At 37.0% G+C, this 60,948-nt stretch overlaps 13 protein-coding genes across 15 annotated transcripts in view; 7 read left to right on the top strand and 6 right to left on the bottom strand.

Moving 5' to 3' along the window:
• LOC106400017 (uncharacterized serine-rich protein C215.13-like) overlaps positions 1 to 1,815 on the bottom strand; it is a 1,986-nt gene extending 171 nt beyond the window's left edge. Inside the window, exon 1 of the mRNA XM_013840439.3 lies at positions 1 to 1,815. This exon is cut by the window's left edge and continues 171 nt beyond it. Within this exon, the coding sequence (XP_013695893.1) occupies positions 99 to 1,142 (1,044 nt within the window). The 5' untranslated portion in view covers positions 1,143 to 1,815 and the 3' untranslated portion in view covers positions 1 to 98.
• Positions 1,816 to 4,437: 2,622 nt separating this feature from the next.
• LOC106399855 (NAC domain-containing protein 21/22-like) lies at positions 4,438 to 6,876 on the top strand. The gene is made up of 3 exons (XM_013840299.3): positions 4,438 to 4,867; positions 5,689 to 5,963; positions 6,378 to 6,876. The coding sequence occupies exons 1-3, from the start codon at positions 4,675 to 4,677 to the stop codon at positions 6,660 to 6,662; spliced, it is 753 nt and encodes a 250-aa protein (XP_013695753.2). The 5' UTR covers positions 4,438 to 4,674; the 3' UTR covers positions 6,663 to 6,876.
• A 759-nt stretch (positions 6,877 to 7,635) lies between these two features.
• Positions 7,636 to 8,683, top strand: LOC106398173. The gene is made up of 3 exons (XM_013838765.2): positions 7,636 to 7,921; positions 8,120 to 8,238; positions 8,309 to 8,683. Exons 1-3 carry the CDS (start codon positions 7,636 to 7,638, stop codon positions 8,681 to 8,683), a joined length of 780 nt encoding a protein of 259 aa, XP_013694219.2.
• Positions 8,684 to 9,257: 574 nt separating this feature from the next.
• Positions 9,258 to 17,332, top strand: LOC106399466 (histone acetyltransferase HAC5-like). The gene is made up of 17 exons (XM_048753014.1): positions 9,258 to 9,640; positions 9,882 to 10,092; positions 10,775 to 10,889; positions 10,986 to 11,226; positions 11,293 to 11,721; positions 11,848 to 13,505; positions 13,604 to 13,900; positions 13,985 to 14,260; positions 14,552 to 14,680; positions 14,792 to 14,992; positions 15,087 to 15,229; positions 15,296 to 15,608; positions 15,694 to 15,833; positions 15,986 to 16,064; positions 16,146 to 16,532; positions 16,604 to 16,806; positions 16,903 to 17,332. Exons 2-17 carry the CDS (start codon positions 9,953 to 9,955, stop codon positions 17,018 to 17,020), a joined length of 4,869 nt encoding a protein of 1,622 aa, XP_048608971.1. The 5' UTR covers positions 9,258 to 9,640; positions 9,882 to 9,952; the 3' UTR covers positions 17,021 to 17,332.
• Positions 17,333 to 17,428: 96 nt separating this feature from the next.
• Positions 17,429 to 20,280, bottom strand: BNAC03G73700D. Its single transcript, XM_013839952.3, has 11 exons — positions 20,139 to 20,280; positions 20,006 to 20,042; positions 19,844 to 19,912; positions 19,641 to 19,757; positions 19,416 to 19,565; positions 18,724 to 19,343; positions 18,547 to 18,646; positions 18,405 to 18,464; positions 18,245 to 18,337; positions 18,037 to 18,156; positions 17,429 to 17,947 (listed from the first exon to the last, which is right to left on the bottom strand). Exons 1-11 carry the CDS (start codon positions 20,198 to 20,200, stop codon positions 17,621 to 17,623), a joined length of 1,755 nt encoding a protein of 584 aa, XP_013695406.1. The 5' UTR covers positions 20,201 to 20,280; the 3' UTR covers positions 17,429 to 17,620.
• A 1,691-nt stretch (positions 20,281 to 21,971) lies between these two features.
• BNAC03G73690D lies at positions 21,972 to 24,490 on the bottom strand. 2 transcript variants are annotated; one of them, XM_013838212.3, is made up of 3 exons: positions 24,323 to 24,490; positions 22,520 to 23,974; positions 21,972 to 22,436 (listed from the first exon to the last, which is right to left on the bottom strand). In XM_013838212.3, exons 2-3 carry the CDS (start codon positions 23,958 to 23,960, stop codon positions 22,198 to 22,200), a joined length of 1,680 nt encoding a protein of 559 aa, XP_013693666.1. In that variant the 5' UTR covers positions 23,961 to 23,974; positions 24,323 to 24,490; the 3' UTR covers positions 21,972 to 22,197. The 2 variants fall into 2 exon arrangements, with proteins under 2 accessions (XP_013693666.1, XP_048608972.1); XM_048753015.1 differs by lacking the exon at positions 24,323 to 24,490 and adding an exon at positions 24,083 to 24,294.
• A 1,645-nt stretch (positions 24,491 to 26,135) lies between these two features.
• LOC106397144 (myb family transcription factor PHL6) lies at positions 26,136 to 29,105 on the bottom strand. 2 transcript variants are annotated; one of them, XM_013837705.3, is made up of 8 exons: positions 28,838 to 29,105; positions 27,554 to 28,084; positions 27,272 to 27,488; positions 27,071 to 27,147; positions 26,949 to 26,988; positions 26,805 to 26,877; positions 26,662 to 26,731; positions 26,136 to 26,588 (listed from the first exon to the last, which is right to left on the bottom strand). In XM_013837705.3, the coding sequence occupies exons 2-8, from the start codon at positions 28,067 to 28,069 to the stop codon at positions 26,313 to 26,315; spliced, it is 1,269 nt and encodes a 422-aa protein (XP_013693159.1). In that variant the 5' UTR covers positions 28,070 to 28,084; positions 28,838 to 29,105; the 3' UTR covers positions 26,136 to 26,312. The 2 variants fall into 2 exon arrangements, with proteins under 2 accessions (XP_013693159.1, XP_013693160.1); XM_013837706.3 differs by having other exon boundaries at positions 27,272 to 27,485; positions 28,838 to 29,104.
• A 1,919-nt stretch (positions 29,106 to 31,024) lies between these two features.
• On the top strand, positions 31,025 to 34,182 carry LOC106397433 (organic cation/carnitine transporter 7-like). Its single transcript, XM_048753016.1, has 5 exons — positions 31,025 to 31,225; positions 31,390 to 31,666; positions 32,189 to 32,426; positions 32,501 to 33,041; positions 33,547 to 34,182. Exons 2-5 carry the CDS (start codon positions 31,398 to 31,400, stop codon positions 33,999 to 34,001), a joined length of 1,503 nt encoding a protein of 500 aa, XP_048608973.1. The 5' UTR covers positions 31,025 to 31,225; positions 31,390 to 31,397; the 3' UTR covers positions 34,002 to 34,182.
• Positions 34,183 to 36,262: 2,080 nt separating this feature from the next.
• Positions 36,263 to 38,376, top strand: BNAC03G73640D. The gene is made up of 6 exons (XM_013841320.3): positions 36,263 to 36,625; positions 36,820 to 36,967; positions 37,042 to 37,302; positions 37,370 to 37,451; positions 37,560 to 37,756; positions 37,826 to 38,376. The coding sequence occupies exons 1-6, from the start codon at positions 36,384 to 36,386 to the stop codon at positions 38,102 to 38,104; spliced, it is 1,209 nt and encodes a 402-aa protein (XP_013696774.1). The 5' UTR covers positions 36,263 to 36,383; the 3' UTR covers positions 38,105 to 38,376.
• Positions 38,377 to 38,392: 16 nt separating this feature from the next.
• On the bottom strand, positions 38,393 to 41,943 carry LOC106400916 (putative DUF21 domain-containing protein At3g13070, chloroplastic). The gene is made up of 13 exons (XM_013841319.3): positions 41,093 to 41,943; positions 40,853 to 40,950; positions 40,670 to 40,763; positions 40,486 to 40,563; positions 40,306 to 40,409; positions 40,118 to 40,199; positions 39,894 to 40,033; positions 39,667 to 39,809; positions 39,510 to 39,601; positions 39,365 to 39,430; positions 39,161 to 39,277; positions 38,902 to 39,081; positions 38,393 to 38,822 (listed from the first exon to the last, which is right to left on the bottom strand). Exons 1-13 carry the CDS (start codon positions 41,636 to 41,638, stop codon positions 38,565 to 38,567), a joined length of 1,998 nt encoding a protein of 665 aa, XP_013696773.1. The 5' UTR covers positions 41,639 to 41,943; the 3' UTR covers positions 38,393 to 38,564.
• Positions 41,674 to 41,978, top strand: LOC111203677. The gene is given in 2 exon segments (XM_048749507.1): positions 41,674 to 41,680; positions 41,719 to 41,978. Coding segments are annotated over 2 exon segments (267 nt in total).
• A 1,215-nt stretch (positions 41,979 to 43,193) lies between these two features.
• Positions 43,194 to 48,836, bottom strand: LOC106400833 (ABC transporter C family member 3-like). Its single transcript, XM_013841223.3, has 8 exons — positions 46,343 to 48,836; positions 46,181 to 46,267; positions 45,228 to 45,863; positions 44,984 to 45,148; positions 44,404 to 44,913; positions 43,956 to 44,261; positions 43,568 to 43,871; positions 43,194 to 43,473 (listed from the first exon to the last, which is right to left on the bottom strand). The coding sequence occupies exons 1-8, from the start codon at positions 48,689 to 48,691 to the stop codon at positions 43,364 to 43,366; spliced, it is 4,467 nt and encodes a 1,488-aa protein (XP_013696677.2). The 5' UTR covers positions 48,692 to 48,836; the 3' UTR covers positions 43,194 to 43,363.
• Positions 48,837 to 50,011: 1,175 nt separating this feature from the next.
• On the top strand, positions 50,012 to 51,718 carry LOC106402070 (30S ribosomal protein S10, chloroplastic-like). The gene is made up of 4 exons (XM_048753017.1): positions 50,012 to 50,351; positions 50,593 to 50,631; positions 50,962 to 51,294; positions 51,490 to 51,718. Exons 1-3 carry the CDS (start codon positions 50,130 to 50,132, stop codon positions 51,271 to 51,273), a joined length of 573 nt encoding a protein of 190 aa, XP_048608974.1. The 5' UTR covers positions 50,012 to 50,129; the 3' UTR covers positions 51,274 to 51,294; positions 51,490 to 51,718.
• The last annotated feature ends 9,230 nt before the right edge of the window (positions 51,719 to 60,948 follow it).

Here is a 60,948-nt window from a genome sequence, read left to right on the forward strand (position 1 = left end):
CTCTTTATTTACATTTTGAACCCAAATCTAACCTCATCTGATGAAAAACCACCCCACTAAAACGAAGCTCTTTGCTACTAAAGCCGGTTCAAGTACAATTAGAATCCGGTTAAGCTAGTCTTGGTACGGTTCTTGGTAATGTTGTTCCCTGACGAAGAAGCGAAAAGCTGGCCAAAAGAGAGACCCGGTTTCGAACCACCACGGAGGGAAGAGAGAGGAACATTAAGAACAGGAGTGATTCTCACATTAGCAGACTGAGATCTCGGCATCCCATGGTGATGTTTCATTCTTGGTCCGCCTGTGAAGTTACCCGCGGGACTGCTAGAGCTTCTCTCGAGCCCATGAAACACGATCTTCCCTGAAGCATTTAGTCTCGGACTATCCGCCGTCACCGTCAAGGCCCTCTCCGTCGTTTTATCAGATGGTGAATGACGTCGTGGCTTCCTAAGTTGGTGGTGGTGGTGGGGGGCACGTGACCGGGCAAACGGGTTTGGAGCGTTGTTGGGTTTGTTGTCCCGGTCTAGAGAGAGCCTAGGAACGTCGTCGAGATCGTGGCCCGAGGAAGAGGAGGAAGAGAGTGAGAGACGTGAAGAGGAGACCGACGTTGACGTCTCCGATATGTCCGAGTCCTTAGAAGATTTGGAGCTTCGGTTGAGTAAATACCTAAACGACGCCGTTTTGGGGTTTGGAGTAGAAGAAGACAACCGCGAAGGCGGCGAGGACGCTTCTTCCGGCGTTTTGGTGAGTCTCTTAAGGCCTAGAAGCTCACGCCATCTCATGGTGCAACGTGGAGCTCTCGGAGAGAAGGTGTAAGGATCAGCACTCTCCATCTCTAATCTTCGGCATGGTTTCGCCGCCGTGTTAACGGCTGTTGTTATAGGCTTCTCCCTCGAACTAACCGAGCCGGAAAACTTAAGCGGGATTAGTTTGCCGTCGGAGAAAAGCTCGTCGGCGGATAACATTGTGACGGGATCTTCGAGAAGAAACTCAAAGTCTACAGGATCTTCGTTTTCTAACTTAGGATCCGACGGTTGAGACTTTTGGCTCATCACTGACATTTTGGAGCCTCTACAAGAGTAACTCGCCGTTGATAGCTTCTTCTCCGGCGAAGTACCAACATTTCTAACGCAAACCGTCGCCATGTACAGTCGAGAGAGAGAAAGAGAGAGAGAGGGAGAGAGTGCTTTTAGGGTTTGTGGAGAAGTGGCAGTGACAGAGACGAGCAATATATACAACTCAGCTCAGATTCTCAAATATACAGCACAGTAGCACACACGTGTCTTCATTTACTAGATCCAATAATTTCATGTAAAAATTCGAGTCGGGTCGGGTTAAAAGGCCCAAATACATTAGGGAATCTGCATAAGTGAACCTCTTACAAAGGGTTCACAAAGTATTTTTTTATTATTTTTTTTCTGTTTGATTTTTTTTTTTTAAAAAAAATAATTAATCGGACCAATCGTGGGCCGCCACGTGCCGTGGGGCCCGCGCTACAGTGATGGCCCGGGTTCACTGCAGTGATCCTGCAAGAGACAGGTTCACTGCAGTGATCCTGCAAGAGACAGGTTCACTGCAGTGATCCTGCAAGAGACAGGTTCACTCCTTTTGTTTATTTTAATATTTTTTTTTTCGAAAACTGTGTGAACTCTCCATGGAGTTCACTGATGCAGATGATCTTGTATAGAGTTTTCTTAGTATGATTTTATGATTCACAACATATTTTATGATTCAGTCCATCTCTGTGTATGTTTACTACCAAATTTATTAGTACAAGTACGTCAGAATCTGTAATATTAGTTCAGAGGTATACTTCAAAAACAAGTCAAAGCCACGGTTTTGTCTCGCCATAATTGAATTGGCACGATCATCGCTTCCATAGATTTATTAGTTTACCTTAAGTCGCAAACGACAATAAGCGGTAACTCAAATGTTTATAAGGAAACGTAAATTCAGATGTAAAACTATAAATGGTCCGACTTGCATTTACTTCTGTACTTATGTCCACACAAAATATTTACTACTTTTGTGGCAACACAAATAATTTTCTGTCCTACACAACATCCAATTATTTAATGCTGTCACACCCACAAAATAATTATAGATTTAGCTATCATCTTTTGTGGAAGCATTTTTAGTTCACTAATTCTTTTTTTACTGAACATTCATCAATGTTCTCTCATAAAAAAAATACATTTATAGAGAATATCTTAACAAGAGTGCAGATAAAACTGTCATAATAGAATTGTCGATTGTAAAATCGTTATTGTAATATTTTTCACAGTTGATAATATAATATTTAACTTACATTAAAAAAAATAGAGTGCTCATGTTCAAATATTTCACAACACTATTCATTTTGTTATTATTACTTAAAAATTGGTTATAAGAACAGCTCCATTGATAGAATTTTAGAAATATGTAAACAATTTAGAAAAATAAGCAAAATAGAAAAATATTAGAAAAGGTGAAAAGCATCTGTGCATACATGTTGACTGACGCTTTATAAACTGTGTATAAATTGGTTATGCATAATAAATTTTAATTAGTTAATTTTAATTTATTAAAATACTAATAATTTTGGATTTAGATACCTATATAATAATATATATATATCTGAACCAATGAGGTTGCTTTGCTCTAAACCTATCTGTAAAAACTGAGTATAAATACCAAACCGAGTATAAACCATCGTGGGTTCAGAAATGCATCCATCAATACCATCACTATCTTATACAATAAAAGGAAGACTTTAGTCTCTCCTCCTCGTGAAGCCACATCATCAAAGAGGGATGAACATTTCATGACACGTGTCGCCACACTAAGCATTCTTGCGATTTTTGGCTGACGCTTCTCTTATTTCTCTAACATGATTTGGACTTTTTTAAAATTATAGAGATGGTCCAAACGTTCCCTTTAGTAACCGATGCTAGCCTAATTTAAAGAATGTGATATGGGCTTTTATTACAATAGATAAAGTTGGTTCAGACATTGTAGAAGCACTCGCCTTTTATTAAAACGAAAAGTTATGATTATTCTATATCTCTGTTTTCGAGCTGTTCCTCAGCCTTTTATTTTTTAGATAATACATTTGTTTAAGTCTTTCGTTATCAATAAATATATTACAACCAAATGAAGGCAAAATCACACATAAAATATAACAGGTATAATGATCACAAAAATAATATCACTTTCTTTCAAGAAATTTTCATTTTCAAATTTATAAGTATCTTTAATTTACTAATACCATAAAATGAATTGTAAATTCATTTAAGAATACAAAAATGCAAAACAAATAAGTATTCTTCTATTTATTGTTAGACAAAACTGCTTCCACAAAATTAATAAATCAACTATGCACACAGTATATTAGCCTCCAACCCGTAACAAACATAATAATACAATTCATCCACCATATTCGAAAACCAGTAAAGGAAAAAAAAGAAAACAAAATGGGATCAGCGAATTCAGAAAACAATTATAACTCAGACGAAAGTATTGGTAGTTGTGAAGGAAACTCCTCACACACAGACCCAACCATCTATTTCAGGAACCTCGACCTCCAATATTTTGTAGAAGAGCCACTCACTATGCTAAATAGTTACAAAATTTTAAAGAATGAATTTTTGGCTACTGGCCATCCAAGGGATCACTACATCTAGGGGTTACATCAATACTTCCAGCACCGCAAATCTATCGAAGGACTCAACCATCTTCGTCAATCTGCAAATGGAAACTTTGACAACGGTACATATATTTATGGTATATTAATGTTGTGCAGAGGCGATTTCGGTGAGGGAAAAAAGTACCTCGATAAGTTATCATGGAAAACTAATCAAGTCAGAACTACGCAATGTTTGACCATGATTAAGAATTCACTAAAAGAAATCAGAGTCATTTTGAAGACAAAATATTTAACAAATACAGCCACAATGGAACCCCTAACTGATTGCCACAATCATGACATGGACAGCGCATGCGAAGATTGTTATTACTTTAAAAGGATGAACGAATTTGTTGACTACATTAGCACGAAAAAACAGTAAACAAACACATGAATTTACATGTTTCTTTTGGAACATTAACTTTACTTAACCTTTTACATTATACTATATTTACTTTTGTGCAGCTTGGAACATTGACTTTAGTTAATCTTTTACATTGTACTACATTTACTTTTGTCCAGCTATCAACTATATATTATATTCTTATTATACTAATCTATGAAATCACTTACGGTACTCCTCTTTCGCCTAATCAGATAAAAAATAAAGTAACACAATACTGACAATAACCACTATCAAATAGATTAAACAGACCAATTTTAACTTATTAGAAAACAAAATATACAAAGAACAAAAGATCCGAATACGCGCCGGTATACCCCTAGTGGTACAATAAAACTCAAACTTCACCTTATCAATACGTAACGTTTTCCTCTCAATTCCGTATCCAATCTGCAGAGTTTTTTTTTATTGTTTAAGAACAAAAAGAAAAATATCGAAGTTGACTTTATGGTTTCTTAATTATTTATAGCACCGTTCTTCTTCCCTATCTCGTGCTTAAGACCCCCGTTATTCCTCTCCATCTCTCTTTCCCCTCTTTACAGATATATTAACCTATCATCAGATGATTAATAAACACTAATTAAACAAATCTTTAGATATCAAACAGAAAATGGAGGTTAAAGAAGAGACTAAGGGCAGTATAAGTAGGGTTGAGGCTAACTTGCCTCCTGGGTTTAGATTCCACCCGAGAGACGACGAACTGGTCTGCGACTACTTAATGAAAAGAACCGTTCGTAGCCTCTACCAACCAGTTGTCTTGATCGAGGTTGACCTCAACAAGTGCGAGCCTTGGGACATTCCTCGTAAGTTTGTTTTTGCTTCTATTTTTCTTTTTTGTTTTACACATTTAAATTAGGGATCCAGAATAATATGACGCTTATATATGTGTGTGTACACAAAGAAATTCTCAACTCATCAATCATATAGTTTAACCGTTCGATCGTAATTAAGCATGTTATAATGCGTAGTTCTTGTTGCCAACATGATCTGTGGGTTGTTTCTTCCATATTACGAGTACAAGATCATCATATGTTGACAAACCAACAAAACAAAGAAATAAACAAAGTTCAACTTGCGAGCCACCTGCAAATTAGCATATTTTCTTACTAATTTGTTGTGAAAAAGACTTTTTAACTGCACAATTATTGATGGCTGTCATACACTCACTCGACGTATATATTAAGCTTTTTTATATTAAAAAAAATAACAATGTTGTACAATAAAAAAACAAAATTTTTTAATCATGCATACGTGTTGAATGCCTATTCGATGCTTGGCAATTGGGAACCTGGTTCGTTAAGATATGATGCGGATCGATTTTCATTTGGATATTATTGAATACATCATGATCATCATCAAGATAAAGACATTAAAAGATAAAAAAAATTCCGAAAGATTTCTCATTTTCTCTTTATATCTTATCATAAAATTTTCTCATTATATCTTATCTTAAAATATCCATTATATATTAGAGAAAATACCCCTCCTTATTAAATACTGAAATCAATTAATATATGTGAAATGCAATAAAAATAGCATTCAACGCCGTTAACATTTTGAAAACATCCAATGCCTAACTTCTTATCATTTACTAGTATATAAAAATGTCATCTTCTTTGTACAGAAACGGCGAGAGTGGGATGTAAAGAATGGTATTTTTACAGCCAAAAAGATCGAAAATACGCAACGGGAAAACGGACAAACCGAGCTACGGCCACCGGTTATTGGAAAGCCACTGGTAAAGATAGATCAATCCACAGAAATGGTAGTCTTGTGGGCATGAGAAAGACACTTGTATTTTACAAAGGTCGAGCTCCTAAAGGTCGTAAAACTGATTGGGTCATGCATGAGTTTCGTCTCCACGGAACATTTCTTCACCACGCTCCTAATCGTCTCAAGGTATTAATTGTTACTCAATATAGTCATAATATTGTTTCGAGATCCATATCATAAGATCACGATTCACTTAAAGCTTCAATAATTTTTTTTGTTTGGTTAGTTTATAGTCATATATATTTTGGAACGTAGTATATGTTTCTTGGATGTAAGTATCAAATTAAGCATGAAGCAAGCCCCCAGGGGATGTCACAATCATATTATCCCATGACTTATGGCAAAAGTTTTGACTTTATTTTTGTTTCACGTTCAACTTGAATGTTATCTATCTTTTAAGGGATTTTGCTGACGATTTTACAAAGATTTATTTGTGGCTTAACTAAGATGATCTTTGACTCGGCACAAAAATCTACTCTCTTAACCATATTTTGAAAAAATGTTGACTTTTATGGTCTTATTATTTGCTGGACAAAACAGGAAGAGTGGGTATTGTGTAGAGTTTTTCACAAGAACAACAACGAAGTCGACAGAGACAACAACATGAGAAGCTGCTCAAACCAAACTGCTTCTGTGTCGATGGACTCTTACATCAACTTCGACCATCACCACATCATCAACCAGCAAGTGCCCTGCTTCTCCAATTTGAACCAAACCAACCAATCCGGCTTTGTCTCCAAGAACCCCAACCCGTTGTCCAAATCTTCCTCGGATCAGATGGTTCTCAGGGCTGTGCTAAGCCAACTCACTAAGAGTGGCAAATAATCACAGAATTACGGAGAAGGAAGCTCAGAGAGACAATTAACCGACATTGGCATCCCAAGCCACAATGCTTGGAAGTATTGATCACTACCAAAAATATATGATTATGCAAATGAATCTATATTGTTCATAACTGAAGCCATTATTTATTTACACCTCGTGTACACTGTTATAATTATATGGATTAGATAATAACATCATATTTTAAATTTAAATAGTTCAATATTTTTTTTAAATGAAAAAATATACGTATTTAAAACTCATTTAAAACTCGGAAGAAGCAAACTCTAAAGAAGCAAGCTTTTAAGAAGAATATACAATTTTACACAAAACAACTCATACATTCAGTTTTGCTGTTTTTTTTTTTATCAGACCAATATTTTATAATTTAATTTTCATAAAGTTCAATGTTGCTATTAGTCAGTGTTCAAAAATGCGGCTTACGCGGCCGCCTATACGGTCGGGATACGCTATGCGGCCATGTAACGTATACGGAATTCATCGTATACGGTTTAATATGCGGTTTGTTAAAAAACGGACGTAAATACGACGAATAATCCGCTTATACGGTGGTGGCGTCTAGGCGTTTACATGTTTTACGTAATTAATGAAGTTGAATAAAAAAAGCTGAAAAACATAAAACTACGTAGTTTAGCTAAAGTTTTAAGTTGTTAACCCTAATTAGCAATTCAGTTCAATTTATTGTATTCTGAAGTCTATACCACAGAGCCCTGCTAGGCTGCCACCTTCACTTTGCCTCTATCGCTTTCTTATCTATCAAAGGTTTTTGTTTTGATTTATGTTCTCTTCTTTTTTGTTTCTCTGCACATGTTTTTTATTTATTTTGAAGTTGTAAAGTACGATCAGTTTTTTTTACTAGTTACTAAAGATTTGTTTTTCCAAAAACTGCAGAAAATCATTCAAGAGAGATATATGTGCTGGGTTGAATTACATTCAAAGGAATATTCAGCCAATCATGACTATCATTGACCAAAGGATTGAGGGTCGATTTGACAGTCCTTTGCATTTGACGGGTTATTTCTTGAATCCTTACTATTTATACAAGGATCAAACCATTCCATTACATAACATTGTGCTCACAAGCTTTTTCAAGTGTGTCAGTGCTTTTATTGCCGACGACCTTTCGAAGCAATGCAACGTCATCAATTCTGAGATTAATAAGTACAAGAACAAGGAAGATAATTTTGGGACACCATGGGTTGTAAAAGGCTGTGAAGAATTTAAAGATAATTATGATCCATGTATGTTTAAAAATTCAAAGCCACTATATATTTGTAGTTTTGTTTGATATAATTTGTGTAGTGGAATATATTGTTTTGTCTTGAATCTTGTACGTAAAGACAAATGTGAATGCATAAGAAATAAGTGGATTCCGTAACGTTTTCACTTTAATAAATTAAATAAAACAGAAAACACTAATTGTTTTGTTTTCTTATTAGTTGAATGGTGGAACACTTACGGGACGTCAGTGCCTAATTTGCAAAGAATGGCAAAGAGAATTTTGTCGTTGACTACTAGTTCATCAGGATGTGAAAGAGCTTGGAGTTCTTTTGAAGGGGTAATTTTTTATTAGTCTACGATTCTAAAATCTTTTCATATGTATTGATGATTTTGTTTTAAAAATGCAGATACATACAAAAAAGCGAAACTGGCTTAGTACAAGTAGAATGAATAATCTTGTATTTGTCCAATTTAATACAAGATTGTTGAACAAAACAAAAAAACAGAAGGAGAAGAACATTGATATATTGCTGGCTGATGATGCTACTCATGCTCAAGAATGGCTTGTTGAAGGTGATGATGGAGAGCATGAATCAGCTATGGGTGTAGGAGCTGGTGATACAGAAGGAGCAGCAGATGATGATGATATGGCTGATATTAGAGAACTGCGTGATGAAGATTTTATTTCTGATACTGAAGAGGAAGATTTTGCTGGTACTAATTTGGAATCAGATGAAGACCAAGTTCCAAACATGTACGGTGAAGAAGAATATGATGATTAAACTTTCAGTTTGGTTTATTTTTTTAATTTTAGTTGTTCTTTTGATTTGAGTACGATGATGTTTTCTACTTTATTTAGATTTTGAATTATTATCATCTTTTAGATGTTGGTTATTTGATTTTAAAAATTTAGTATTGAAAGCCTTTTGTTCTTTTAATACTAATATTATTTTATTTCATATCAATCATTAATAATATATATCATTAATCATTAATGTATATATATATATATAAAATTATATATATAATCCGCTTAGGCCCCGTTTAGACGTCCGCGTATACGGCTAGGCGCTAGCTCAACGCACAGAGAGCGCATAACATATTTTAGAACACTGCTATTAGTGTTCACCAAGATTTTGATTTTGATATATCTATTATAAAACTCAAGTAAGATAATTATTTACATACTTATTAACTTTATTAATTTGGATATTAGAATAATGAAAAACATTCAAACTGGATAATTTAGCCTTGTTCAAAATTTAAATAATTGTGTAATTTTTTAAATAAAATCTTATAGTAAGGCATTTATCCAAATATCCTCTAATAAGTAAAGTAATATCCACTCGACTTTATTTTGATTTGACTTTTACGAGAGAGAGAGAGAGAGAGAGAGATAGAAAACAATAATGAGATTCATCTGGAGACCTGATTGGGTAAAAACTCCGGCTGTTATGTTCTGTCCGTTGATGCTTCGAAAAGATCTTTTTTCAGAAATAAATCAATGATTTTTATGACTCGTTTGGTAAAAAATAATCACCTTTTTTTGCCCAAAAAAGCATAACTTGCTAATAGCTCCGTCATTATCCTACGCCCACCGACCATTCCTCTCCGTCGTCTTTCTTTCGTCATCCGCCGCTTTTTTTTTTTTTACCCAATTCGGCATCGATTTTTCCCGGCAGCGACCTTCCATCTCCGTCGCGTTCTCGTGAATTGCTGATTCCCACAACGAATTTCAGGTTTATTCATTTTTCAATTATTTGATTATTGATTGATTTCGAGCTAGGGTTGGTGATTGAGTTCTGATAATTCGTTGTGTAATGGATGATTTTAATATTATTAGGAAGTTTCCTCTTTTCGTAAGACGTAATTCACGAGGTGGTGGTGTTAACTGAGATTGTTTTGTGTGTTAATTCGTTTTTGCTTATTACTATACATTTCAGCGAGCCCAATGTGTTTTTTTTTTAACTTTTATTACAGGATTTAGCTTATTGTCTTGGTGATGGTCTTGTTTCCATAGCTCCACACGCTTTGTCATAAAGTGTTTGAGAATGGCTCAGGGAGAGCATAGAAGTTTTCCTCAGCCAGGACAAATGCAGAGTTCTGCTTCTGTTGTTTCGTCTCAGCCTAATATGGCTAATGGTGTAAACCAAGATGGTATCAGATTGCGGCAGGAGATGCTGAACAGAATGTAAGAATTGTTTGTTTGTTTGTTTGTTTGCCTATGCTGTTTTGGTGTCGCTCTTGCTTGGTCTACATCACATTAGTGAGTGTTCTAAAAAACGGCTTAGGCACACATAGGCATCCGCCTAGTCGGCAAATCGTTTTTCAAATCTGTTTTTTTTTTTTGTTTTTTGTTTTTTGTTATTGGGATAGGTGAATTCTTATGGATCCATCCCGAGAGGGAACCGGACATAATAATTTTTCATCATCCAGCTTGAGCAAGAATGAACCAAACTAAATTAATACATACAAATATATATATATGTTATACAGAAGTATTTAATATGTAAAAAAATAATTATCCGATTCCAAAGTTATTGCAACTAAAGATTCTTTATTGCTTTAAAAAATCGGGCCAAGCGCCCCCCTAAACAAAAATCCCCGATACAGCACTTATGCACGGCTTAGCGATTTCTTGAACATTGCATTAGTGTATGTGGTTAGTGCATATACCACTTAGACATTAGTAGTTTACTGTTTTTTTTTCCAACGTCTGCTTTGCTATGAGGATGAAACACCCATCTAATTACCTAGTACTTGGGGTTTAGTTCGGTAATGCAGCTGAAATAACATCATTTTTTTGTTGAAGTGATCTAATGTTTGTTGTGTATATGGAAAAGACCCTTATTTACTTGATATATTCTTTCCAGCTACGTTTGGTTACAGCAGAGGCAGCCTTCAAAGACTGATGATGCCTCCAAGGCAAAGTTATTTGAGGTTTCAAAACGGTTAGAAAATGCAATGTACAAAACCGCTACCTCAAAGGTGCCTCCTGTTTTGATCTTCTCATTTTTACAGTCTGTGTTATATCTCATAGAAGCTTTGGTCATTGTTCTTGATGGTACTTTTTTTTTGTCACAGGAGAATTACTTAGATTTCCAAAATTTTGAGGCTCGCATAAACTCTATTCTGAAACAAATGTTTGGTCCACGCCCTGCTAATCCCTCAAGCTCGGTCGGTATGACTGTTCAGGCAACTGAGGTTTCAACTGGATTGCGTCAAAGTTATACAGCCACCCCTATGGTGGATACGAGCACCTTCAACAGTAATAACAACTTAGCAGATGCAACAAGGGTTATGCCAACTACTCGCATGAATGGAGGTAATGTCAGTAAGATTCTGCTGTATAGACCTGTAAGTTTGTACTGATTCTTTTATATTTTTACAGGTTCAATGATTAGTGGTCACCAGCAATTATCTGCGGGGTTTTCAGTTAGTTCTACTGACAATGGCCAGATGATTCCTACTCCTGGATTTAACAATACTGCTAATACTGATGTATATCAGTCTCATCAAAATGGAGATGGAGGCAATCTTCTGGCTGTTGGGAGGCAACATGCTGCTGGTTCAAATGACCGTATGCAATACAACAGTGATCACCAGTTGGGAGGTGGTTTCAGGTCAAATATGCACCAGAATGCGTCTGGGATGATCAATACACCTCAAAGTTCTGGTGTAGGGATGAGTGGGAATAGTTTTCACCTTGCTAATGGGCACATGAGCTCTGAAGGGGTCATTAGTTCCACTCATTTTTCAACTTCATCCCAACCTTTGCAGCAGCCTGTTGATCAGTTGCAGCAGGTGTCACATGTTCACAGTAAATACTTCTAATTTTTCCTATGCTATTTGAATTTTTCAATGCTCTCTTGTTTAGTCTATGTAACTCATAGTGGTTGGTACGCTAACTGCATTTTTTTATATTTTTTTTTTCATCTATCTGAAGGATACTCAATGAGCAACTCTGATACTTTTGGGTCTGGGAATCTCTATGGCTCATCTGGCTCAATGGGAAACACTGTGGATATGAATCCTATGCGGAGAGTTGATGTTTCCTTCGGTAATAATCAGTCATTGGAAAAGACTCAATTGATGAAACGTCACCTACCTCAACAGTTTGAGAACGGGAGTTTCCAATCTTCTTCCAGTTCCAAAGAAAATTTGGCTCAGGTGGGTCATCATCAACCATTAGAGAATCAATTCAACCAGCAAGCTCATCATGGTCAGTACCAGCAACAAGATCACTTGTTGAGCAATAATGCTTACAGTCAGTCTCAACGAGCTTCAAATTTTGTTACTCAAGTTAAGCATGAACCTCGCACGGACTACTATAATGAAGCTTCTCAGCTACAGGCTATAAATCAAGTGGATCAACCCAAGTCGCAAAACCAGTACACCCAGAACACTGTCAAGGACGAGTATGTTGGTGCTCAGAGTGCACCAGTTTTTAGTAGCCAGCTAAATAATTCACAGTCTCATCAGACGCAGCAGATATCACAATGGAGAGATGTGAATAACCTCTCAGTTGGAGTGCAGCAAGTCTCAAGTCTAAGTCAGTGGCGTTCACCTCCTCAGAACTTGACACAAACATCAAAAGATTCTAATGGAGAGAGAGAAAGGTTTGCGGTGAACTCATGTCAAAAATTACCTATGCTGCTTGAAGCTACTAATGATAGTTTGTGTGCAAGAGAATCTGCAAACTGCCAAACTGTTGGTCCACCTCTCCCAGGAGAAAGCAACACATTAAGTAAACAGCTGGATGTAGTTTGTGATTCAAGTTATATAAATCAGAGGCGGTGGCTTCTGTTCCTGCTACATGTTCGCAAATGCAATGCAGCGGAGGATACCTGTGAAAGCAAGTATTGTTTCACTGCCAAAACGCTACTGAAACATATCAACTACTGCAAGGCACCTGCTTGCTCGTATCAGTATTGTCTTCAGACACGGAAACTGATTCATCATAATAAACACTGCGGGAATGAAGCGTGTCCAGTCTGTGTTTATGTCAAAAACTTCAAGGAGAAACAAAAAGAGAAGATTGCTCTACTCAGACAAGCTGAGCCTAGTTTAGATCATAGACGCAAGGAAACCTTTCAGTCTATGCGTGCTTCTAGTGAAAGAGACTCTGAAGCTCCATCTGTTGTTGATGATCTGCAACCTTCTCCTAAGCGTGTGAAAGTAGAGAAACCTTCTCAATTTGCTTATCCTGACACACACAGCCTCCCACAGAGAAGATCTGTTGGTGTCGGTAAAGCTCATTTGTCAATGAGTTTGCAAGAGAAGTATAGTAGTCTACAGAGTGATGTGCCGATGAATGCAGATAGTTCTGATTCCCGTGAGCTGGAGAGGCCTGTTTGCAAAGATACCTCCATGAGAAGACATGGTGGAGACTCTTCACTGAATGGTGAAACTGTTTATTCACCAGAAACAGAGAAATCAAAACGTATGAAAGAACTAAGCACACCTAAAGAAGAGAAAGTGGAACAGTCTGTAGCTGCGTCTAATAGCGGTAAGTCAAAGATCAAGGGAGTCTCATTGATAGAGCTGTTCACTCCAGAGCAAGTAGAGGAGCATATCCGCGGTCTTCGTCAGTGGGTAGGCCAGGTAAGCTTTGCCAAACTCTTAGATGCAACTCTTGTTTGATAAGAAAGATTTACCAAGAAAATGTTTTCTTTATGTTGTTGTCTGAATCTTTATTTCAGAGTAAAACCAAGGCAGAGAAAAACAAAGCAATGGGGCTCTCCATGTCTGAAAACTCCTGCCAGTTATGTGCTGTTGAAAGGCTTGCATTTGAGCCAACACCTATATACTGCACACCTTGTGGCGCACGTGTCAAAAGAAACGCTATGCACTACACTGTTGTGGTTGGCGAGTCACGGCACTATGTTTGCATCCCTTGCTACAATGAAACGCGTACGAACACTGTGACTGTTGATGGAACTCCTGTGCCGAAGGCCAGGTTTGAGAAAAAGAAAAACGATGAGGAGGTTGAAGAATCGGTACGCCTCTTTCAGCTTTTTTTGAAGCTATGCTGCTTTACTCTCTCTCTTTTTTTCTGTTTCTGATGTAATGATTATGTGCAGTGGGTGCAATGTGATAAATGTCAAGCGTGGCAGCATCAGATATGTGCTTTGTTCAACGGCCGTAGGAATCATGGGCAAGCTGAGTACACTTGTCCTAATTGCTATATACAAGAGGTGGAACAAGGAGAAAGGAAGCCAGTATCACAAAGTGTTATTCTGGGGGCAAAAAGTTTGCCAGCCAGTAATCTTAGCAACCATTTAGAACAGAGGTTGTTCAAGAAACTGAAGCAGGAAAGACATGAGAGGGCTAGGGTTCAAGGAAAAAGCTACGACGAGGTAAATTATGCTTATGTTTCTTGCCACATTCAACCATATGATGTTGATTTATAGAGAGAAATATCAAGTTGGGTTTACAGAAAGATACAAATAGCTATTTAAGACGTGAATCCAAGTAGAATCGTCTGTAATATTTCTCATAATTTGTAATAACATAATTATTCAGACCGCGAATGTTAAAAGACAATCCATCTACATGTTTAGTGCAATATTGTCTTGTAATGTTCTTTCCTTACATAGCTAAGTTTTAGGAAGATAACGATCTAGTTTCTTTCTTTATTGATATACCAGGTCCCGGGAGCAGACTCACTTGTTATCAGAGTTGTTGCATCTGTCGACAAAATATTAGAAGTAAAGCCACGCTTCCTTGACATTTTCAGAGAAGAAAATTACTCACCAGAGTTTCCTTACAAGTCTAAGGTACAACTTCTTGGTTCTTATCTTCTAATTATGTTTTCCTTCTACTACAAGATGCCTCTTGACTATCAGCTCCTATGCTAAGTTACATGCAATTTTCTTTCTTGCTTTCAGGCCATTCTGTTGTTTCAAAAGATTGAAGGTGTTGAAGTTTGCTTATTTGGCATGTACGTCCAAGAGTTTGGAACAGATTCCGCCTCTCCCAATCAGCGGCGTGTGTACCTTTCCTATCTAGACTCGGTTAAGTACTTCAGACCTGACGTTAGAACTGTGTCTGGGGAGGCCCTCCGTACTTTTGTATACCATGAGATTCTGGTAAGCTATTTTTTCTTTTGATCCCAGTTTTGCTTCCAGGCCCCTTGTGTTGCTTCAAAATTCTTATCAACAATGGCCTTGTGGGGATTGGCAGATTGGTTATCTTGATTACTGTAAGAAACGTGGGTTCTCAAGCTGCTATATATGGGCATGCCCTCCTCTTAAGGGTGAAGATTACATTCTCTACTGTCATCCTGAGATTCAGAAAACGCCAAAGACTGACAAACTAAGGGAATGGTATGTAATAATATTTTACTTGTTTTTTTTCTCCACCATGATGCATAATACCAATTACTTTTTCAGGTATTTAGCAATGCTAAGGAAAGCGGCCAAGGAAAAAGTGGTTGTGGAATGTACAAACTTCTATGATCATTTCTTCGTCCAGTCTGGTGAATGTAGAGCTAAGGTGACAGCAGCAAGGCTGCCGTATTTTGATGGGGACTACTGGCCAGGCGCCGCAGAGGATTTGATAGATCAAATGAGCCAAGAAGAAGATGGCAAGAAGTCCAATAGAAAAGTAATGCCCAAAAAGGTCATATCGAAAAGGGCTCTTAAAGCAGTTGGTCACCTGGACCTTTCTGTTAATGCCTCAAAGGATCTCCTGCTAATGCATAAAGTAAGTCTCTCTCTGTTATGCTTTTGCTGAAGAAAGAGATGATATTATAGCCACCTAAGGTTTCATTGCTCTTTCTTCTCTGTAGCTCGGTGAGATTATCCTCCCAATGAAGGAAGATTTCATCATGGTTCATTTGCAACATTGCTGCAAGCATTGTTGCACTCTCATGGTGTCTGGACATCGGTGGGTGTGCCACCAGTGTAAGAACTTTCAGATTTGTGACAAGTAAGTTCTCACTTTTTATTTGTTTAATACTTTAACACAACTATATTAATTTTAAATTCCCACACTGCTGTAGAAATAGCTTAGCCAAAAGACTTTTCTTTACTGAACTAGTAACGTTGGATCATTCTAAGAGCTTTCTTCTTTTACTATAGGTGTCATGAAGTGGAAAAGAACCGTGTCGAAAAGGAGAGACATCCAGTCAATCAGAGGGAGAAGCATGTACTATATCCTGTAAGTTTCTAATCTGTTTTAAGACATTTGGTTTAATCTTCATGTTGGTTTGGACAATGAAAAGATTTTGGTTCTCTGCAGATTGCTATTGAAGATGTTCCTACTGAAATCAAGGACAGTGATGACATCCTTGAGAGCGAGTTCTTTGATACAAGGCAAGCTTTCCTAAGTCTCTGCCAAGGAAACCATTACCAATACGACACACTGAGGCGAGCAAAACACTCTTCCATGATGATTCTCTATCATCTCCACAACCCAACCGTCCCTGCATTTCCAACGGCGTGCGCCATCTGCCAGCAAGAGCTTGAACCTGCTCAAGGCTGGCGCTGCGAGGTTTGTCCTGACTATGAAGTTTGCAGTGGTTGCTACTCAAAGGGCATCAACCATCCACACAGCCTCATTAGCCGACCATCTGGGACTGATTCTGTGGTACAGAACACACAAACTAGTCAAATCCAGACAGCACAGGTAATTAAATGTCTTTTAAAAATTGCTTCTCCTTTTTCCTCATTTGCTAATACAGTTTTTGGCACTTGCAGTTAACAGACCTGCTGCTACACGCGATGACATGCTTCACGGCGCAGTGCCAGTATCCAAGGTGTCGCATGATTAAGCTTCTCTTCAGGCATGGTGTTGCATGCAAGAACAAAAACTCCTGCGTTCCTTGTAAGAGAATGTGGGCCCTCTTAAGAATGCACGCCAGAAACTGCAGAGATCCACAGTGTAGAGTACCCAAATGCAGGTACGTGAATCTAAGCTACTTAGTTCTACTAGTTAAAAATGACTTTTCTTCAAGAAAAGTTGATGATTTTTTTCTAATGATGTGACATTGTGACAGAGAGTTGAGAGCTCATTTTAGTAGAAAGCAACAACAGGCAGATTCAAGACGCAGAGCAGCTGTGAAGGAGATGGTGCGGCAGAGAGCCGCTGACGCAGCAACCTCCACTTCTGACTGATTAACATAAAGACAAACATGTTCTATCTCTCGTCTATGTGATTAAGGGGTGGTGCCTTTTGAGCTCGTGCTTAGAAGAAAGGTGCAAATGGAGAAAATATCACAGAGGAAAGCCACTTTAGGAGGTCAAGAGCAAACGAGACTCTCTTACACAGCTACTACTAATTTAGGTTCCACAAGGAGGTACATAGTTAGATGTTTTATTATTTACCTGGTGTATTCTTAAGCTACAGACGAATGTGTATATGTGATTTTGATTCAAACTTTAATGAATCCTATTGAGTTGTTGGGTCTTAACCCACTCTTTTGATCCCTTCGTTTTGGCAAAGCTATAAGCTAATAAAATATGTGAAAAGAATGTCGTTGTAAGTGTGTAAATAATAACTTTATTTGTAAGACTTGCAACAACTTTAACACTTTCAACCACATTCTTTTCACATATATTTTATTTTTTAACATGTACACTGATTAAGCCCCAAAGCTAAGCCGGGAATAATAATAATATGATCATGTTGATGCACACAGCTTCCTATGGCTCTTGGTTCTTATGAAGTCAGTCACGCTTTTTACAGACAAAACAGAACTTCTACAAGCTTATTACTTAAGAGGAGTTGTTGTTGTTGTTGTCGGGGAGGAACAGATATCTGAAACGAGAATCAAATGGGAGTATTCCACAGTTACGTGAGGGGAGAAGGCTTTGTCTTCTCTGAGAGATGCACTGTTCCACAAAAGCTGCTTGATTTGGTGGAAGGTACTTCGCTATCCACACCCCCAAGTTTGAATCCTCCACCAAGCTCTTGGCGTAACAATGGATCATTTTAGGTACCAAGAGCTTCCCTTTGCTGCTCAGCCCAACAGATGCTTGTATGAAATCCCTTTGAGCTTCTAGTAGCTCTTCCTTCACTCCTTTGGCTGTGTAGATCCTCACCTGCAACAAGATGATGCATGAGATGAGTTCACATTCAATAAGTTTAAGCCAAACCAAAAAGGAGAATGATAGTTTGCTTAGTTACTTACCGCAGGGGAAGAGTACATTCCACAGCTTAAGGCAAAGGCAAGAAGAGGTTCATGAGTATCAATGCTTGCTTTGCGTTGTTCTTCTGATACTTTCAGCTTGTGAATAGCAAGAAGCAGTGCCTACACATCAGAAAATAGAGTAAATGCTAACAGATTCTAAAAAAAAGACATACAAAAGAACTATGAAGATGAGTATAAGCTTATATACAATTTGTGGCCTGTGAGTAGGAGGTTTCATCTTCAGTATCACATACTCCATTGCCGCCGCAGTGTATGAGTGCCCTCCAACAGTATAAGCAGCCTGTGGACCAAAACATAAAGGAATAAGATAAGACAACAAAGGAACAAAACCAAAGTGATATGTAAACCTTTTGCATCAAGGAGAAGAGCTTCAAGTCGCTTTTTGGGACACCATAAGCCAAATAAGCCTGCATTAAAAGACCACCACAACTCTCATAAAAACATTCAGAATGGTTCTTGATAATTAGAAGGAAAAAGAAAGAAACTAACATGCATGATCAACGCGTTGTAAAGGTTAATCCAGAAAGCTAGCTTCTCATTGCAGCTCAAATGAATTGGGTTCACTCTAGCCAGTTGCTCCACAAGTGTCCTAATTCACGGAATCATACTCTGAGCCTTATAGTTTTAATCAGATTGATAAGAAGAGGCTAAGGAAACTCCATTTACCTAAACTTCCTCAGTGCCCCGGAAGCATATTCCAACTGTTTCTTCCCAACAGACATCCAAGAAACCTCTGACGCCAAACTGTAGTTTCCAATCTCTGCCCAGCTCAGCTTCCCACGAACTCTATAAGGGTCAAAGACGTTTCCTGTGGCCAAGACATCAGTGTTGTTTTGGATATCTATTTGAGGGCTTTGCACCCATGAAGAGATCATTGACCGTTCTGTTGATGGCCACCAGGATGATGAGCTTGATAGATGCCCACGTGGTGATACTGACACCGGTGAGAGCTGGCTCTCGTTTGATGATGCTTTTGAAGTTGCTGTCGGATCAGCGAGAGACATGAAGATGTTCTTCATGCATCTCACCATTTCTTCAGATAATAGATTAGGGTGATCCCACATGAACTTAGGTGGCATTCCTCTAGGTAGCTTCCTTGCATTTGTCTTTCTCATTTGCTTCTTCTCAAGATATTGATTACTTGAGTCCAATACCTCATTGGTTGATTCTGTGGGAGATGACTCAGAAGAAGATTCTTGGTTTTGGACTGGTTGGTCTTGACGTGGACTGTCTTCTGCTGATTGATGTGATTCAGAATCCAAATATATCAAGGAAGAAGAAGAATCCTGCATAACTAAGACATAGTTATACACCAATATACATTACAACAAAAACAAGACAAATGTTGAGATACATACTGGTGGAGAAGCCATATGTGTTAAATGATATTCAGCTAGTCTTCTCTCATTTCGTTCTTGGCTAATTTGGAAATTCAGTGACATCATCTCTTGCTCGAGCTTCGTGACTGCAGTCTCGAGCGTGGCTATATTGGAAATAAGTTCTTGAGCCTGCCCCATTTTGAGAATCATCAGCCAAACAAAATGGTAATCTCAATAACAATAGCATGAGTTGAAGGAACATACAGGATGTGGAACACTACAAGAAGAAGAAGATAGCTCCCAAGGATCTTTCTCCAAGAGGCTCTCTAAAAAAGTATGCAACTCTACTTCTTCTTGGAGTTGAAGTTGCAATCTTTTTACCTGTAACATAAAGCTTCTTTTAGAGTTATAAACACTGCAAAAATATTTAGAGAATATGCAGACTCTTCTTGAGTTCAGAAGCTCACATCCTCTTCAAGTTGGAATCTATATGAAAAAGATTGTCCACTTGTAGACTCTTGGGAAGTTTCTATACCCTGTAAACAAATGATTCAAGCAAGCTCTTATTGCTGTTTAAAGACTGCATAAACTCACTCAACAGGTATAATCTGGACTGTGTATGTTCATACCTCTGACTTGGTTCCTGTGCCCCATAATGAACTGGATCTGGTAAAAACATTCAAGTCAATTTAGCAAGGAGAATTGGAAACAAAATATAGAAGTTGAAGATACATAGAAACAAGAAGAAATGATAATTCTTACTTAGATTTCAAAAGCTGAGAGTGATGCATCCTAAGTGTCTGGGGTTTGGTAGTTATTACCATAACAGGAAATGATGAACTTCTCCAACAAATATACTTCAGCTTCTTCTCTCAAAGTACATGAGACTTAAATGACATAATCCCTGCACAAAATCAGATTCACATAATAAATGAGATAAGATAAAATCTTAGAGGAAAGAAAAAGACCAAAGTGAGTTGTCTACTAAACACAAGACATTAAATCAAATAATGGAGATTTGGTTATGGATTTTTCTTAGCACATGTAGTCCAAGTACTAGATGAAGAGGCAAGAGAAGACACTGTTACACCTGTGAACATCTAATAAGGACAAATCTCATTTATAATACAGAAAATAATCACAGGAGCTAAACGTATCACATGGGAAAAAGTTCAAACTGAAAGGTTTTCACAGGTTAAGCGGTTATAAGTTCTAGATAACTCAAGAACCAGCTAAAGTAACCAAAAGATGCAATCTTTTAAACATGCAATTCAAGAATGTACAGTAGCCTTATAAAGAAGATAAAAAACTTTGATGAAAAAGAGAAGACAGATGCTAAAGAGTAAAGACCTTATCTCTAAAAGACATATCAAGTGGTCACTGAAAGATCAAATCTTTCAAATTGACTTTAAGAATATACCAAAGTCAATGGCCAGAACAAAGAACAAAAAGATTGGAACTTTTAATTAGAGAATGTAACCAATCTTCTGCAACAAAAAAATAAAACTCAAACAAGGAGAAGAGAAAGGAACAGTGTGAACAAAAGCAAACCTTTTTTATTTCTTCTACTTCTTCCAATGGCTGAAAGAGAACATTCAAGAATCAGAGAGAGAGGAGAAGAGCTTCTTCTAAAATGCTGCTAGATTCTCCCACAGTAATCTATCTATCTGGCTTTTATGGTACTAGTAGGTGTCACACTTCTATTTATTTTCCAATCTTAAAAAGTTTCTCAATTTGAAATTCAAAAAAAAATCTCTATTGTGAGTCAACATTAAATGTTATCTCAAAAAAGCTCTTCTCTTTCTTATTATTACCAAATAATGAATTAAAATATTGAGTTGGTAATTGGGCAGAGGGTAAAAGGCAAAGGTACAGTTGAACAGAACAGAGGAGAGAATCTGCAACACACTACTTTCAATCTACACGGGCACTTGTAATTTTTGATGTCTTTTTTCTCAATATTTTCAAAGAAAAGTGAATTAAACTAAAAAAGAAGAGAAGAAAACAAAAATCTTATGCATTTTCACATGCAAGAGCGTATGTTATAAGTTTTTTTTCTGTCGCTTTCTGGTCAGAGGTTAGTGGCCTGATACTCTTTTCCGAGTATTGTTCTTGTCTTGTGGTTGACAATTTTATAACAATATTTCCAGATTTTTATAGAGTTTAATATTTGAAATTTGAAAACCAACGAGTAGATAACAAGTTTGTGTTGAAATAATTGTCTAGTGTTCATACGATATTTTTGGCTTAAATCTGTTGGATTCTTGTGTATATTTTTTTCCAATTTTTTAAAACTTTACAAATCATTTAATAGATTCAAGGAGAAAAAAAGAAGATGAATATTGTTATAGCGAACTTACATAAATAAAAATCTACACATTGATTACAAGCTCAAGCCATGTGCTAACACAATCTCTTCAGTGTTCTTCTCTTAGTGTGGCTTCTGTAGATGAAGATTGTTATAGCGAACTTGGCAAATATTTGCAAGAAACACAAACATGTATATCCAACGCTTCCAACGCATACGGCAACGTTCTGGTTTGAAGTTATTGGTGTAGTCCATGCCATGTCAAGCTCGATTCAAGGAGAAACATATATAAAAAAAAAGACTTTAAGTTGATCTGCTTGATCGATACCAAAAGTTCACATATCTGCTCTCATGAACTTACAAACTACTCAACTGTTATCTGCACGTTGACAAAAGATGGCTTTCATGAACAATACAAACTAACATAACTATTATCTGCACATAGACAAAAAGAAGTTGAACGTGCCAGTCAATATATATATATATATATAAGTATCCTGCAGCTTAATCTCTTCACTGCTCTTCACTTAGTTTGGCTTTGCAGCTCTTGAGATGAAGATTGTAATGAACAAACGCCAAATCTTCAAGACGCTCTAGCTCACAACTGGTCGTTCCTTCAGTGAACACCAGCTTCTCTGCTAATCTACTCTGTAGCTTGTACCTTGAAGCACCTTCACATGTCTGGCTCAGAACCTTAATGGCGAAACTCTGCAGCTCTGGGTGCTGGCTAGCCTTTTGAGCCCACCACTCACCTGCAAAAGAGAGATTATAAATATATTTGCTCACTGAATGATTTCAACAACACTAGCGTCTACAACTATATATGAAAATTCACCTGGAGTGATTCCAATGATCTGATCAGCTTGACTGGCTTCGTTAAAACACTCTTCACCAACTCTGTACATGTCAAGCTGAGTAGCAACTTTAACTTGAATGTCACTTTCTTTTACCACATGAACCAGAGAGGAGCAAAGACCGGCTGCTACTTCAGAATCAAGATGGAAATCATCTGAGTAGTAAGTAACCGGGTTCAGAAAGTAACCAGCAGCATGAAGAGGACTGTGAAGGTGCTTGTTCCAAACATCATCAATCACATCCCACAACGGCTCATAACATGACTCCTTGTTATTGAATTCCCTGGCGATACTCTCCTTTATGACATCCATAATCTCATAGATGTTTCCAACATGCTGATTCTTGGCCTTAGAGAACCAGAGCAGACCATGGATCAGAGGAGATGTGCATTTCAGAACTTTGCCAACAGTTTTCCAGAAAGTTGAATCATTCACCAGTTTGGATACTCTTGCATCTTCTTCGTTGTTACAATCAGATGAAGCTAACATGGCTGTTAACTCGTTCTTGACCCTGAAGATACTCTCTAGAGTTAAGTACGGCAAGAAAAACTCAAACTCTGAGGAGACAGTGAGACTGTGATCTTGATCTCTGACAAGCTTCAAAACCAAGGGGTTGTTGTTGATGTAATCTGTAATCACATTGACAGCGTCAACTATGTATCCAAGTTGATCTAAGTCCCCAATCTTCAACAGCATAAGCTCAAAGCAGTGAGATACACTCACAGACCAGAAGACTCCCTTCTTGTTGTTACCCGCATAAGACTCGCCTAGCTCACCAACCCAACCAGAAGCTGAACATGCAACAATCTGAACCACGTTATGCACTCCAACTTCATCAACAAGCCCATCCACTAGAGATATCAAGGCCTTGCTGTCTTGTTTAATGTCAGAGACATCTAAAGATGTTAGATAGACAGGACCAGCTGGAGAGTCTGCAAGGAAAGTAACAAGATCACGGCCTTTACTGTCAACCCAAGCTTCCAACAAGATGCTGCAACCAGTGATGGCCCATGACTCTTTGATCTCCTTCACATACTCTTCCACTTCTCCCAACGCTTCTTGAAACATCCGTCCTTTTAAATCATTAGTACCATCATGACTTGCAGTCCTCATCATTTCTCTAGAGCCTGAGGACTCCACAGATGAATCTTGGCTTCTCCCACGCTTATGAGCATTAACCAGTTGGACTTCCCCAGCACTCCTACTCTTACCAGCAGTAAGATTATGTTTCTCCTTGGTAGCCACATCTCTAAACATCTCTCTAACAGTAGATGCAGCTTGTTCACATGGAGTCACATCTGAAGAAACACCGCCCAAGTGACATTTCAGAAGTTGCAAGCCAGACATTTCCTCTCCACAGTGTTTGCATTTAACCCACTTCTTCTCCTTGTTCACCCAACATCCATGCTCACGAATATCCATTTCAAAAGATCCGTCTGTAAATCAAGAAACACACAGAGAGTGAATCAGACTTAGAAGCATTACAATTAAGCTCCTAGGCGTTACATGCACTGCAACCCAACATAAAAGTTTGTGAAACTAACAAGAACATGCATCAAAAATCAAAACTTTGAATCCCGAACTTGAGCTCACAACGGTTGATATCTTGCATGTTAATGGATAGAGAGAGAAGGGAGGGTAAAAAAAACGAAACTTTGAGCTTTTACAGTGACGAGAACTCGTGCGTAATGCTCAAAGCTTGTCTCTTTAGTGATAAAAAAGATCAAAAGCAAACAAATTTTTTGTACAGACTAAATTGGAAAGCAGAGAGATTGAGAGGTTACCTGAGTAGCTGAGTCAAAGCGTCGAGTCAGATAAAGACAGCAGAACCCGGAAGAGAAACAAACCAAACCCTTGTTTTGAAGAGAGTGTTTTGTCTCTGTAGATAATTGTAATTAATGAAGGTCCCTATTTATTATAGTAACCTCTCTCTCTCTCTCTCTCTCTCTCTCTCTCTCTCTCTCTCTCTCTCTCTCTCTCTCTCTCTCTCTCTCTCTCTCTCTCTAATTAACCCAAAATGGAATAATGAGGTTTCATTTATTTTTTATTTTTTTGGAAAAGTGAGGCTTCATTCTAATCACATTTTAATATTGCAATCTGTAGTGTATAATACTATAATGTTTGTCATTGAAGTAGACTTAGAAGAATCCTTAAACAACTTGAATTCAGCAAGCAAATAAAAGGGAACATCCTCAAGAATCAAGATACAACATTACAAACATCTACTTTGAGTGTGACCACCTGCTTGCTATCTCTCAGGATCTTCAGATTCAGTGTTGTTCTCAACCCTACAATTGGCTACAAAGGGTGCTCTTCTATTCGTAAGCTGAAGCACCCTTTGTACCTGCACATAGAAGAACAGAAACACAATGCCTCACTCTTTCTTTCTCTCATCAGCTTCACTAATACTTAAAGCCAGTTTCTTCTCTTCTGAGTTAGCATTCTTTTTCTCCACAAAGAATATAAAGGCCAGTAGTTATGATGGAACATAGAATCAATGTGTAAGTAATCACAATAAAAACTTGGAAGCGTCTTTACCTTCTTTTTTTGTGTGGAATATGCTTGGCTAGTCTATACTTGTGCAAGTTCATGAGAGAGATTCAGCTAATTTGGTATTCATGTACTTGTAAAATTGGTTAGACTCAAATTGATTTAGTACCTGTAAGCACCTTCACATGTCTGGCTCAGAACCAGCTGCAAAGAGAGATTTTTTTAAAACTATTTGCTCACTGAATGATTATCAACAACACTAGTGTCTACAACTATATATGAAAAGTCAAGAGGAGGTTCACACACCTGGACTGGCCTCGTTAAAACAGGCTACTTCTGAATCAAGATGGAAATCATCTAGCCGGATCCAGGAAGTAACCAGCAGCATGAAGAGGACTGTGAACACTGTGGGAAAGGAAATGTCTGGCTTGCAACATCTCTAACAGTAGATGTGACATGTTCACATCTGGACCTAAACCACCCAAGTGACATTTCAGATGTTGCAAGCCAGACATCTCTTTGCCACAGTGTTTGCATTGAACAAGCCTTCTCTTCTTGTTTACCCAAACTCCATGCTCATGAATATCAATGGAAGTACCAACTAGATCATAAAATAAAGAGAGAGCGAATCAGGACTTACAAGCATGTTACGATTCTCACAAGCCACAACAGTTTGTGAAACGAAAGAAGAACATGCATCAAGATCAAAAATTTGAATCCGGAACTTGATCTCACAATGATTGATATCTTGCATGTTCATGGAGAAAGATAAGGGAGAGTAAAGAACCATGATGAAAAATCATGCATGATGCTCAAAGCTTGCATCTTTAGTGATAAAGAAAGATCAAAGCAAACAAATTTTTGTACAAGACTAATTTGGAACGCAATGAGAGGTTACCTGAGTGGCTGAGTCAAAGCTTCAGAAAACAGGAGACAACAAGACCCAGAAGAGAAACCAAACCCTTGTTCTCAAGAGAGTGAAAGCTGAAGACTTGTTCTGTCTCTGTAGATAATTGTTATTAATGAAGGTCTTGTCTCCTTGACAAAAAAAAAAAGAAGGTCTAGTCTATTTATAGTATCGTCTCTTATTTCTCATCAACCCAAAAATAGAAAGATGAGGCTTCTAATCACCCTTTTAATATTGCAATCTTGAGTGTATATGTTTGTCATTAAAGTAGACTTAAAAGAATCCTTAAACAACTTGAATTCAGCAAGCAAATAAAAGGGAACATCCTCAAGATACTACATTACAAACATCTACTTTTGAGTGTGACCACCTGCTTGCTATCTCTCAGGAGGATCTTCAGATTCAGTGTTGTTCTCAACCCTGCGACGTTTCTGAGGGGATTCACATTTATCATCTTCGGTTTCGGAAGCTATGTTCTTTGGCTGAGACAGAGAAGATACTTCGGTTTTGGACATGTTTTGACAATCTGACAATAGTGTCTGAGAAGAGGAAGAAGAAGAAGACATAAGCATTCCGGTTTTGCGTTGCTCTTCCAACATCTTTTCCAAGTACTTAGCATGCTCTTCTATTCGTAGCTGAAGCACCCTTTGCACCTGCACGTTCATCATCAGTTCACAAGATTGGTTTATAGTAACAAACCTTGAACTAAAGTGTAATCTGTATTACCTCGAGCTGTTCATGCAATTGTTTTTGAACTTCCATCTGCATACGCAGAGCTTCAGTTAACTGCATTGCCCTGTCCATGGAACAAGAGAAATCACTTCCAGTGATAATGTTAAAAGCCAGTGCCAAGAAACACAATGCCTCACCCTTTCTTTCTCTCAACAGCTTCACTATTACTCAGAGCCAGTTTCTTCTCTTCTGTGTTAACATTCTTTTTCTCTACAAAGAAAACAAAAGGTTAGTAGTTATGTGTGTAAGTAATAACAATAACAAGTTGGAAGCTTCTTTACCTTCTTTTTTCTCTGGAATATGCTTGGCTAGTCTATACTTCTGCAAGTTCATGAGAGGAGATTCAAGCTTATTCGGTATCATGTACTTGTAAAATTTGGTTAGACTCAAATTGATTTAGTACCTGTAAGTGGCTTTTTACATGATAGATCGTCAAGCCCTCAACATTCATGAGCTTCAGAACAGCCTTGGGAGTAGCCTCTACATGTTTTGAACCAACACCGGTTAAGCAAACCAAAGATATATAGCTAACCAATAGCAAGCAAGAGAATATCTTTTAAGTGCTGCCTATATATTTTCTTAAGACTAAAAGTCTAAAACTCACTTTCAGGGCCTTCAAGCTTGTCCACAGACTTTAAGAAGCTCTCATGGAGCTCAGGGGTCCATCTCATTCTCGGCTTGTGATTGTATGCTGCTACTGATCCTGGAGAAGGGTGAGATGAAACTGCCTCAATGGAGACTGCTCCAGAGAGGCTTCTTTGGCTTTGACTCAGTCCAGTCACTGGATTTGATGAAGAAGCCAAGGGAGTTTCATAGATCTCCTGATTCAAACCCAAAGCTAAGTCCATAAGTGGTGCAAACTCATAAGAGATGGAGAGAAACTTACATCAAGCCTAGGAGTTTCGGAGCGGTCTGTGATGGCAAGCTCAAGTTCATCAGACAGGAACTGCAACTCCATTTGATCTGATAAGCAGTAGCTGTCATTGGAACAGTCGAGATCATGGAAGGCTCCATCAGAGCAAGCATCCCCAGAGAGATTAAAGAAGTCTTTGACAAGGGTGGTGTCTCCATCAAGTGGATTGCTCATATCTTCACTGAAGATAGATGGAGATCTTGCAGACTCCACACAAGAAGCAGGCTGGATATTAGTGGAGGGGTCAGGGAGGAAAGGAAGAGTGTTTCCTAGATGTTTCTGAGCTTCCGAGGTTGAAGATGATGATATGTAAAGATTTGTGCAGAAGGTGGAGGACCGCGAGAATGTGCCTTTATTGACTGGAGACTTTCTGTTTTCTGGCTGGAGATTCAGAAAGTTATGGACAGGAGACAGTGAAGACGAGCAAGGTTGATGAATTCCTTTATTGCATTCTTCTTGTGCCGTTGAGACAAGCCTATGACTGTTCATGGTTTCTTCGAGTAGCTGAGGATCAAACATAAATGGAGGAAGATGATTAGCATATATGGATCAATAAACATGTTAGTGACAAGGAGTGATGTTTAATCTGTGTTCGATCAAGTTGTTATGAAGATAAAAAATATGATTTGTGAGTTATTAAGAAGACGTTTTATTGAGTAATCCCTTTTCTTCTCGTTTTTGTACCAAATACTCTTGTTGTAACTCGTCGGATTACTCAATGAAACGTCTTCTTAAAAGCCCACAAATCATATTTTTATCTCCATAACAACTTGATCGAACACAGATTAAACCAGTGAGTCAGAAGATTGTATAAGTTAACGTCCAGAACAAGGCATTCATCAGAATCATCCAGTGTTTCTATCTTTGACTAAAATCGCCAAAGAGACCGAAACTAAATCCAAGCAAATATAACAAGAGTTTATATGATCCTTGTGAACTAAAACTGTAGAACTGGAGTAACCAAAGTACATTGGCTTTTTGAATTTCAAGCCTACATTTCCTAGAATTAGAGACTAACCAGATTTTCAGATGTTGAAAGGAGAAGCGGTTAAATGTGGTTAATTCAGGTTCGAGTAATGCAAAACTAGTCACCGACAACGCATGAGACTTTTCAAGTTGCACAGAGAACACAGATCAGGTTTGAGAAAAGACAGTTTCAGGAAGGAGTTTGAAGAAAGAAGACTAAAAAAGTAGTGAGAGTGAGAGACAAAAGAGAAAGCAATTGTTCTACTACATAACAGAGGAATAAAAACTGACCTGACAGGATGATAAAGTCTTCTACTTGTCGTAACTCCTGCTTCAAAAGCTCAACACGTTCGAGGAAATTAAATGATCCCCTCGAGAATCACCAAATGTGACATCATCAGAAGCGGAAAGACGTGAAACTTTCTCTGGGAAAAATAAGAAAGAAAATTAGACAAAACCCGTGTCTTCAGAGAGGAGCGAGTGATGTAATTTATCCGAATCAGAAAGCAAAAGAGAGAAGAGAATGATTGAAGGAGAGAAGGAGACAAAAGCAGATTTGGCTACGGAGGCTTACGAATAGCCATCTAGGAAGTGTTGTGTACTTCTTGATTGGTCTCCGTCTCACCTCACTGGTCTTTCTTTCTTATACCACGCGCTCTTCCTTCGCGTGTAGGTCACGTACTAATTGAAACCGTTTGTTTATCTGCCACGTAGGATCCAAGTGGTTGTGCGGTTTGCCACACGCCTTTTTATTCATTTATGTTTTTTATTTGATGACGTCATACCGTACCATGTTTTCTCTTGTTAATCACCACACCCTTCCTAATCATTATTTTTTTTCTTCAAACTAGTGCTTTTTGTTTAGTATATTTAACTAGTATTTGATCCAAAAACTATACAGTATATACACAAGATTGGGATTTTTTTTTACATAAAAAGAGAGATATCTTTGATTTTGTTTCTGTTGGTATCTATTTCTTGTACATTCTATAATTTTGAATGTATTTATGTATGTGCACATATAGAAAGATGAGATGTACCTTACGTTTTGCAATTTGTTTATCACTCATCAATTAACAAATTTAACGCAACTTTCTTTTCCAAGATATTAGAGTTAATAAGAATATGTCTTTGTGTATACTTTAAACAGGAACGAAATATTATATTAATTAATCGAATAAAATATTGGCTATAAATACATTATGTTGTTAGTTCCTAAGAAAAAATGTTGGATAAAACAGTATTCCGAATAATTAGAGTATGAATGGGCCAAAAATAATAGTGACAGATCTGTGATGGAACATTAGAAATGGTTTCTTAAAAAAAAACATTACAATTGATTTCTTTTAGTGGTAAATTAATAATCATTGAACTTTCAAAAGGAAAAACAAAGTAGCATGCATCATGCATCACCATCGATAGGAGCTATATCTAAACCACACATTTAGTCCACTCTTGTTTGTCTTCTAGTCTCTACATTATAACAAAGATAATTAAAATTTAATGCTCATTATAGAGAATGACCTCATCAAATGTTTTTTTTATCTTGGAATAATATAGTTTATTTTATCGAATGAAGTGAATTACTATGAGGCATACGTTTGCTTCATCAAATATATTCCCAAAATGGTAACCCTGTACGACAAACAAATTTACATGAAGCTTCGAAATATCAAAAACTACATTTTGAAAAAAAAAATCAAATGAAATATTCAAAGCTAAACAAGGACTTGGTTTTTGGTCTATTAACAAAGAAAATGTTAAAAATAGCTCCAGACCACCTGGCCGTCTTTAATATACAATAATATTACAGTACCATCACTTTGGTGGAGACCTGAGTATATAATTAGTATATGCGTGGAATTTGTATAATTATAAAAAAATCAGATAATTTTTCATATATCCATAGAGATGATCTGAAAATGAAATTTATAATCTATTCTAGAAACACAAGGTTTGAAGTGGTTTAAAACAACTTCAAAACAGATGGAGTGGGAAGGGGTGTTCAGTGGGAAGTGAAGAATAGTCATATAGAGGCAATTTGATCAAGTGGTAGAATGTCTCCATCCCTATATAATTTAAATTTCATTTGGCAACATATATAATTTTAAATGTTTCTAATATGTAATAATTGGTTGGTTGGTGGTGTATTCAATCACTTTACCCCATTCTCTATCCCTAAAACTCGAATCTCATCATTTTTTTTCTGAATAATGTATGTATATTATTCACTAAAGGTTGGATATATCAATTCAATGCAAAAGGTGACTATATTTGTCATATGTTTCGCTTTCGACTAGTTCACTAGTTTGGGTCCACCCATAGCCTCAATTATTAAGCCTATCCAAATAATTACCACTAATCATTGTGTGATCTCACACATTTAACAACACGGGCCTTGCAAAATAGTCCATATACATATGGGCCAATTATAAAAAAGCCCAAATTTTAAAAGTCCGGTCAACAGAATCATCTAACGGAGGCTCAAAGTCGCGTCAAAATCTTCGCTCAGCGTTCGGACAAGACGACGACCAGACAGATTTGAGACTTCCCACATGTGTTTATGCCTCGTTTTCGTTCATTAATGGCGTTGACTTTTTGAATCCCCTGACCATTCTTATTTTTTCATCCTCCTAGAAGATAGGATCTTCATTTGTCCTCAAGCTCAACGTCGTTGAGGTTCGTCCTCTGTTTCTTCCTCAGCCAAAGTTCATGACTTTATGATTCGATCTGTTACGTTGAAGCGTTGCAATTACCAGAATTTGATTTAGCAATTAGAATCCGATGATGGGTCTTGGATCTTGATGACAATGAGATTGAAAGTTTACATTTTTATCTTACAGGTTTCGAGATGGAAGATGGGAACCGGAGCTTCACAGTGGACGAAGCACTTGTGGATATGGGATTTGGGAAGTTTCAGCTCTACGTCCTTGCCTACGCTGGAATGGGTATGGTTGCAGAGGCAATGGAGATGATGCTTCTCTCTTTCGTTGGACCTGCTGTTCAATCGCTTTGGAATCTCTCTTCACGAGAGGAAAGCTCGATTACTAGCGTCGTTTTTGCTGGTATGCTTATTGGAGCTTACTCTTGGGGCATTGTTGCTGACAAACATGGCCGCAGGTAACTAACTTACCCTGAAGCTTCTTAGCTTATAATATATTTCTTGGTTCCTCAAGTAGATATAGTTGTCTGGAAAAAGGTTTACTTTGCTTGGTTTGTTCATATGAATTCTTCAACTAAATGATCTCTGAAGTTGAATGTTTAGTCTATGACTGCTTCTTTCATTTGATTCATATGTATCTTGTCAATGTTTAAAATGGATCTCTGAGGCCAGGCATTGTGGCTTCATGATGTAGTGGAAGTTAGATAGATGTAAGAATATTCGTTTAGTATAAAATTTTCTAATAAAACAAACTTTCTTGAATTCGTTGAGATCTCCGTAAATCTACCGAAAATAACAAAAAAACTCTTATTTTTATTATTCAAATCATAGACTACCGACGAACTTAAGCTTAAACGGGTATATAGAGGAAAACAGTAACACTAAAAGTAATTATCTTATTAATAAATAAGAAACTACATAATAATGATATTTATGCATCACTTCATTTGGTTTTGATGTTTGTGCTTTATCCTTTTTAGGAAAGGGTTTATCATAACTGCGGTGGTGACTTTCGTAGCTGGTTTCTTGAGCGCATTTGCACCAAACTACACGTGGCTGATCGTTCTCCGCTGTTTCGTTGGTCTCGGATTGGGAGGAGGTCCTGTTCTCGTCTCCTGGTATCTTGAATTCATCCCCGCACCAAACCGAGGGACTTGGATGGTTATTTTCTCAGGTTTCTGGACCGTTGGAACCATCTTGGAAGCTTCCCTCGCTTGGGTACTAGACTTAAATGACTCAAAACGCTTAGCTTTTCACATCAACATGATGATTATAATCCTTTATTTTTGCAGTTAATCATGCCAAGTTTGGGATGGAGATGGTTACTTGCACTCTCTTCTATACCGTCATCGTTGCTTCTTTTATTCTATAAGTGGACGCCTGAGTCTCCTCGGTACTTAATCCTACAAGGCAGGAAAGCTGAAGCTCTTTCCATATTAGAGAAGATTGCGAGAACCAACGGAACGCAACTACCTAAAGGTGTTCTCGGCTCAGAGATGGAAACTGAGATGGAAGAGACTAAAAGCCATCCAACAGAAAATACTCATCTTCTCAAGCCTGGTGAAGTCGAAGAAGCTCCTCCTCCTGTGTCCAAGATAGTACTAAAACCTGATAGCAAGGGACCGTTACTAGTTCTTCTATCTCCAGAGCTAATCAAACGGACTTTGCTACTATGGGTCGTGTTCTTTGGAAACGCTTTTGCTTACTACGGTGTTGTCCTTCTCACCACTGAACTGAAAACTTCTCAAAACAGTTGCTATCCAAGTGAAAAAGGGCTAACACATTCTTCAAAGGATGTTAACTACAGAGACGTTTTCATCGCCAGTTTTGCAGGTACATTCAACATACTTGTATCATCGGTTCTAATTAGCCATTGGGCATTTGGTTCTTGGTTACGGTTTGTTTCTTTGGTACTAGAGGTTTAGGATCCCGTTCGGATATTTAGAAAATTCTGTTTAGTTTTGGTTCGGCTATTTGGGTTTTCGGTTCGGTTTAGGTAACAAGGTTAGGGACCGACTAATATCTGAAGAAATTTCGGATCCCATTCGGTTCCGGGTTTTCAGTTAGTTCAAGTTAAAAAGTTAGAATATTTGGGGTTTTTGGATTAAATATTAGATTATTTTGAATTTTCGGATAAAAATTTGGATAATTCTGATAATTTTAAATATTTCGGATAAAAAGTATCCTTGTAATTTGTTTTTTTTTTGGTATTTTGGTATACATATAATATTTTAAAATTTGTCTTCGGTTCCGGATAAATGTGCTCAGGCCTAGTTCTAACCACTACAAAGAAAAAGTCTGACCCTTTTGGTTCTTGATCATGTTTGGCTTTTCTCAGAGCTTCCAGGACTACTTATATCAGCAGCAATGGTGGACAGGCTTGGAAGAAAAGCATCCATGTCATCAATGCTATTCACCTGTTGCATCTTCCTTCTTCCTCTGTTAACTCATCAGTCTCCAACCTTAACAACCGCTCTTCTCTTCGGCGGCCGTATCTGCATCTCATCGGCTTTCACGGTGGTTTACATTTACGCTCCGGAGATATATCCAACGGCGGTGAGAACCACCGGTGTTGGAGTTGGGAGCTCAGTGGGGAGAATAGGAGGAGTACTGTGTCCACTAGTGGCCGTTGGATTGGTTCACGGATGTCATCAGACAATAGCAGTTCTTCTCTTTGAGTTTGTGATTCTTGTCTCAGGTATCTGCGTTTGTCTCTTCCCGTTTGAGACCAGTGGTCGTGAACTGACGGATACAATCTCTACGTCCAATGAGCCCTCTTCATCTTCCGTATAGCCAACAGTTCTTTTGATTATTGAAGTTTCCAAAGGAAACAAAAGAGGATGGAAACAGAGTTATTGTAATAGAAGTTTATACACGATAGAGTAGAAACATGATATAGGATTCTCATGTATAAGACAGTATACTGTGTAAACTTGTTTGTTAAACAAACTAAAGAGATATATATTTTTTTTTTTATCAAAAACTAAAGAGATATATAATGAACATTTTTTGAGGAAAAGTGTAACATTCCTGATGGTGATGTATAGGTCTGCGGTTATTAACTGAACTTGCGAATCGAAATTTTGTTTATAATACAAAATAAAATTACAATTGACGGTTTATAATACAAAATAATAAAATTACACTAATAAAAATAACAAAGACAGTCCACAGCAACATGAAGACCCTAACAATCATGACTTTTTCACCGACTACAATGACGCTAAGATCTTCATAATCAAGTCTTACAGTAAAGACAACGTCCACAAGAGCATCAAGTACAATGTATGGGCTAGCACCTCCAATGCCAACAAAAAGCTTGACGCGAGGCCAAGGACGAGAAAGAACAACCGTGCCCAGTGTTTCTTCTGTTTTCTGTAAACGGGAGCTCTCAGTTCTGTGGTGTGGTTGAGATGATAGGACCTGTGGATTTTGTGAAGAGCGTTGAGTACTGGAAACAAGACAAATGGAGTGGACAGTTCCCAGTGAAGTGGCACATCATCAAAGATGTGCCAAACAGTCAGTTCCGCCACATTATATTGGAGAACAACGACAATAAGCCTGTCACTAATAGCCGAGACACGCAAGAAGTAAGTCTAAAGCTCTTTCTTGTCCTTAAGACATCTCTTTTAAACAGCTAACTGAAAAAAAAAATACTACTGGTGAAACTGGAACAAGGCATTGAGATGCTCAAGATTTTCAAGAACTATGGTGCTGAGACGTCAATCTTGGATGATTTTGTGTTTTATGAAGAGAGGGAGAAAGTAATTCAAGAACGGAAGGCAAGTAGACAGCCAAGCTTGCCATCTGGAGCAGGAGAACCTGCTTCTGCTGCATTGCAGTCAGAGTTCATCAAGAACATGTCAAAAAGTTTTGCGCAGGTTGTCCGCTTGGAGGAGGGCAGCAAAGCATCTCCAGATGCAACTACAACAACCATAGCCGTCTCTTCTGGTCATTCCAACTAGTAAGTAAAAGACAATCAATTAGCTAAGACTTGTGTTATTCAAATTCTATAATGATCTTTTTGTTTGTTCTAAGAAGGGTATTCAAATGAAAGTTTATGTCTGACCAGGTCTGTTTTTTTTGTGTTAAGTAAGCCTCTTTGTATCTTTTTAGTCAATTTGATTCATTACCCTCCCTCCAGGGTTTGATAGACGAAGAAGAAGCTGATGTAATGAAAGACACGATATAATGTTGCTTCATATGTCTTTTACAGGCAGTGTATAATAAAATATGCAGATTACATAGTCAAAAGCTCTCTCAGCTTTCTTCATCTCCAAGTTTTGTTTCTTTTGTTGGTTTCTCCTTCTCCACATAATCCTTAAGCTTTGTGAGTCTGAGGGGGGACAAGAAAGTCAATGACTGCTTTTTTTTAACTACATAAAGTCAATGACTGCCTTATCCATATTATTTGCATATTTTCTTAAGTGAATAAAAGAAAAGAAAGATTGTTGTTGTCAAAAGGGACACAAGATTGTGTTGTTGATAAGCATATGATTCTTGACCCTTTGTACAAGCAAACACAGATTCAGACTTGTAAGATGTTATGAATCACTAAACATAATGAGGCTAATGGATCACTTGTTTTTGACATTATCCATGTCTGAGATATAGATTATTAAAAAAAAAACATTTTAATAACTTTTGACTGATCCTAGAGATTTTTTATTTTTAAAATATAATTTTATTTGTCTACATAATTTTTCTTTATAATTGTCAATTTCTTCTCATTTTAGTTATTTTATGTTATTTTTTTAATCCAATCGTTTGAATAAGTGTTTATCAATGTTTTAACGTTAGAAAGTTTAAAATGATGTAAATCGAACTATCAGATATTAAAAAAAAAAAAAAACTATCAGATATCAGTCCTAATTAAACAAGTAAAACTAGTGGTTGTAGAATCATTATTGAATGGTGATAGATTACTTCTGATAAAGAGGACCAAATAAATTATATTTAACAAAAAGGGGGTAAACTGTAACAAAAAGAAAAAATAAAGGACCAGACAGAAATAAAATACCAAGTCCGGACAGGTCAAAAGATAACTTCGAACTCGAACCATTGTAATGAACCAATGATTCGTTGCTGCCTTTGCCACTCTGCAACCAGACGAGTCCACGCGCGAATAAACAAACCAACGCAGTGAAAGTGTTTAGGAACACCGAGAGAGATACGATGAATAGTGGCGACATCTTATCGAAGTTAGCTCTATGCTTCTCCTCTTCCGAAGTCTTTTTCCGGCGAGCTTACGGCGATGATGGAGTCCTTCGTTATTGCTGGGCCACCGTGTTGACACTTGTCTTCATTCTTCTCTGCCAAATTATCCGTAAAGTTCGATTCTTTCGTCAGGATTCATCTTCTCCTTCGTCTTCTTCCCCTGCCGTTTCAGCTTCTCAATCTCCGAGCTCTCAATCAAGGTAAAAGGGTTTTGCAATTTTACTTTGCCATCTCTTGTTCCATGTTAACAAGTTTTCAAATTTATAAACTTTAGCCTCCTTTGGTTTATTTGTGGTTGCTTGATCTCAGTTAAAGTTGTCTACTTGATGAGCTCAGTCTTGTACTCTTTGATGATTTTGAGATTCATCATCTATAGACTAATACCCTTTTGCAGAATCTCTACACTTGTTTCTGATGAAGACCTAAAAGGCCTTATTGAAAAACTGGGGGAGAGAAGTGATGATGATACTGAGATTTGGGAAGATGTTATTCAGAAAAGCAACCCTCGCGTGTCCTACACTGCCAAATGCTGCAAACCACAAGTAACAGCAAAAGCTTCAATCCTTAAATGTCTGAAATTGAGATAACTGAGTTTATGGTCTTTGGGTTCTTGTAGGATGGTGGTTCTGTGAAGTACTTAAGCACCACGGTATTTGAGAACTGCTCGCCGGAGGTTCTGAGGGACTTTTACATGGACAATGAGTACAGGAAACAGTGGGATAAGACCGTGGTCGAGCACGAGCAGTTGCAGGTTGATAGTAGCAGCGGAATAGAGATCGGTCGGACGATAAAGAAGTTTCCTTTGTTGACGCCAAGGGAGTATGTATTGGCTTGGAGGTTGTGGGAGGGGAAGGATAAGTTTTATTGTTTCATCAAGGTAACATATGCATATAATCTATACTTTGCCTCTTGACTTATTATATTTTCTCTTTGGTTATTATCAGGAGTGTGATCACAGTAGGGTGCCGCAGCAGAGGAAGTATGTACGTGTAAGTTATTTCCGATCTGGTTGGAGAATCAGGAAAGGTATTAGTTTCTTGGCTTTGTCTTGATGTGATAGATCTACTTGTGGCGAATAGTCTTTAATCTTTTGCACTTTATTTGTATAAACGCTGAACTTAAGCTTTGCTGCAGTTCCTGGTAGGGATGCTTGTGAGATCCACATGTTCCACCAGGAAGATGCTGGATTAAATGTTGAGATGGCGAAGCTTGCTTTCTCGAGAGGCATATGGAGTTACGTTTGTAAGATGGACAGTGCGCTTCGTAAGTACATTGCAACCAGTCGTAGACCCCAAGGGCCCACTGTATCTGCTGTTAGCTTAATGAAAAAGGTGAGATAAGTGTTGTGCCTTGTCTGTAGTGTTGTGAAACTGAGTCTTTGACCTTGTGTTATCCCACAGGTTCCACCGGAGTTAGAGAATCAGACAGATGACATCACAAACTCCTCGGGAACTGTGCACACAGGTGAAGGAGCCGAAAGGAAGAAACTGTTGAGAAAGCCTTCAAAGAAACAGGTAGCAAAGGGTCTGTTGCTTGTGGGCGGTGCGGTTGGTAGTGCAGTTTGCCTGTCTCGTGGTCACTCCGCCTTAGGTGCTAAGGTTGCATTGGCTTACTTCTTGACAAAGCTGAGAAAGCGTGGAGCTCAGCAGAGTCAGACTTCCCAGAACGCTGGTATTTAACTCATATGTGACTCCTAAGCTTGTGTGATAGGAGAGTTGTTTATAGAAGTGATTGACGTGTGAATACTACTGTCATCTAGTAAAGTTATATATGCAATGGCTCTGACCACATGAGCTCTGGGTCTTCAAAGTTTCTGTATACCTCTCATGGTAGACGCGCGCGTGTATGTGTGTGTGACTTAATGTAAATGTAAAGAGTTTCAAAACACAGTCAAGCCTTAAGGATAAGGCCAAGAGAAACATATATATTCAGACAAGCCGTTTCTGTTTCACAAGTGTGCTTGAATATACTTTTGAAACAACTTTGTCATTATATTGTGTCTTCTGTCTCCTAAAGAGCTTTGACGTCTCTAATCTATTGTTGTTCGTCTCTCCTTTTTCAAAGAAGAATTGAAAAAAAATGCAGCATAGAGAATATAAAAAAAATGAACTGTTGTCTCAATGTCATTGTTGTTTCTTGCTATTTATCAGCCAATACATGTTCATCAGAGACAGCGTTCTCGGGTTTGTTATCTTGGTAAGTCGAGTTACCATCATCCTCTTCGCTGCTCCATGTTTTCTCTTGGTAAGTGGAGTTCCCATCGTCCTCTTCGCTGCTCCATTTCCTTACGAACTTAGGCACCATGCTTCTCACATCTTTCGCCTCCGACACTTGATCCATGTCGTTGACTCTCTCAAACCGGACAGCACTCACTTTTCTTGCATTCCCTGCTAGTATCTGTACACCACAAAGACACTTTAATTCAGTTCTAATCAACAACTGAAAATGTGATTATGATGAGCCCACTTCATCATACCTCTACTCTATAGATTTGGTGCTTTTCTTTCTGCTCCTGCCTCTCCTGTTTACCTTCCTCTTCTTCACCCTCCTCTTCCCAGTTTTCCTTTTCAAGAACAACCTTTACACTCTCTCCAGTTTTTGGGATATACCCAAAGGCCTCACACACAAAGCCTGAGACCGTCTCATACTGAATCCCCTGCTTCCCACAAAATAAACAAACATTGAGGAATGCTCTCACTAAAGAGGTATCAAGACACAGCTAAAAGTTACATTACCTCTGGCATCTTCATGTTCAGCTCTTCTGACAGCTGGTCTATAGATGTATTAGCATCAACATCATAGACCCCTTCGTCTCTCATCACAATATACCCTGTCTTCTTCTGAATCTCCTCCTATTCAGCCAAAAAGTCATGGAGACCAGGTATTGTAAGATAGTTTAATCATTAGGCAGGTCAAAGAGTTGAAACTAGGACACTTACTTTTGAATCGTTTTCATCAAATATTTCACCAACAATCTCTTCAACCACATCTTCAAGAGTTACAATCTGCAGAAACAAAAAGAGAGAGATTAGCAGATTGAGGAAGAGAAGAGTAGAGAAGCATAGAAAGGAGAGCAGCACATACTCCAATGGTTCCACCATACTCGTTAAGGACAACTGCCATGTGAACCTTTCTTATGCGAAACTCCCTAAGAAGATTCCAAACTGACATTGAATCTGCATAATATATCATAATCATAAGATCTTCTTCCTGTGACTTAATCAAATCTAGAAGATCTTACCAGGGACGAAGTAAGCAGGTTTATGTGCCATGTCACCCACAGAAGTACTTTCTAACAGATCACCCTTCTGAACATAATCTAGGAGATCCATAGCATAAGCTATACCCACTATATTATCTATACGCTGCTCAAAAACAGGCACCCTGAGAAGAGAAACATTTGATCAATAAACCCCCCAAGGAAGGGAACGAGATTCAGAAGGAAAGGCTTTGGAAATTTTGTGATACCTCGAGTACTGATGGGTCACCCACATGCTATGGAAATCAACTAGACTGCCGCTGGCGTCTATTGCAACTACATCAACAAGAGGAGTCATCACCTCTCGAACATGGGTGTCTTTAATCTCCAGCACATTTTCAATCATGTCCTGCAGAAGCAATCATTATAATAAATTTAGGTTTGGTATAGATTTTTGAAACGAAAAGCTAAGAGATTACAAGAGAGCTCATACCTGCTCCTCTTCTTCAATGGCGCCACTTAGTTCTGCACCTCGTAACATCAGTTTCAACTCATCTTCAGTAACATACGGCTCGCTGACACACACAAATAATGCAGCAAACCGAATCAAATATACTTTTCTGTTTAGCATGTAAGAACTATGTAAGAGATGCTAAAACAAGTCTAGGCTGATGATGATACCTCCTTCCTTTCAAACCAAGAATTTTCAGTATTCCCATTGAGAGATATGTGACAATTCTTCCGACAGGATATAATATTAAGGAAAGCCACGCCACTGGCCTGACCTAGATGCACAGTCAGACAACATAAGTCACGTTGTAATCTATTACTTCCTATCATATGAAACTGAGTGAAACTTACCACCAGCCTTGCAACTTCTTGAGCATTGTGGACAGCAACACTTTTTGGAGTAATCTCAGTTAGGAGTAATATAGCTACCTATATATATAGTCATTCAAGATTAACAACTTAGGAAGCGATGTTGCTAACCAAACTAAAGGATTTAAAAGTTAACAGATATGACAAAAGTATTGATTATACGTACAGTCATCAATCCAGTGGCTGCGCTAACACCAGCTTCTCCAAATATAGCTGTTGCTGCTTCTGTGACCAGAGCAGTTGCCGCAATGTTCACAACACTAAAAATAAACCACAAGAACTAATGATAAGAGACAAATTTTCAAGCAATCATCTAAAGAACAATTGCATCTAAGGAAAGAAGCAGTACGTTGTTCCAATAAGTATAGTCGTCAGGAATCTAGTAACATCACTCCGTAGCATTCTGAATACACCGTTCTCTGGTTCTTTCTCAGCTAACTCACGCACCTGAGTATCAAACCACACATCAAACATCAATATTTCAAAACCAATCAGATCAACGGCGTGATACATGGTTTCAGCATTGGCATTACTATATCACAACGAAAGGAGCTCACAATCAGAACTAGGACATGAATTTTTTTTTTACCTTCCACGGCCACAATGTTGTGATGGAGGTTTCTGCCATAGAGAAGAACGCTGAGAGGCTAAGCAGTGCAGCCAATATCAAACCCTGCTCTCTAAGAACCGTGAGAACCTGATAAATCTTCGGCAAAGCATTCTTGAACAACACTAGGCTCTGACCAAACACCTCGTACCCTGCTTCCACCACACCCGCCGACGCCAACACCTTACGGCATCCGTATAAGAAAACTCCAGACACAACTGCTCCCACAACAATCCCACGTTTCAGCAAAACCTTGATAGAATCCAGATCTTTTTCCCCGGAATCAGAACTTTGTTGACTGCCATCGTGATGTTGACTCGAGCTAAACAGCACAAAGCTACTACTGCTTCTGTAGCTAAATCCAGAACTTGGTCGGAATCTGAAACTCAAGCTGCGGTTTTTACAAGGACTCAACGCCACAGGGCAGTGAAGTCTTCCTGAAAGCTTCGATCTTTGATTACATTTCTTCAAAATTGAGGCTTTTGCGCCAATGAGAGACCGACCCAGAACCGATAATTCAAGTGCCATAAGAGAGAAAGAAGAGGCACCAAGAAACCTAAGGTATGAAACGTGTGGGAAGAGCCAAAGTAGGGAGAAAGCTAAGACAGGCTCGTCTCTAAATGCTCAGAAGCGTGAAGAGTTGGTACACCAAGAGAGTAGTTATTTGTTTGGTGAAGACAAGATGGTGAGTTTGAAACTGTGAGCTAGGGTTCATAGCTTTAGAAGAGGAACCCCTCCCTCCGGCAGCGATAATGGTGAGGTTGCCGAGAAAGAGAAAAAGGCTGCGCCTTTCCTCCTCCGTCAAATTGTTTTTTTTTTTCAGACCAAAGTCAGGAGCAAGTGGCATAGCTTGTTAGATGACCACTAGTACCCCTGTGTTCCCACCAACCAACGGGATATACTTTAACCGGTCAGGTTTGTTGTTTTTTTTTCTTTGGCTCAACTTTATTTTTCAAGATTACATTATGCATGTCCGCCTCTAACACATGTTCAAGATAGAATACAACTTCGGAACAAGATTCAGTAAAGAAAAAGCTTCATTCGTTATTCTATAATGTTGTTTTGTTACTCTCTCTCGGATGATAATAAACAACTCTGTGGTCAGAGTTTTCAGAGAAGGATGTCTTGGGTGATCGGTTTAAGTTTTGGCCACATCTCTTCTTATCCTCCAATCATTCTCGCCAGCACCAAAGAAAACTTCTAGCTCCAGCCCACAACATCTTGCCCGAACTATCTATACTGACCCAACCAATTCCACTTCGCAGCTGATCGTTATGCCATGCCCCATCTGTGTTACATTTTATCCACTGTGGTGGTGGGGGCTTCTATTTAGCGCTTCGGTGGTTTGAACCTCCTCTTTTCTACCTAACCACTCCTCCATGTTGTCCATTGCTTTATTAACCGTGTTTGGGGCAGAGTAGTCTTTACCTCTGAAGAGATGCTCATTTCTGTTTCTCCAAATTCTCCATAGCAGCCAAGGAACCAGTTCATCGTGTGCCTTTTCTATAGGATCTTGATGTTTCTGGTTCAGAGCAGGGTATAGGTTTGCATAGAGAAAGTCTGACATTTTGCCATTAGGAGAAGCACGGATCGACGGGTCAGGTTTGTTCATAGGCCGCCGTCTTACTGGTGTTTAGTAAACCAATACGGTTTGATCATCAAATCAATATTTTTTTTTTTTTTTGTTTAACCTGCTAAATGTAAAAAAGATTTATGACTTTTCTTTTTACAACTGATAATTCTATATTTTTGTAACAATTGAAGCATAGGAGTCTTGCCCAGGCTCCCTACTTATCAATACGAAATACTTGAAATAAATATCAAATAAGAAATTTCATACCATTAGTCGAGATATGCATCAAAATATGGGTTAAGAATTCACGTCTAACCACATCATCTTAAATCATTTTATAAAAATATATGTATAACCACATATTGAAAGTTTTATAGACCTATCTTTTTTTTTATTAAACCATGATATTTTGGTTTAAAAATATTAATAAACCATCATTCAAAACCATTAGGTTTGGTATGACTTCCATGTCAATAACAAGCTTAATGCTGATACTTGAGACCAAGTTCATTCAGTAGAATGAAACATCTTTTATTGCAGAAATTTGAAGTAACCATGCAGAATCATCGGTTACTTAGCTTAAAACATTACAAGTTATAACTAAAAAGAAAAGCTTTTAAAACAAAACTATGATAAGATTTTTTTTCATCGTCATCATATCACCAAGAAAGTAGTGAGGACTACTCAAAACTGGAACTTGATCTTGCGGTGTACTCGGCCACAAGTTTAGCAAAAGATGAAGACTTGTTCTCCAGCAACTTCACTGGCGTATCGTACTCCTCAATGATCCCTACACATAAAACAAAAAACAACACACTCCTCGATGATTCATCTATTTAAAAGCACATGTTCTGTCAAATGATTTGAAAAAGTTTCAGACAAACCATCGCTAAGAAGCAGAACCATGTCACTGTCAATAACCGAAGATATCCTGTGTGCAATGGTTATCACTGTACAATCTGAAAAGTGTTCTCTTAACGTTTTCTGAATCAGATTGTCAGTTGCAGTGTCAACAGAAGCAGTAGCTTCATCAAGAACCAAGATCTTGCTTCTCTTGAGAAGAACTCTCCCAAGACACACAAGCTGTCTCTGACCCATGCTCCAGTTCTCTCCATTCTCACTCACAGATGAGTCCAGCTTTTGCTCCTTCTTCCTCACCTCATCTCCTAGTTGGCACTTGTCAAGAGCCTAAGAACACAAATGAATCATTACTCAAGACAGAACAGTTTCTTACTAGTTAAAGAAAGACAGAAAGAAACTAAACCAACCCACCTCCCATATTTGGTCATCAGTGTACTCCTCAAGAGGGTCCAAGTTACTTCTCACAGTTCCTTCAAACATGGTTGGATCTTGAGGTATAATACTAAGCCTCAAACGCAAGTCATGCAACCCAATGTTCAATATATTCACTCCATCTATCTTTATTTCTCCAGCTGAAGGCTCAACAATGCGGAAAAGGGTTTGAATCAAAGTCGATTTCCCGCTTCCTGTCCTTCCAACAATACCTGTTCTCAAACCTCCTTTGAATGTGCATGTTATTCCTCGCAACACTAGTGGCATATGTGGAGCATACCGAACCTAACAATGTGTCACAGATGGTTAAGAATGCAAACAAACAAGTGGGGGATCTATAGCACGAAATTTTATGTAATATTTCTTATAATTTGTAATAGCATAATTAATCAACGTTAAAAAAAAATATAGCATGAAATCTTGGTACCTGAAGATCATGGATGTCTACTTCTCCACGTGAAGGCCATGATTGTTCAGGCCGGTTTGATTCTATCACAAGAGGTGGTTCACTAGGAACACTTGCATACTGAAGCATCCTCTCTACAGATATGATTTTGTTCTCAAGATTACAGAGAGTCCAGATAAGCCAAGCTTGCATGGTATTCAAATTGAGTCCATAAGTCACTGCTAATCCCGCCAGGCTTGGATGAATCACTCCAGTAGGTATAGAGATCAAGAAAACAAGTGAGAAGGCAAATGTAAGTGAAGATAACATATCGAGGCGGAAGCCAAGCCATTCCCTTGCTCCAGCTGAATAGAATTTGGGCCTAGAGTAACCATCACTAAGCCTCATGTTGTCGCCACGGAATCTTGATTCTTGATTGAAACTCCTGATGGTTGTTGAGCCTGATATGGTTTCAGCAAAGTGCTGAATCAGTGGGGCTTTGCATACTCCAACTAAACGTGAAAGCTCTCTTGCTGCAGCTATGTAATATCTCTGCAAAGTTGAAAGATTATTATTTACAGAATCAATCTTTATTGACTACTAGATTAGAATGAGAAAGTACCTGATACCATATGAAGGCAGCAACCACAGGGATGAAGACAAGAAAAACAAGCCAAGAAACTTGAGACATAACCCCAATGATTCCTATAAGCTGAATGACTGTGATAGCAACTAATCCAAACTGATATGGTATGTCCAAATCCACTGCAGACTGGTCTGTAGAAGCCTGTAACACAAAAGACATGATCACTAAATAAAATAGAGATATATAAAAATTATAATATAACTAGTGTCCAGAGACGTACTCTATTCATGATTCTTCCACTTGGAGTTGAATCAAAGAAAGACATCGGCGAGCGGAAGATACAGTGGTGCATCTTATGAAACAGTTCAGTAGCAGTCTTGTAACCAGCGGTGACAAGAAGCGTGGTTCTAACGAGAATGCATACGGAACTTCCAACGGCTAAAGCAACATAAACGATCATTAACGTTGAGATGTTCACAGGAGCTTCCACATCTTTAGAAACAGGAGTAGCCCAAGCCATCCAGTAGTTGCTTCCAATCTGTAGAAGCTGAAACAGAACCTGTGCCAACACTATGAAAGGCACAAGAGCTCCTCCATAGGCTAGTGTGATATATTTCCAGTATACATCCAAAGCAACGCTACCTTTCTCCCTCTCTTCCTCTTGCACAAGCTGTCTTTTGGTCTCCTCAGTGTCTGGCTTATCGTTCTTCACATCTTGACTTTCTTGTTTCCCATCAAGACCAATAGCATCTTCTTGGCCGCCTAAAGCTGGTTTCTCAGAGACAGAACTGGCATCAACAGAGCTAACTACTGCAAGAGCCTCCTGATGAGCACCTATAAGCTCCATGAAATCAGTTCCAGAGCTGAGGATGTCATTGTATTTTCCAGCTTGGCTGATCCTTCCATCTTTCATGACCTGATGAGACACAAGACAAATGATTCCAGATGATTTCACTTATCCTCAGTGACACAATATTGAAAAGATTAAAAAACTAATACATTTCATAAAAAGTGTCATTTTGATATATTTTCCACAAACTAATAAAATGGTCAAAATGCATTCATGTTCTTAATAAATTACATAGTGTTTTTGGTATAAATAAAATTATGTATAAGATCAATACATTTTACAATTAATTATTAATTACATTTGAAATTTTAAAATAACATGAAAAAAATGTCAAAATGAAACTGTTTACGAAACGGAGAGAGTACTATTAATTATTCACATACCAGTATAAGATCAGCAGCAGGTAAGAACTCAACTTGATGAGTTACATAAATAACTGATTTGGAAGACAAAAGCCCCAGCAAAACTTCCTGTAAAGACAATAATAATGAAACTCAGTAAGCTGCAGTTAAGAAAGATAAAGACACACACTAATGACTAAGTACCTTAAAGAGATGTGACCCTGTGTGAGCATCCACGGCACTAAAAGGATCATCAAACAAGTAGATATCTGCATCTTGGTATAGCGCACGTGCAATCTGTATCCTTTGCTTCTGTCCACCACTCAGATTAATGCCACGTTCTCCTATAACAGTCTGATCACCAAATGAGAGTATCTCCAGATCCTTACTCAAAGAACATGCTTCAAGCACCTTCTCATATCTCTCTCTTTCCATTGGCTTACCAAACAAGATGTTGTCCTCAATTTTACCACTCTGAATCCAAGGAGATTGAGCCACGTAGGCCTTTGTCCCACAAACCTTAAGACTTCCAGATACTTTTGGTACTTCTCCAAGTATAGATGAAAGCAAGCTTGACTTCCCAGAGCCAACAGTACCACAAACTGCAACCTTCATCCCAGGAAGGACCTTGAAGCTGATGTCTTTTAAAGTTGGGCTTTCAGAAGGAACATCCCATGATAAAGTGCTGTTGCTCACTTCCACAGCTATGTCTGAACCTCCTTGAGGAAGCGTCTCCACAACGTCTGGCTGTAAGTTGTCTAGACAGAGATAAGACGCAATCCTATCAAGAGAGACTTTGGTCTGCACAACCATGGAGATAGTGTCTGGAAGATTGTAGATAGGCTCTTGCAAGATCCTGAACGTTGCAAGCGCTGAGAGTATCTTACCAGACTCAAGTGGGATGCCAAGAAGTATACAAGCACCAAAAGTGGACACTGAGACCAAAGTAGGAGCTCCCCAGAAGACAAAGCTTATAACAGCTGAGTTATACACATACTTCTTTAACCAACCTTCCTCAGACTTCCTCAGATCAAATACCTTTGACAGAAACTTCATCTCCCATCCTTGAAGTTTGAGTATCCTCATGTTCCTCAAGATCTCAGATGTTGACTTCATCCTGTTGTCCTTAGCTTCCATTAACTTCTCCTGGAACCTCTCTTGCATCCTCCCAAACGGGAAGTTCACTAGCATTACTAGAATGGTTGCAATCAAAGCTGCTACCGAAGCTAATCCAAGATTCCTATACAATATCCACAGAGCTAGACCGACTTGTAGCAAAACCATCCATGGATCATGCATGTACCAACTAAAACTACCAATCCTCTCAGCATCCACAGTCATTAAGTTTATAATCTCACCGCTTGTGCGTCCTTGCTTCGAATGGCATGAAAGCGTCAGACCCTTCTCGTATATCATCGCCACCAATGAAGATCTCATCCTGATACCAACCTTCTGTAGCCTAAAGAACCAATGTCTCTGAGAGAGACACTCCACAAGCTTAGCGAGAAAGAAAGTGATCACCAGCACATACCCTTCGTTGTTGTACTGTCTGCGTCCGTTGAGGTATTGAACGAACGTGTCGATGAGCGCTGGTCCAACGTATGACGCCACCGTGTAGATGAAAGCAAAGAAGGCAGTCACTAGAATCTCCCACTGAGCTGAAAAGAACAACGCTTTCATGAGCTTGAACGTTGTCACACCACCACCACCACCACCATCTGATGATGATTCCAGCATGGTCCTGAACTTAGGAGCTAACCCAACTACACTGTCGCTATCATGAAGCTGAGGAACGTCTTCAAGATCAAGGGGTTTCTTGTTTCCGATCTCTATCAATGGACCCATCCAAGAGAAAGTCAAGAGACTGAGAAGGCTAGCTCTAGAGCAAGGAGTAGCCTCATCACTCCCCACACCACCACCAACGGTTGAATCTCCATTCAAGAGAGGCTCTTCCAAAACTCCATTGCTGTTGTTGCCTCCTCTAGCTTTCTTGAAGAAAGCTACATAGCAGAGAAGCAAAGCGCCGCTAAAAGAAACTATGTCGCACACTAGAAGATGAACTTGTCTCTTGTCTACCACCACAAGAGAGTAGCAAGAAACCGCGAGATAGAAAACTAACCAGATCCTAAGCAAAAGTGGAGACTTTCTCATCTCATAATCACTGCAACGATGCAAGGACAGCGACAAAACTCCCCAGGAAACCGTTGGTAATAGAAACATGAGGAGAGACACTAGCTGCTCTTCATCTAACCAATCACTCTCGTACCAGTAGAAACCACTCAAGGACGTCAACGCGAGGTCAAGGAGAGACAGAACTAAACTACAAAACAGAACCGACTTGAACCCGAACCCTCTCTTTTCTTTTAAACTCTCCGTAACAGAACCAAAACCATTGTTTCTCCCCCTAACCCATGAACAAAACAGAACCAGCAACAACACTCCGTGCAAGAAACCAGAGACACATCTGGGTTCCATAAGATAAGAACTAGAATCCGAGAACGACAAGAACGTTGTTAACATACCGTTATCTTTCATGGAACCTAGAAAGTCCATAGCTTTCCTCTTTTTCTCTCTGTTTCTCTCTGTTTCTCTCTCTGTTTCGCTCTCTATTTTCAAATGATTTGGTACATGGTTTTGGACGAAGGAGAAGTACTTAATATACAAGAGATACGTAAAAGATTGAGCTGCACGTAAGTTGAAAAATCTCTGTATTTTGTCAGTCAATGACTACTAGTCTTCTGTCTCACTATCAAGAGTTGATGTAGACAGTAACCCTTGGAGAGCACGCTCAAGAAACTGCTAAGAAGAAGACAAAACGCTACTCTCTCTGACTCTATCTAAGACCCTACCAGAGGAGAGGTTACGGCCACTTATAGTTGCTCCATCACCATCCTCAATCTTTTCACCACGCAAGTTGTAAACAGGGGTCCGAGATGTAAGCATACTTTCTAAATAGGCTGCACTAAACTGTAGGTTGAATGTAGTTTTTACAGACCTTCAAGGCACGAGCCAAAAAAAAAAGAAACAAAAAAAAACAGAACAGAGATCATACTAAATATAAAGACAAAGTGAAAAAAAAAAAATCTGCTGTAAAAAAAAAAAAGAAGCAATAAGCAGAAGCCACATCCCAAATCAAAGGTAAGAAAATGAACACATGACTTGGATTTAAAAGTCTAAAAGTCTAAAGGTAAGAAAATGAACACAGCATCTAAAAGTCTTTTGGCCATGATTATCCCTTGGGTTTTTTAGGTTTTTAAAAAAAAAAAAAAAAAAAAATTAAAAAGCAAACCAATCGCGGGCCGCCACGTGTCAGTGAGGTCCGCGAACAGTGTAAGAAACTCACTAAGATCGGTTCTTAATTAGTAGTTTTTGTAACCGATCCTTAAAGTTTTTGTGGGAGTTCACGCACTAAAAAACCTACTAAAGACCCCGGATAATCATGCTCTTAGAATGATCAGGTTCACAGGTTCCTAATCTAAAAAATCCTGTTTTTAAAAAAAAAATTGTAATCAAAACCAGGACAAAAATGTCTTATCCGATCATGACTTAGATTTCAATCAACTACAATGTCTAGACTTTTGAATGCAATTTTTTCTTTACGTTTGATCTATAAGTTCACACAGAAATTTATATAGGACATTATCATATGTCAAGGAAAAAAAGGTTAAAAAAAAATGCAAATAGAAAACCTATCAATAATGGTGTCGCAATGCAATTTAAAGACGATGACTTGAACCAAATTAAGAAAAAAATCATTCAAACCCGTTAGTAAACTGGATTTTATATATCGGCCTACTTTGATATTTTATTATAGTGGGCCGTTTGTTTTATTAAGTGGGCTTTAAAGCCCATATATAAAAAAGCTTTTTTGGATAATGGATAATCCTCGAAGCGAAGCTGCGGAAGAGAAAACTACAGATCCTTGGAGAGCGCTCAAAGGAAGAAGAAGAAGAAGAAGAAAAATCGATTCTTTGTTTGGAAATTCAATTCAATGGCGGTTTCTTCTGTAACTTCATTCATACTACCACACTCTTTCTCCAATCCCACCTCTTTGTCTTCTACCAGACAGAAGGTCTCTCTGCTCTCCTTGCTCCCATCTTCTTCTACACATAGCGGCACCGTCCTTAACAAACCCTCCATCCCATTTACGAAGAGGGTCTTCGCAGCTCCCGAAACCCTATCTCCTGAAACTCTCGACGAACCCGTCTCTGAGGTATACACATTTCTACACATGTCTCTCTCTGTCTTTCTCTTTCTCTGATTCTTGATTGTGTGTTAAGACAATGTATGGAACAGCTGTTTTTTTGTCTGAATCATTAGATATATGACATCATCCTGTCCGGTTTTCTACCGTATCTGCTAATAAAGCAGCTCCCTTTGTGTGTTGTTGAGTGTCTGTGCTGGTGGGACTTTTATCTTACAGACTCTGTCTCTATCTGTGGTGTTGGATTCAGGTTCCGAGCTCTTCCTCGATCAGTGTAGACGCAGATAAGGTATGTTCCGTTGCAATTAGTGATCTCACTACATGAAGAAAGTTATCATTTTTAGATGAGCTTTGGCGGTTTTTATGGAGAGTCATTGTGTTTTCTTGGTTCCACTGTGTTCTTACATTACTCGGAGCTGTCTTCTGTGTATTAAGAAATGAAATTAAACAGAGAGTTTTCAGACCAGAGACCACTATTTTAGATGGGAACTGCTGTTGTGTACTTTTTACTGAAGTTGAAATACACTTGTCACACCAGAGTTCTGTTTTCTTTGGAGGTTTTGTGGAGATTCATTGTTTTTGTTTGGTTAAAGTTGGAGTTGTGGTTACTTGTAAGCAGATGGCACCAAAGCAGAAGATTAGGATCAAGCTTAGATCATACTGGGTGCCTCTGATTGAGGACTCATGCAAGCAGATACTTGACGCTGCGAGGAACACCAATGCCAAGACGATGGGTCCTGTTCCTTTGCCGACCAAGAAGCGTATCTACTGTGTTCTCAAGTCTCCCCACGTTCACAAGGATGCAAGGTTCCATTTTGAGATCAGGACGCACCAGCGGATGATTGATATTCTCTACCCCACTGCTCAAACCATTGATTCCTTGATGCAGCTTGATCTTCCTGCTGGTGTTGATGTCGAGGTCAAGCTCTGAAGATCAACAGTAACTAGAATGGTAACAAAAACAAAGCTCTTTCCTCGTCTTGTTCTGTCTCAGACTAATGTGTCTAGTTAGTAAAAACTCAATCAACTTGGATGCTTACCTATACAAACTCTTCATCAAATTAGAGTCTAGCTCACTTAATTTTTTTCTTTAGCTCACATAATCTTGATGCTTGTTCTTAACCAAAGTTTTTTTTCTTCCTCATAGGTGATGGACACTTGCAATGCATGAGCAGACTGTTTCAGATCAACGACATAGCTTAGAACTGGTCAGCTCTGTATCATCTCTTTGAGAGCCTCTGTAATGAGTATTCTCTGTTAGTTATCCTTGTTCTTAGTTGTATGAACAAGTCCACAAGTGATTTAAGTTCAGAGAAATATTTTGTGTTGTGTTTGTCACTTTTATTATATTAAGTACAGTACTTTTTTCTATTGTATTTGATTGGAATTTTTATTTGAATATAAGTATGAACAGAAACGAGGAAAATTAAAATATACAAGATGAGATTATTAAAAGAAAAAAAAAAAGTTAATCTTGAAAGCAACTTCATTAATATTAGTGTGCAGGTTTGTCCACAAACTAAATGGAGTTTACATTGCATTACTTCTTTTTTTTTGTCAACGTTTACATTGCATTACTAATTTGGCATTATGCAGATATTCAGCTCACCTATATATTCAAGAGTATGCACTTTTTTTTTACTTCCTTAGGTTTCATCGATAATCTTATCACTGATATACCCATATTGCTCAAATGATTTTTGTGTAGTCCACATATCTTCTTGTAGATCATACTTTCTGATAACCCATGTTAATATATTTTAGAGTAATTGCACTCTACACATAAGAAAAATCGTATAATTAGCAATATGCACCTTTTTTTTTAATTTCCTTAGGTTTCATTGATAATCTTATGACCGTTATTACCCCTATTGCTCAAATGATTTTTATGTAGCCCATATCTTCTCGTAGATCATATCTTCTGATAACCCATGTTAATATATTTTATTATTTTCGAAAAGTTTCCCTTAAGCGTTAAAATATAGACATTCGAAAAGCATCTCTTCTTCTTCTCTTTATTATCAATTGTTTGACCAATCTCATATCTTAAAAATTAAAATTGCCTTCACCAAGTTCCAAATGGATCCAAGCGGCAGTGCAATGCCGCCTCCATTGTTTTCTCGTAGATGTCGTTCGGTTTCGTTTTGGTGGTGCTTCTTTTCTTCATCTTCTGATTCATATGGGTTGTGTGGCAGACTTCTAGGAAAGCTTCGGGGGTTCTGGTGGCTCGTCGGCTGTAGGCGGAGGCTTTGCTTGAGGACGGTGGAGGAGACGGCCGATTCCGCAAGTCAATCATCGGGATCCCTAAGGTTTGTCTCAATTGTTGAGTGGTGCTCGTTTGACGGCAGATCTATCCATGGAGATGGCGGTTCTCCCGGTGACGATTCCTTTCCAGCGTGGTTGCTTCTTGACAGGTGCATAAGAGGAGGAGCACGTGATTCTTCGGACTTGTGAGAAGGTGTTCGGTGTTCTTTATGGCTCTGGCGTTATGTGGCCACGGGACCCCTCTGAGATGGTTTAGCTTTGAAGGTACACCGGTGACGGTTCTATTGGCTGGCATGGACACTCCGCTGTAGTGATGTCCCAGATAACATGATTCGTCTTCTTCCCCACATAACTGACCAACGAAGATGCAAGATTCTATTTTTTGAACTGATTCTCTGTTACAAGTCGAGTTAACAAACCAAAAATGACCAGACCCCTTGCTAAACTCCCATTTTTAACAGTCCCGATAAAAGATTAAAGATACTGCTATCATCCAAGTTTGATTACTAAAATGTTTAGCATTAACAAAAACAAACTATCAGGCTAACACACCAACTAACGAAGATGCAATCCTGCAACAGACACTTCATTACACCAACGGTTACAAGTGAATTTAGCAAACCAAAACGACCAGACACATTGCTAAACTCCCATTTTAACCGTCCCGAGAAAAGATAAATAGATACTGCTATCGTGCAAGGTCTATTAGACTGTTACTAAATTGTTTAGCCTTCACAAAAACAAACCGACTGGCTAACACAATAAGTCACCGACTAAATGAACCCTGCAAACAGACACTTTATTACTAGAAAACAAAAAAAAAATCACACAGAAATGCTACCAGCTTTTCACTCCTTATCAACATATTTCAGCACCCACCATCTGTGATGCTCCCTTCAAAGGATGTCACTTTTCCCATCTTACAACCATTTCTTGTCCCCACTTCTTTCGGTTTACTAGTCAAAGCTAGCTTCATCATTTGTGGCCGACTGTTAGCATCAGAGTTTGTATATCGTGCTTTTGTGTTGATCCTCTCAAATGATTCCAAGGGGTGTGAATCCAATTCTTTACCGGCACTTCTCTTTTATTATTGATAGCTAATATTATGTTTAGCTGAAGTCTGAAGGTTTTCTCCAGATAATAACATTTTTAAGAAACATTCTCCATACTTTCCTAGAGTACTTCTCTCTTATTTAATTACACATCTAATTTTCATTTGTTGTAATCTACAAAAGGCTTGTTTTCTCATATAACTACAACATCATATGAAGAGAGGATTTTATTTAAATGTAATTTATCGATACGTATAGTACTCCTTACATCCCACAACTGGATTACGCTACATACAGAGCAGACAAACAAATACTAAAACAACCTTTGATATATTTAACATGCTAATGAAAAGCTTAACCGCAGCTACACGGAATGGAGTTTTCCAAGCTTGTTTTTTCACCCGTCGCCGTCAAGACCAAGCCTGCTCCAGAGCACCCCGCGGCCACAGACTCCGGCTTCCGAAGAAGATCCGACTCCAAACCCTCGCTGCTGCCACTTCTCGAAACACCGCTGTCTCAAAGTCCGAACCACCACGAACTACCCCTCACTCATGTCTGAGAGAACTGCCATCCCTTTTAACACATCCACCGACACCGAGATCCACTTTCATCGGTGACAAACCTCTGCTCCGGTGACTAACACGCGGTCTCTGGCTCCTCCCCGCCATCCTCGAAACGGAGATTACATACCTTTTTACCGACGAGCCACCAAAGCTTGAAGCTGTCATAGGGTCTTTTGCCCTGATTCTCCTTTCCATGCAGCCGCTCCTGTAAGAATTTCCAACTCTCTCATTCGCCAATTTTCTCATAGCCAAGCCACACATAACTAAGAGGAGGTAATACCTAAATCTATATTATTAAAAGAGAATTACTTTCATTAATTAAACTCTATTTTTTTTTCTTGTCTTTTTCAGTTGCATTTATAAAATATCCTAAAACGAATAAAACTGCCTAATTTATTACTTGTCTTTTCAGTTACATTAATGAAATATGCTTAAATGAATTTAAACTTTCTATTTTATTGTTTGTCTTTTTCAGTTACCGTAATGAAATATCCTTAAATAAATTTGGACATAATGTCATTTAATCAACCAAAAAATTCATGAGTTATCCTTACGTGCATAATTTTAATAATGGAGATTTTTAAAAACGTGCATCATTAAAATGTTACCTAAAACATGCAGCACTAATATATAATATGCATCAATAAAACTAGAATTTGACTCACACAATTGTACAGATATTATTTTCAGTTGATTAAATTTAAAAATAATTATTTATTCAAAAAATATTTAAGAATGACTATGTTTTTAAAAATTATATGGTATTATTTGCTCATAACTCATTTGTCATTTGATAAATTGATAGAAAGAAAATTTTAGCATAATATAACTCAGTTGTCATTTGCTAAATTTATGGTTTTTATTTATATTTTTTATTATTTAATTATAATATTTTCATTTTATATTTGAAAGATAAATGAATTTTCTTTCAAACAATATTTTGTAAATGTATTTTTTTAAAAATAATCAATTAAAATTGTTATTATCATTGAATATCATTATTTTTGACATAATTTGAGTTTTCGTTTACATCAAAACTTATCATATTTTAGGATAATTTTAATTTAAAATGTAATTTTCATATTTTTCAAACAAATTCTAAAAATATTTTTTTAATATTTTGTTATAATTGTTAAAAAATATTGAGTTACATTTCAAATAAAAAGTTAAAGATATTAAAAATATTCTAATTAAAATATGTAAAAATTAATATAGTTTTAAGGAAATGTTCAAAAAAAAAAAATCACACATAAAATAATCATGATTTTTGTTAACTGGGCGGATCATTATTTATATGATATCGCACACGAAAGAAAAATTTCTGTTTTTAAAATTATCTAATTAACTATATACTCATTTTTTTATATTTTTTATATGATATCACACATTTGTAAAAAAAATAGATAGTTTAAGATGCAAAAAAAAATATTTACTTAATGAATATAATATGAACGAATATTACAAATACATCATTTAATAAAATAAATAATTAAAAACTGAAAATTCATACCAAGTCTAGTTAATGATTAATGTCTAACCTACAATTGACTTATTTTTTCTATTTTGTTTAAATTGACGGAAGGATAGTTATGTAATTTACACTCTGCTAGTTGTAATATAAAGCCCACATAAAATGTACCGTATGTAGTTTCCTAATTACTTACTTCTATTTGGATTTTGGGCCAATTCACCCTATTTAACTTGGAGAATATTACAATCTTAAATTATTATTTTAATCTCATAAAATGGAATGATTACTACCATCCCCAGTGTATTTTTCTATTTTTACTTCTAAAATACAGGAACTCTATAATAGAGATTAGTTTTATTCCAATGTATTTTTCTAAAATAGAAATTGCTACATATAGAGCAACGTATAGAAGAATGCTATTTCTTTTTTTATAAATTGATGAAAAATAGCAATCTCTATTTTAAAGACAAAAATATAAATTAGTTAAAGTGATTTTGCCTCTAAATGCTATTATATAACTAAAAATAGAAGTGGATTGGAGATGCTCTAAACAACTTACTTCAATGTAGGATTATCTCTTCTTGACTAAGGGTCTGACTGGCAGCTTTAGCAGTTGCCAACGTTTCGAAACAATCATACAAACCACTTCAAACCGCTCTGAACCTCTTAAAATCAAAAGCTGGTTGCAGATGGCGTTTGCGGTTGCGGACGATTGCGGGTGGATAAATAAACAGTATCATAATTTGTTTTATAAAAAATTTAAACTAACTATTCATTAGAATTTTTTAAAATTAATATACATACATATATAAAGATATACACATATACAAAACAAAACAAAATAAAATATTCTTTTAAATTTTTTAATATAAATCTTCAAACAAAAAAATTATTAAAATTATAACTTTCAACTAATTTAAAAAATTAAATAAATAAACATAATATTATTATTAATCATATAATATTGATAATTATTATATTTTATAACAACAGTTTGTTTTTTATATTTTTATAATGTTATAATATGTTAATATTGATAATTTATTATTAAACCGCTGCAATATCTTGTAATCAACCAGTCACAAATATCCCGCAAATGCAATAATTTTGAAACGTTGTGCCAGTCATACAAAACGCTTAATAACACCTGAAACCGCAACCACCCGCTTCCGTAAACTCCTACACTCGCAACCGCAACCGCAACCGTTGCGTTCGGGCTCTAAGAGAAAAAAGAATGGTCACTGAGAGAAAAAAAGAAAGAAAAGGGTCAGGGATTTGCCGACTGAGGCTAAGTTTCAAGTTGCCTTCTTTTTCAAAGCTTGTGGCAGAATCATCTCTTCTTGACTACAGAAAATATAATGGTCGCCACAAGTTGTCTTCTCTTTCAAAGCTTGTGGCAGAGTATACAAAGAGTTCAGACTCCAAATTCAGCAGAAACTGTTAATCAGAATAAAAAAGATTCCATAATAATTGGACAAAAAGAAAAACCAAACAACTTTTTATCGAAACATGTAATGTGATTTGCAAATGCGTTGGGACATTTCATTTGATGCACATTTACATGCAAGTGGCAAAAGGAAAAGTTTGGAGAAAGACTTGTTCAAAGAAGAGCAAAAAGTACTTTACGGCCAAAGGCTGTGCATATCCACATGGCTCCATCTCGTGGTGGAAAAAGGCTCATGAGCCGGTTAGATCACCTTTATTAAGAGTATTTTAACATGGAATTTTTAGTCTAAATTAAAATGTATGTATAAGCAAATATTAATATTTAAATATAGGGTTTTTTAAATAATGAGAAACCTAATTTTAAAATTTCTGAAAGGAAATACATTAGCCTATATACTTTATATATCCAATATATTTTTTATATTACATAAAACTAGGTGATTATCCGCGCTACGTGCGGGATTTCTTTATAATATACCACCATGTCGAGTTATTTGAGTTTTTCTTTGGTTCACCCCTAGGGTTACTTTTAGGTTCACTAGCCAATAAGATTTATTTATTTAAGATTTACTATTCTTTTAAAAGAAGAAAAAAATAATAATAATTTGTTAAGTTATATTATGCTTTTAAAATAAATAAAAATAGCAATAATTACCGATTTGTTTAATATTGTTAACACCGTCAGAAAAACACTAAACTTGGATAAAATCTAAACCCTTGGATAAATCCTAAACTCTAAATCATAAACATTAAAGCTAAATCTTAAAAACACTAAATCTTAAATCTTTAATCCTAAACCCTGAACCCTTGGGTAAATCCTAAACCCCAAGAGTTCAGGGTTTACTCAAGAATTTAGGGCTTAGTGTTTAGGATTTAGAGTTTTTAAGATTTAGTTTTTAATGTTTATGATTTAGGGTTTATGATTTATCCAACGATTTAAAGTTTATCCAAGGGTTTAGAGTTAAAAATTTAGGGTCTAAGGTTTAATGTTTTGTTGATAGCGTTAACAATATTAAAAAAATTTTTTGGTAATTATTATTTATTTTTATTTATTTTAAAATCATAATATTACTTGACAAATTCTTAATATTTTATTTTCTTTTTTAAAAGATATTAAATCTGGAAAAAAAAATCATATTGGTTGGTGAATTTATAGATTTACTCTAGAAGGTAAACCCAAGAAAAACTCGAGTTATTTTGGTCGAGTAATAAACTTCCAAAAGTTGAATTTTCTTTTTTTTTTTAAAACGAAAAAAACTTCCAAAGTTTAATATGACTCATTCAGTTATTCTTCTTTTCATGTCGACAACTTGTTCCTTTTTACCGAGTTATGGATGTGTTTCCTTTTTCCAATTCTTCTTTTGATATTTACATGAATGGAATACTATTAATGGAAGGAATTAAAAAAATTGGAATGCCAACTAATGAAATGATGGAAGTTATGGAATAATATTAAATGGAATAGATAATTGTAGAAAAATATTTTTGTAACATAAATGGTAAATTTTTAAAGGAATGTAACGGAATGGAATGAAAGTAATTTTTAATTTAAATCAAATTATCAAAACATGTTAAATATACCAATAAACGTGTTTGATATTAAATTAGATTTCATAAAAAATTATAATTTTTTTAAAAAATACAAATATTCATTTAATATGTAGCAAACAAAATGTACACTTGGCTATATACAACCTATTACCTATAGATCAAGAAACATTAATATTTAAGCTTTTTCTCAGAAAAAAAAAACAGTTTAGCAACGAAGAAAGAAGTTTGATTTGTTGGTTTGATATCTTAGTATGACTGTTTAAATAAGGAAGAACTAGATCTTAACCCGCCCGACTGGACGGGTCTATATTTTTATGATATATATATAAACATTTGCAGATCTTAATTTAGTTGAACGAATTTGTATTATTAAAGTTTACTGTTTAAACTTTGTATTTCGTCACTGTATTGTGTAATCTTGAAATGTTGAGAACAAACAATATTTTATTTAGATTTTAACAAATTTACAGCTTTATGAAAAATACATATTCTATTTTATGTATATTCATTTGTTTATGGAAAATTAAACGAAGCCAAATATATCAATTCAATATGGTTAAAAAATCATGTGTATTATATATTTCGTAACTGGATGTGTAAGATCTGTCAAATTGTTATACAGTATTTAAAATCTATATTATTATAATCTATCTTAATACAATTATAGGGGAACCTTATTTATAATTAATGAAAAAAATGTTGAAAAGGCAATATATATTACATCAGAAACTGTTTGTTCTTAATATATGATAAATACTTTTAAAATATGTAAGAATAAGGTTTTTAAAATAATTTTTTCACATAAATAAATAATAATAATAGAAAAACAAAGATAAAATAATAAATGTAATTTGGAGAGGTAATTATTCGATATTAACCTCCAGCACTCGTAACTGTAAAGTTCTCAATAAACCGCCATTCACCAATAGGAAGGTTGCGCTGTAGACGATACATCTGATTTCTTTTGGCAGAAGCATGAAGTTTCTCACCCTAAACACAATATAAAAGCTGATATTAATATTTTTTGCTAGTATAAACAACAAAATCGATAGAGTATTACATATAAGAGACAATATATATAATCAAACTTACTTGTTCATCCATGAGAACGCATTCGAGAGATTCACCAGAGTTGTTGTTTATCTTACATGAGTGAAGACACTTCACATGTACTCGCCAAGTGTCTTTGAAGGGTTTGACTTGGTTAAGAAAAACCAAACTCTGCTTGTTCGACAAAACCAAACTACTTTACTTGTTAGACATTTTAGTTTTTTTATCTTTGCTACTGTGAGTATGAAGAATATGAGGGGAAGGTTTATATATATAGTGGGTTATACGTAATCTAAAGAATTTTTTAAAAAATTTAATAGCACGATTTTTGTGGAGTCAATCAAGCAAGATATATATTAGTTGCCTAAGTAACTAAATTTGTTAGAACAAAAAGAGAATATTCGGTTGTTATACTTAAAAGTGGTTTTGATAATTTATTATTTGAAAATTGGATAAAGAAGGTGTGAAATGAGGGAATCAAGTAATTAGGATTCTCGTTCAGATATGTTAGTTTGTAAGATCGATATATGTGGAGTTAATGTGTTCGAATTATGTTTTTGTTAAGTTTAGATTTTGTGTATATTTGTTTTTGAAATATATGCCTTATTTTTAACTTGGAAGTTACGTTTTGTTAAAATCTAGCCGTTTTTATTAATCCTATTTTAAGTTAAAATCTAAAGTATTAAATATATGCCTTATTTTGTTTTGTTCACGTTTTTAAAAAGCATGTCGAATTTTTAAATTAAAATCTAAAGTATTAACTATATCTATGCATCCAAACAAAACAGTTTTTAGTAATCCTACTATTCATATACCCAAACAACTTCACTTTTAATAATATAGATATGTTGCTATTCTTTTGTTTAGTTAGTAACAAATCCTATTTTGCTGCAATAAATAAATTACATAATATTTAAACTTAATTAAGAATATTATTTTTTATTTAGTTTGATTCTATTCCACTCATTCACGTGCTTTTTTTATCATGAAATGATTATCATTGTATTCTTTTTGATTCCACATATCCCACATGAATTAATGGAATAGTAACTGTTTTTAATTCCATGCAAATGGTACATTTTTTTTGGATTCACAATTCTTACGTGTTTACACGTTAATGTGTAACTGTTGTGGCCTTGATTTTAATATTCCATTTGGTCATTCTTTCTCTGAAAAGCATAGTAATACACTTTATTTCTTATAAAGAA

The sequence above is a fragment of the Brassica napus genome, chromosome C3 (genome assembly GCF_020379485.1).
Source record: "Brassica napus cultivar Da-Ae chromosome C3, Da-Ae, whole genome shotgun sequence".
NCBI lineage: Eukaryota > Viridiplantae > Streptophyta > Magnoliopsida > Brassicales > Brassicaceae > Brassica > Brassica napus.

Coding starts and splice junctions, on each gene's coding strand:
- LOC106400916 (XM_013841319.3), bottom strand. CDS start 41,638: ATGGCACTTGAATTATCGGTTCTGGGTCGGTCTCTCATTGGCGCAAAA. Junction 40,200..40,305: donor CTTGGTTTGAAAGGAAGGAG/GTATCATCATCA, acceptor TGTGTGTGTCAG/CGAGCCGTATGTTACTGAAG. Junction 39,810..39,893: donor GTGACCCATCAGTACTCGAG/GTATCACAAAAT, acceptor TTCTCTTCTCAG/GGTGCCTGTTTTTGAGCAGC.
- BNAC03G73700D (XM_013839952.3), bottom strand. CDS start 20,200: ATGGTAATAACTACCAAACCCCAGACACTTAGGATGCATCACTCTCAG. Junction 19,758..19,843: donor GATTCCAACTTGAAGAGGAT/GTGAGCTTCTGA, acceptor TTTATGTTACAG/GTAAAAAGATTGCAACTTCA. Junction 18,465..18,546: donor ACAACGCGTTGATCATGCAT/GTTAGTTTCTTT, acceptor CTTTTAATGCAG/GCTTATTTGGCTTATGGTGT.
- LOC106397144 (XM_013837705.3), bottom strand. CDS start 28,069: ATGAACAGTCATAGGCTTGTCTCAACGGCACAAGAAGAATGCAATAAA. Junction 27,148..27,271: donor CAAGCTTGAAGGCCCTGAAA/GTGAGTTTTAGA, acceptor CAAAACATGTAG/AGGCTACTCCCAAGGCTGTT. Junction 26,878..26,948: donor TATTCCAGAGAAAAAAGAAG/GTAAAGAAGCTT, acceptor TTTTCTTTGTAG/AGAAAAAGAATGTTAACACA.
- LOC106397433 (XM_048753016.1), top strand. CDS start 31,398: ATGGAAGATGGGAACCGGAGCTTCACAGTGGACGAAGCACTTGTGGAT. Junction 32,427..32,500: donor TGGAAGCTTCCCTCGCTTGG/GTACTAGACTTA, acceptor TTATTTTTGCAG/TTAATCATGCCAAGTTTGGG. Junction 33,042..33,546: donor TTTCATCGCCAGTTTTGCAG/GTACATTCAACA, acceptor GGCTTTTCTCAG/AGCTTCCAGGACTACTTATA.
- BNAC03G73690D (XM_013838212.3), bottom strand. CDS start 23,960: ATGGATATTCGTGAGCATGGATGTTGGGTGAACAAGGAGAAGAAGTGG. Junction 22,437..22,519: donor GATCATTGGAATCACTCCAG/GTGAATTTTCAT, acceptor TCTCTTTTGCAG/GTGAGTGGTGGGCTCAAAAG.
- LOC106398173 (XM_013838765.2), top strand. CDS start 7,636: ATGACTATCATTGACCAAAGGATTGAGGGTCGATTTGACAGTCCTTTG. Junction 7,922..8,119: donor TAAAGATAATTATGATCCAT/GTATGTTTAAAA, acceptor TTTTCTTATTAG/TTGAATGGTGGAACACTTAC. Junction 8,239..8,308: donor CTTGGAGTTCTTTTGAAGGG/GTAATTTTTTAT, acceptor TTAAAAATGCAG/ATACATACAAAAAAGCGAAA.
- LOC106399466 (XM_048753014.1), top strand. CDS start 9,953: ATGGCTCAGGGAGAGCATAGAAGTTTTCCTCAGCCAGGACAAATGCAG. Junction 10,890..10,985: donor ACAAAACCGCTACCTCAAAG/GTGCCTCCTGTT, acceptor TTTTTGTCACAG/GAGAATTACTTAGATTTCCA. Junction 14,261..14,551: donor AAGGAAAAAGCTACGACGAG/GTAAATTATGCT, acceptor TTGATATACCAG/GTCCCGGGAGCAGACTCACT.
- LOC106399855 (XM_013840299.3), top strand. CDS start 4,675: ATGGAGGTTAAAGAAGAGACTAAGGGCAGTATAAGTAGGGTTGAGGCT. Junction 4,868..5,688: donor CGAGCCTTGGGACATTCCTC/GTAAGTTTGTTT, acceptor TTCTTTGTACAG/AAACGGCGAGAGTGGGATGT. Junction 5,964..6,377: donor ACGCTCCTAATCGTCTCAAG/GTATTAATTGTT, acceptor TGGACAAAACAG/GAAGAGTGGGTATTGTGTAG.
- LOC106400833 (XM_013841223.3), bottom strand. CDS start 48,691: ATGGACTTTCTAGGTTCCATGAAAGATAACGGTATGTTAACAACGTTC. Junction 44,914..44,983: donor CTGCCTTCATATGGTATCAG/GTACTTTCTCAT, acceptor TCAACTTTGCAG/AGATATTACATAGCTGCAGC. Junction 44,262..44,403: donor TAGACATCCATGATCTTCAG/GTACCAAGATTT, acceptor ACACATTGTTAG/GTTCGGTATGCTCCACATAT.
- LOC106402070 (XM_048753017.1), top strand. CDS start 50,130: ATGGCGGTTTCTTCTGTAACTTCATTCATACTACCACACTCTTTCTCC. Junction 50,352..50,592: donor TCGACGAACCCGTCTCTGAG/GTATACACATTT, acceptor TGTTGGATTCAG/GTTCCGAGCTCTTCCTCGAT. Junction 50,632..50,961: donor TCAGTGTAGACGCAGATAAG/GTATGTTCCGTT, acceptor ACTTGTAAGCAG/ATGGCACCAAAGCAGAAGAT.
- BNAC03G73640D (XM_013841320.3), top strand. CDS start 36,384: ATGAATAGTGGCGACATCTTATCGAAGTTAGCTCTATGCTTCTCCTCT. Junction 37,303..37,369: donor AGTTTTATTGTTTCATCAAG/GTAACATATGCA, acceptor GGTTATTATCAG/GAGTGTGATCACAGTAGGGT. Junction 37,452..37,559: donor TGGTTGGAGAATCAGGAAAG/GTATTAGTTTCT, acceptor GCTTTGCTGCAG/TTCCTGGTAGGGATGCTTGT.